General features: G+C 38.6%; 3 protein-coding genes, 2 long non-coding RNA genes and 1 pseudogene across 11 annotated transcripts; 3 read left to right on the top strand and 3 right to left on the bottom strand.

Annotated features, from left to right (window-relative positions):
• Positions 1-23,578: 23,578 nt before the first annotated feature.
• On the top strand, positions 23,579-27,306 carry LOC126584514 (beta-hexosaminidase 2). The gene is made up of 2 exons (XM_050248875.1): positions 23,579-24,668; positions 26,129-27,306. Exons 1-2 carry the CDS (start codon positions 23,672-23,674, stop codon positions 27,079-27,081), a joined length of 1,950 nt encoding a protein of 649 aa, XP_050104832.1. The 5' UTR covers positions 23,579-23,671; the 3' UTR covers positions 27,082-27,306.
• Positions 27,307-30,356: 3,050 nt separating this feature from the next.
• Positions 30,357-31,330, top strand: LOC126584566 (uncharacterized). The gene is made up of 2 exons (XR_007610033.1): positions 30,357-30,841; positions 30,933-31,330. It is a non-coding gene; the product is annotated as an uncharacterized LOC126584566 (long non-coding RNA).
• A 7,914-nt stretch (positions 31,331-39,244) lies between these two features.
• On the top strand, positions 39,245-40,097 carry LOC126584544 (non-specific lipid-transfer protein 8-like). Its single transcript, XM_050248894.1, has 2 exons — positions 39,245-39,645; positions 39,783-40,097. Exons 1-2 carry the CDS (start codon positions 39,296-39,298, stop codon positions 39,790-39,792), a joined length of 360 nt encoding a protein of 119 aa, XP_050104851.1. The 5' UTR covers positions 39,245-39,295; the 3' UTR covers positions 39,793-40,097.
• A 7,947-nt stretch (positions 40,098-48,044) lies between these two features.
• On the bottom strand, positions 48,045-49,763 carry LOC126603777 (uncharacterized; annotated as a pseudogene).
• A 2,892-nt stretch (positions 49,764-52,655) lies between these two features.
• On the bottom strand, positions 52,656-65,355 carry LOC126584551 (uncharacterized). Of its 3 annotated transcripts, none has more exons than XR_007610029.1 (8): positions 65,088-65,355; positions 64,795-64,848; positions 55,865-55,941; positions 55,668-55,765; positions 54,759-54,819; positions 54,548-54,623; positions 53,603-53,732; positions 52,656-53,146 (listed from the first exon to the last, which is right to left on the bottom strand). It is a non-coding gene; the product is annotated as an uncharacterized LOC126584551 (long non-coding RNA). The 3 variants fall into 3 exon arrangements; XR_007610031.1 differs by having other exon boundaries at positions 55,721-55,765; positions 65,088-65,353; XR_007610030.1 differs by lacking the exons at positions 64,795-64,848; positions 65,088-65,355 and adding an exon at positions 64,090-64,205.
• A 1,947-nt stretch (positions 65,356-67,302) lies between these two features.
• LOC126584522 (uncharacterized) lies at positions 67,303-70,624 on the bottom strand. Of its 5 annotated transcripts, none has more exons than XR_007610025.1 (6): positions 70,332-70,613; positions 68,849-69,341; positions 68,496-68,576; positions 68,045-68,065; positions 67,873-67,918; positions 67,304-67,338 (listed from the first exon to the last, which is right to left on the bottom strand). XR_007610025.1 is itself a non-coding variant. In XM_050248881.1 (3 exons), the coding sequence occupies exons 1-3, from the start codon at positions 70,604-70,606 to the stop codon at positions 69,148-69,150; spliced, it is 549 nt and encodes a 182-aa protein (XP_050104838.1). In that variant the 5' UTR covers positions 70,607-70,624; the 3' UTR covers positions 68,600-69,147. The 5 variants fall into 5 exon arrangements, 1 of the variants encoding a protein (XP_050104838.1); XR_007610027.1 differs by having other exon boundaries at positions 67,320-67,363; XR_007610026.1 differs by lacking the exon at positions 67,304-67,338 and adding an exon at positions 67,377-67,409.
• Positions 70,625-72,089: the final 1,465 nt, after the last annotated feature.

Below are 72,089 nucleotides of genomic sequence, written 5' to 3'. Positions count from 1 at the left end.
TTCTTCTTCTTCTTCTTCTTCCTCAAAAACAAAAAAATTCTTCTTCTTCTTCTTCCTCAAAAACAAAAAAAAACAAAAAAAAAAAAAAAAAAAAAACCGAATTTTGGGAGATTCTTCCTCAAAAACAAAAAAAAACAAAAAAAAAAAAAAAAAAAAAAAACCGAATTTTGGGAGATTCGGAGGAAGAAGAAAAAGAAGAAGAGGAAGGAAGAAGGAGGGAGAAGGAGGAAGAAAAAAAAAACTTCCCCAGATTCGAAGGAAGAGAAGGAAGAAGGAGAAGAAGGGGAAGGAAGGATAAGGAGGAAGGAAAAAAAATGTTGCAGTCGGGTGGAAGAAGAAGAAGAAGAAGAAGAAGAAGAAGAAGAAGAAGAAGAGAAGAAGAAAGAAAAAAAAAAACGTGGCTGACACGTGGCGCCCAGTCATTGTCCACATGGGCGCCACATCACAATTAACGACAAATTTAACAGTTTGACTAACGGATATATGAGACTGTCCCAAAATTTACACTTTAGGTATGACTCTGAGATGAAAAAAACTTGATGTATTAAATGTTGAAAACCATGAAACATGAGGGTAGTAAACAGTCTTTTACCCTTAACATAAAGTGAGTACACTTCTGGATAGTCCCCCTGAGTTTGACATAACTTCCAAATGAGAACTACAAGCATTGCATATGAATAGTTAGGCATACCAATTCCTCGGACAAGCTTTTGGAAGGTTAACTTCGGCAGCGACATCTTGTAGAGGTCGGCAAGGTTGTCTGGGATCGGCTTGCATTACTTCAATCTCCTGATGCTTTGCTGATGTAGATGTGGACGCAATATGTCTTGGTGTTGACTACGTTGATGTATCATGGCTTGGTCGGGTTGATACATACAGCATAATCTTCATGGATCGTCGTTGGGACTCAACGATGGATGAAAACACAGCAAGTACTTCGAATATGCTCAACAAGAACTCATAACCATGTCTCACTTGTGGCGTAGTGAAGTAAGGTGAGTCTTGGAACAATTCGAAGATTTCACAACTAAGGTCATATCATGGACCTCCAAGATATTACGATATCTTAACGGTAAAGACATAACCATTTTGGGATTTTGCCTTGTACGGGTTTGATAAGTAACCTGCGTCAGGATAACAAGTAAGGCAAACATCATTTTGAGGATTAGGGGGGTTGGATCCGCTGAGATGCATTGGGATTTGCCCTCGTAGTACCTTCAGGGTACGTCTTTAATACTAATTCAGTGGTTGCTTGTAGGTGCGATGCTGCATCTTTACCAAGATCAACAATGAAGGAGATGTCCTGTCTAAATACAATAGGCTAAGTACAACGGAGCGCAAAGTTGAACTTTAGATATGGAATTTAGGATTCCATAACCTCTTCAAGGGTCTCATTTGCATATAACGTATGGACGATCATAGGTATACTCAAAGGTAATACATTCGGGGTGTAGTTCGACTGGTAAACCAAAATATTGTCTGAACAATGTTTCAACTTCAGGTCAAGGCATAAACGAGTTTTCCCAAGATCCTTCATCTCAAATTCCATCTTCAGGTGATAGACAGTTTTCTCAAGCTTTTTCCGGAGTCTTAGTGAGATTCATGTCAACGACATAAACTGTAACTCTAGCAATTTGGAATAAGACTTCATAGTTTAACATGCAAGGGCATAATTCATATCCCTGACTGATCAAATAATCACTTAGACGGGTATACCACATCCGTCAGATTGTAAGTGAACGCCTCAAGCAAGTTAAGAGGGTGTTCCGTGGTTTTGGAACTATTTGAACCAGTCCATGTAATTCTTCAAGAACTTACATGTAAATCTCCGTATTTATATCCTCATGGAGAAAACACTAACCACATTTCATAATGCTGCTATCAATCACATGACGTTTTGAGAGAAACCTTACGCCATAAGGCGTGCATCATATCGCACTATTTCATTCATCTCAATACGCTTCCTTTCCCACTTGTAACACAACAGGGTTATCTTGGGCAGTGTAGGGACGGCAGGTCCAATACACACTTTGGTAAGGAATTTGACCTGAATTGTAACTTTAGTTGTCCAATCAGTTCTACGTTGTCACTTAATCAACGGAACACGATTCGATATCATCGCTTTTCATTTATGTTGGTAGCTACCATATAAGTGAAAACCTCATCGATGGTAATCTTATTTCAATTCCATTTTCTCATCCAAACTAGTATACTGGACCAAAAACTTTTAAGTCTCAGGAGAAATCCGGATTAATCTCATGAGATGGAAATGATTTGAGATAGCGATCAAGTGTAGATTCATTGTTGTGCCGTATCTTCCTTTTCTTGGGAAGTGAATCATACGAACCGAATGATCTGTTGTGCTCCAGGCCAAGACAGATTGATTGGCTATCCACCGGTGTACCAGACCGTCCAACAGGGGCGTCCAAACCGTCCAATAGGGGCGGCACACCCTCCAGGGATGTTGACTCGACGTCTGCTAGGTACGTCTATCCTTGTATGCATGTTTGCAGCTAGTATATGGTCTCGTCACTTTAGTTAGATCAGAGGAATGTGTCTGGAGCAACATTCTGAAATCTAGAATTTTTCGCACTTGCTTATCATACTTGTGCGATATGGGGATCGAGATGAGACATAGTAGGTAACGTCCACGCAAATTCGCGTCGTTTTCCAGGAACGTTGACGTTCTTATCTCCCCCTAACGGCGGGAATACTGTCTCATTAAATTGACAACTCGCAAATGAGCGTTAAAGAGATCGCATGCAAGGGCTCGAAGAGAGCTAGTGTGAATGAGAATCATGATCGATAAAAGATACACATCCTTCTTTGAGGACCCATGGTGGTACGTTGCGGTGGCACAACTTGGCACATGGAATGCGCACCCAAATGCGTAAATACGAAAAATCGTCAGGTTCGTACCCAATAACCAACTGTAATGTCATTTAGGTTAGGTGGCAATGGGCCTCAATGTGAACCAACATAGCTGCGTACAAGATTGCATAACCTTAGGCAGAAACCGAAAACTTGGTACGTTTACCAAAATTCAGGCGATCATTTAAATTGCGCTTTATGATCACTAGGCGAGGCTATTAGGGGTGGGAATTTGATGTTCAATTATCAACCCAAAATACATGCAATACTTTATCGAAAACTGTCGATGTAAACTCTCCGGCATTATCCAGTCTCCCGGACTTTAAGGGATAAGTAGGGTGGTGAACCCTTAATCGGCCAAGAGGTTTAGTAGCAATGTGTGTGGACAAACATGTGACCAATTTGTCGATTCATCAACCAAAACCATAAGTATTTATATAGAAAATCCATTGTGAAAAAGTGGTGATTTCGTATCTTTGTGAGGGATGATATAGAAAATCGATTTCCCTAATGAGCAGGCTTGGCAAAGTGTACTTGTAGGCACAAGATCCTTACTTCAGGTAAAGGGATGCGTTATAGCATCATTGTTCGACCTAAGTGTCCCAAATGGTTGTGCCAAAACAAGTAAACTGCTCAATCACCCAGCTCTAGGCCGGCCACATGTGGCGTGTTCCCAGTTGGGAAACAACCCAATGGCCCTAAATCAAAGCTGAAGACTTATTTTTGGAGATGGTGCAAAGATATTTCACTCTATTTTCTTCAGTGGTTTCATTTATGATCATTGTCATCTTGAATATTCTTAAAAACTCAATGTCAGGGAGAATTTAAGGTAAATGGTGATTCAGTACCATTCATATAACGAGGAGCGTGCCAATACTTTTAATCAGGTTGGAAAGACCTGAAGTCGTTGTTAGAGATGTGATTTAGGTGAAAAGTTAGTGTGCATAGTACGCATTCATCCCTGATGTAACCTGTCAGAACCACCGAAGCTGCACCAGAATGCCATCGCCATCGAACGCTGTCACCACCACCTGCCGTCTGCAACCAAAAGTCTCGCCATCGCTATTTGCACTTGTTCGCACAGAAAAAGAAAGAAAAAAATAGAAAAAGAAAACAGGAAAAGAGGAAAAAATAGAAAAGGTATGGAGCTCACAATCTGTTGGGCTATTATGATTTGTTTGAAGGCCATTGGTTGGGCCTTGTTGATTGAAGCCTGGATTGTTCGTTTGCTCGCTTGATTACTCGCCCGCTTGCCTTGTCTTGTCCTCCTAACGGAGCTTACATTGTCGTGTCCGCCTAACGGAGCTTGCCTTGTCTTGTCCGCCTAATGGAGCTTGTCTTGTCTTGTCCGCCTAACGGAGCTTGCATCCGCATCTACTTGTTGGCAAACTCATGACGTGTACCGCCATAAGTTTGACGGCGGGTGTTGGAATTTAGGATTATTTTATTGTTTGAATTTGGGCTTAGCCCGTTAGTTTTACGGTTTTGTTTTCTTGCTTATTAGGGTTAGGTTAGTTCTCTATATATAAGATGCTTTGTAGCTCGTAGAATAAATAAGTTATTCACAGTGTAGTCTCTTAAGGTTTTGTAGCCGTTTCGGCATTCTCGTTTATTTAATAATATTCTATTAGTAATCTTGTTCATTGCGCACTCTGATATTCAACTTGGTATCAGAGCAGGTTTGATTCTTCGAGATCTAATTTGCCTCTGTTTGTTCGTATCAGTTTTATTTCTTTCTAGTTTCCATCCATAGATTTTTTACGTTTTCAAGTTTGGTTTTCAGTTTGCCCTTGGTAGTCTTCAAGAAAGGAAAAAAAATTCTGTTTTTGAAAAAAAAGAATTTGGTGAATTTGTCTCACACCCAAATTTGAAAATGCTCCATCGCACTAAGATTTCTGCATTCCCCAGCCCCACCCTGCATCTGGACCCGTCCACAACCGTACACCCGCAAAAAAAGAAAAAAAGAAAAGGCTGATGTTGTTGGTTCTTACAGAAGGAAAGAAAAGGAAGGAAGAAGGAAGGAAAGAAAAAAAGGGGGGGGGGGAAGAAAAAAATGGTTGTTTTGAGGTTTTGGCCCATACGGGCAAAGGGAAAAAAATGGTCAAGCTAGTTTTTAGATCCACACAAGTTGTTAGCCTGTTTGGAATTGTTTGTGACTGTTACTCGAGTGCTTGGATCCGTGATCATTCGAGTGATAGTAGTTTTTAAATTTTCGTCGTTTGTTGTTACAATTGAGATATGGAAATCTCGTCTGTTTAATGACGGGTTCTCTCCATACTCTCAACACTAGCCAGTTTAAACCAGAATCAATTTTCCATCAAGAATCAAGTCAAGTCAAAATCAAGTCAAGTCAAGAATCAAGTCAAGTCAAGTCAAGTCAAGTCAAGTTTGCATGCCTGCCAATCCGCCTAACGAAGTCAGTCCGCATCTGCTTGTTTGCAAACCCATGTCGTATACCGTCATGAGTTTGATGGGGGGGTGTTGGAATATATTAGTATTTTAGGTATTATATTGTTTGGGTTTTCTTATAAGTTTAGTTTGGGTCTAGCCTGTTAGCATTAGGGTTAGGGTTAGTTTATTATAAATAGAGCGTTTTGTTATCATTAGAGAACAAATTATTTACAATGTAGTCTCTTAGGGTTTTGTAGCCGTTTCGGCATTCTCGTTTGTTTAATAATATTCCTATTATTTTTGTTAGTCTTGTTCGTTGCGCACTCTGATATTCATATATCTCTGTTGAGAGTTGTCCTTGTGTGAAGCCAAACGGCCACACGCGCTCCACGTCACCCTGTTGTGTTGCCCACATGTAGGCTTGAAAATTGACCACACATGGGGGGGGCGTGTTGAGAGTTGTCCCACATCGGTGAGAGACAAAGTTTGCTATATGCTTATATGGTCTTAGGCTACTTCCCATATTGCCAATTGACTTTATGATGGAACCTCAATTTCATCAATCTCCCTTTTTTCTGCTGGGTTCTTGCGATGAGAGCATAAACAAAAATTCAGAGACCCAAAGAAGATATGAAGATCCCAAGTCTCACCTTCGCCTTCCGCTATAAACGAAATTTGCGATATGGGTTATGTAACCCACTTTTGGATTCAAATAAAACGTTTCAGGATTAGGAAGAAAACCCATATAGGATTTCAAGACAACCCCAAAACCACTCCATAAATTTGCCTTAATAGGAATTGGAAGGGGTTCATACTGTACCGAACCAGGATAGATGTAAATACATGCCTTTTAATTGATTTACCACAGCTGAACGATGGGTAGTCACTTTTCATGAAAACGAAACCCTAAAATTTTGTTATAAACTTTCATAACATCACTTTAGTTGATGCTCCATTATAGCTTATGTTTGTACCATACTTAGGGCCTCCGTATTTAGACCTCGTATAAATACTCGGGGGACTCAAATGTAATTATGTAATAAATGAAGGGGCAAATATGTAATAAGTGAGGAGCCCTTATTCTATAAAAGGACTCCTCACTCTCCTCATTAGGGGAGGCCAATTCTTAGGCCATGGGAAGAAAGCTCTCATCCTCACATACAGAGGCTCTCTCCCTCACAATCCTCTCACAAACAGAGAAATACAATATCAGTGTGGATGTAGCCCAAACATTGGGGTGAACCACGATACATCTTGTGTTCTTTACTTTCTTACAGATTCACGGTCGGATTTACGTTGTTCCAAGACCCCTCTGATTTTGTGCATCAACATTTGGCGCCGTCTGTGGGAAACGACACAAAAAACTATGTCGGTTCTCTCTCAATTTTTCATCTCACCACCATGAAAACCTCACCACACTCCATGGTGAATCTACAAAATGAAGGAATATTTTGTGAAAACATGTTTATTTAAGCAACATCTATAGCATGCTATTAACAATTAAAAGGCGGAATCATGCTTGCATGCACTTAAAAACAAAACATTAACCATGAAATTCAAAGCCTAGTAGATTGGTGAACCAAAACTCAACTCAAAACAAAGTGAGTTGAAATTGTACCTTTGTAGATTCCTCTTTGCATAAGCAAAGGCTAATCACCCAAAGAGAGGGCCTTCATTCCTTGCATATTAAATCTATGGATTTGGATGGAAGAATAGGTTTCTCCAAGTTCCCAAAATTGAGAACCTCTAAGTCTCTTCACCAAGGTTAGATTGGAGAAGAAATGAGTGACCTTAGAGTAGTGGGATTGCTAGATGCACCCTCCAAGGGGCCGGCCTCTTTAGAGAGAAATGGAGAGACATGTTCTCTCCAATTTTCTCCAAAACAAACCCTAATGAATTTTGGCTATAAAGTCATATTTATACCTTTATTCATTTGAGTGGCAAACTTGTAAATAAGTCCAAGTTCACTACCCTAAACATCATGGCCGGCCTTGGGGTATTTTTTTAGGTTGTTTGGGCCTTTGTGAATCATTATTCATTAAGTTGTCATACAACTTAAGTCAATGGACTTGACGTTCGAAGCCCATTGGGCCTTAAGGCCCAAAACTTTCCCGAGGTCTTTAACGAACTCATTCGTTTGATTAATTAACATATTAATTAATCCTTGCCATAAATAATTAAACCATTTAATTATTCTTACTCATCTCCATTGTTTCTTCAATCTCCACCTTACATGGTGTACGATCCATTAGGTTCCTTTTAACGAGGCAGTGGGCGATTAAAACCATTTTACATCGATTGTGAATTTGAAACTTACTTTCAATTCTCCCTTTAGTGATTACACACGTTTAGGGCTTCCACAAACCATGAGTGACACCTAGCAGCATATCATGGTTACCCAAGCTAATCAGAAGAGGTAGAGAACCTATTCAGTTTAGGATTACAAATGCAATACGGTCTTTCTCTAATACAATACTCTTGACCACATTGTTTGGTTTGATAGTTTATTTTATTCATGTCTACTATCCAATGTGATTCGTGTGCTTATATGATTACCTTGAATGTGATTTGGAACGCATTCCTAAATCTCATTCATACTCTGGCCAGAGATTTTAAATCATATCATAGAGTATTCTCCCTCAAACAGTTTGAAGGTTAAAGATCCCTTGTTGCACATTCACTTGTCTCCATGGCTAAGTGGCTTAACCCCGACGATGCCGTGGACGCTCTGATAGAGTGACGTTTGACATAATCAAAGATTAATGACTTAACCACAAGACAACTGTGATGCCTCAGGTCAAAGGACTAATTTGCATTATCCCAACCATGAGTTCTCATGTGACATGAATATGAGAACTCTTCGTTGATCGTGTTCAGTGAACTCATTCTCTATTGAGCATCTACGTACTTGTCTTGATGTCACACACACCAATGACTCGAGACTAGTCACTCTCCCTAAGAGAAGACACAGTACGTACTGATCTTAACGGACTGTCAATGCCCAATTGGCAATCCTATGATCAGGAACATTTAGGATGTGTCTACGAAAGAATGGTCTCATGAATCTAACTTCTTTAGATCGTATTCTCCCAATCACATATTCCTTGGACTTTATCGTTTAAGCTTATAACATTTATATGAGACGGCTCAAACAATAATTTATGCCCTTTATATGTAAACTAGATTAGTTTAACATGTGAAATGTCCGTAAAATATCATCATATGATTGGCTTTAGGGCACATTTCCAACACAAAATCCACACAGAGACACAGACACAGAGCTCTCTCTCTCTCCCTCTCTCTATTTCTCTCTCTAGCTACGGCAGGCAAACAAAAGACGCCATTAAAACCCTCTTAATTCTAAACAGAAGCTCACAAGTAGCAAAACCAAAACACCACTCTTCCACTTATTCCTCTTCGTCAGTTTCTTCTCCTTCTGCAGAGACATCAAAGTTACGCCGCATAAACTCGCATTCTGACACCCATGGCTTGCTCCAACGCTGCTCTGTCGTCCACCTCCTTCATCAACAACAAGAAGGATCTGAATCTATCTTATTTCTCCTCCGCAACGGCGATTTCCAGTCAGAAATGCAAGAGAAAATCCAAGAAAATTTGCTCCGTCATAGCTCCACAACAACCAGAGCCACCACCACCAGATTCCTCAAAAACTCGATTCCAAATCCTCCGAATCGCAGATCCAAACCCACCGCAAATCCGAATCTCAGCTGAACAGTTTGTGTGGAGCTCCAATGGCGGCGATGAACTCCCTCAAAGATGGGTTTCCACAAGAAACCGGAAGATGGGTTTGTGAAGACCAGATGAGTGTAGCTTGTTTTGAACGGAGTTCCGTACTACGAAAATGGATTCAATGCGTACTGGTTGATCTACATGGCGACTGACCCTTCTGAGAGGGAGAAAGTTTCGTTTGCCTTTCGAGAGGCTACCAACAATGGGCTCACGATTGCTAGGACTTGGGCTTTCGCCGATGGAAGATACTGTTGGAAATGTGCCCTAAAACCAATCATATGATGATACTTTACGGACATTTCACATGTTAAACTAATCTAGTTTAATATCAAGGGCGAAGATTATTGTTTTAAGCCGTCTCATATAAATGTTATATGCTTAAACGATAAGTCCAAGGAATATGTAATTAGGAGAATGTAATTTAAACAAGTTAGATTCATGAGACCATTCTTTTTCGTATACATATCCTAAACGTTCCTGATCATAGGATTGCCAATTGGGAATTGACAGTCTGTTAAGATCAGTACATGCTATGTCTTCTCTTAGGGAGAGTGACTAGTCTCGAGTCATTGGTGTGATTGACACCAAGACAAGCATGTAGGTGCTCAATAGCGAATGAGTCCACTGAACACGATCAACGAGGAGTTCTCATACTCATGTCACATGAGAACTCATGGTTGGGATAATGCAAAGTAGTCCTTTGACCTGGGGCATCATAGTTGTCTTATGGTTAGGTCCTTGATCTTTGACTATGTCAAAGTCGCTCCGTCAGAGGGTGTCCATGGCATAGTTGGGGTTAAGCCACTTAGCCATGGAGGCAATTAAATGCGCAACAAGGGATCTCTAACCTTCAAACCGTTTTAGGGAGAATACTCTATGATATGATTAAGAATCTCTGGCCAGAGTATGAATGAGATTTAGGAAGTTGTTCCAAATCACATTCAAGGTAATCATATAAGTAAATGAATCACATTGGATAGTAGACATGAATAAACTATCAAACCAAACAATGTGGTTAAAAGTATTGTATTAGAGAAAGACCGTATTGCATTGTAATCCTAAACTGAATAGGTTCTCCACCTCTTCTGATTAGCTTGGGTAACCATGACATACTGCTAGGTGTCACTCATGGTTTGTGGAAGCCCTAAACGTGTATAATCACTAAAGGGAGAATTGAAAGTAAATTTCAATTCACAATCTATTTGAAAGAGTTCTAATCGCCCACTGCCTCGCTAAAAGGAACCTAATGGATCGTACACCGTGTAAGGCAGAGATTGAAGAAACAACGGAGATGAGTAAGGATAATTAAATGGTTTAATTATATATGGCAAGGATTAATTAATATGTTAATTAATCAAACGAATAAGTTCGTTAAAGACCTCGGGATAGTTTTGGACCTTAAGGCCCAATGGGCTTCGAACGTCAAGCCCATTGACTTAAGTTGTATGACAACTTAATGACTAAATATTCACAAAGGCCCAAATAGCCCAATAACACCCTAAGGCCGGCCTTGTGATGAAAATAGGGTTTTGGTTCTTTAGGTCACTTAAATGAAGTGACTATATAAAGAACTTTATAGCCTAAATTCATTAAGGGTTTCTTTTGGAGAAAATTGGTGAGAACATGTCTCTCCATTTCTCTCTAAAGAGGCCGGCCCCCTTGGAGGGATTAGCTAGCAATCCAACTCCTCCAAGGTCACTCATTTCTTCTCCAATCTAACCTTGGTGAAGAGACTTAGAGGTTCTCAATTTTGGGAACTTGGAGAAACCTATTCTTCCATCCAAATCCATGGATCTAAGAAGCAAGGAATAAAGGCCCTATCTCTTGGGTGATTATCCTTTGCTTATGCAAAGAAGAATCTACAAAGGTATAAATTTCTCAACTCACTTTGATTTGAGTTGAGTCTCGGTTCACCAACCTACTAGGCTTTGAATTTCATGGTTCATGTTTTGTTTTTGAGTGCATGCAAGCATGATTCCGCCTTTAATTGTTAATTGATTGCTATAGATGTTGCTTAAATGAACATGTTTTTCACAAAATTTCCTTCAAGTGGTATCAGAGCCTAGGTCTAGTAGTTGGTGAATCCTTTTGGGTTTTGTAGTTCATAGTTTATGATTTAAATGTTGTAATACGTTACAAGCTTTATTCTTGCTTCTTTGAATGTAAATGTTGTTAGAAAATTTGCCATCTCAAATGTTGTAGATGTAGTTCATATGAGCATGAATTTTGGAGCTAAAATTTGGTGCCATGTTTTTGGGGAAATTCGGCCAAATCCAAAGGGTGGATTTTTCGGTTCTTGTTTGACTTGTTAAAAGTGTTTTCAAGTAACTTTTGGAACCCCTATGTACCCTAGTTTGGTTATATGTTATTTCCCTTAAGTTTGAGTGGTTTTGGGATGTCTTTGGGTGAAAAATGTTCATGGAGATTTTTTGAGTTTTTCATGAATGTTCTTCATTGTTCTTGGTATTTTAGCCAAGAACAAAAAGTTTGGTGTTTTGATTCAAAGTTTTGATTTATTTCATAAAGTTTTTGTTTTGTGCTTTATCAAATGTTTTAATGTGATTGAAATTTTGTAAGGTGATAGAAATGGTGATGGGTGTGTAAGAAGTACTTCTCTTACACACACATCACTTGCATGACTTTATGTCATGCACCACTTGCATGAATTATGTCACACTTATCTTGCACCACTTGTAAGGCTTTATGACTTTGTTGAAAAAAAATTCAAAATTTTGTAGCCTCAATCACTCCAAAACCGGCCACCCTATTATTAGGGTTCTTTTGGGGCTTTTATGCAATTACATAAAGTTTTTGATACTTTTGTGTATTTGTACTTTGACCCAAAAGTTTACGTATTTACGTAAAGGCCCAAAATCACTAAAGGTCAAATTGTTTTGTTCCTTTAATGAAGTTTTTGTATTTGATGAAATTTTTGGGTTCTAGTTGTAATTACATGAAGTAGTGAATTTTTGTGTTTTTACAAAGTGACCTCAAAAGTTTGAGTTTTACAACATAGCCCAAAAGTTGAGGTTATTGCATTTTGGCCCAAATTAGGTTGAGAACAAAATGGTTTTGTCTCTTTAAATGAGAATTGGATTTTCATTTCATTTAGCTCCATTTAAATCAATTCTATGGATACAAAAACATATCCTCTAATGTTTGAATAGTCTTTTCAGATTGTCCATCTGTTTGAGGATGATATGTTGTACTATAAAGTAATCTTGTACCGAAAGCCTCCTGGAACGCTACCCAGAACTTAGAAGTAAATCTAGGATCCCGATCTGAGATAATATAAACTGGAACACCATGGTACTTTACAATCTTCGATATGAATAACTTAGCTAATCGGCTTAATGAGTATTTTTCCTTCATTGGAATAAAGTGTGCTGACTTAGTGAGCCGATCAACTATCATCCAAATTCCATCATAACCATTCTGGGTACGAGGAAGCTTGTACACAAAATCCATAGTAATATTTTCCCATTTCCACTGTGGAACGGGAAGTGGTTGCATTAACCCAAACGGCTTCTTCCTTTCAGCTTTAACCTACTGGCAAATGACACACCTACTCACATATTCGGCAATTTCTCTTTTCATACCCGGCCAATAATAAAATGGTCGAATGGTATGATACATCTTTGTACCTCCTAGATGCATTGCATAAGTTGAAATATGTGCTTCATCAAGAATTGCCTTCTTTAATTCCATATTATTTAGTACATACATTCTACTCTCCTGCATAAGCATACCATCAGATTCTCAGATTCTGAAGTCTTTCTTCTTCCCCTGATTCCTTGCTTGAATTATTTCCTGGGTCTCTTCATCATTCGTCTGGGCTTCAAGCACTCGATCAATTAAAATTGGCCTAACTTGAAAATTAGCAAGTAAGGCTTCCTCTGGATCTTCCACTCCTAACTCTACTCCAGTGGACCTTAAATCCACAAGAAGAGGAATATGACAATCATAGATGGCATTAAGTCTAGCTGGAATCTTCCTACTAAGTGCATCCATCACTGCATTTGTACGACCAGGGTGATACTCAATCGTGCAATCATAATCGCTAAGCAACTCAATCCACCTCCGTCGCCGAAGATTTAGATTCCTCTAAGTAAAAAGATACTGAAGACTCTTATAATTCGTGAAGATCTTACATTTCTCACCATAAAGATAATGTCTCTAAATCTTCAAAGCAAAGATGATAGCCGCTAACTCCAGATCATGAGTAGGGTAATTCTTCTCATGAGGTTTTAACTGTCTCGAAGCATAAGCAATCACCATATCATGTTGTATCAATACACAACCCAGACCATTCAAATAAGCATCACTGTAGACCTCAAAATTACCACTATCATCCGGGAGTGCTAAAACAGGTGAATGAGTGAGATAATACTTCAACTGCTGAAAACTTTGCTCACAATTATCATCCTACTCAAACTTAACATCATTCCTGGTCAACCTCGTTAAGGGTAAAGCAATAACTGAAAAATCCTTAACAAACCGTCTATAATAGCCTGCTAGGCCAAGAAAACTTCGTACCTCAGTGACGGTTCGAGGTTGCTCCCAATTCTCCACAGCTACCACTTTTTGAGAATCCACTCGAATACCTTGAGCTGATATTAGGGGTGGGTTCAAAAAATCGAAAACCGAAAAAAACCGAAAATCGAACCGAACCGAAACCGAAAAAACAGAACGGAACGAAAAAACCAAACTAAATTGAAAAAACCGAACCGAACCGAATTAATTAAATTAATTTTTTTATTTAATTATTTGTTTTGGGTATTATTTTCTAAACCCAATTTGTAAGTTAAAATGTGCTAAACCAATGTGTTGCCAAACTTTAAGCTCAAAATATTAAAAAAATGCCTATAAAAACTCTAAACCCTAACATATTATTTTTCCCCATATAAGATTCCGGAACCAAACCTCCTCCTGAAGTACCTACATCCATAGCACGGTCTACTTCTGCCCCAGCTTTCTTTTCCAAATCTACTCTCATATAACATGTAACAGATTCCATAAACATTTATTTCGGGTAGATTACTTGCGTAATTTGTGATGGAAAAGAATCCAACACACACTAAATAAATCTACCCACTCATTACTTTTACTGATCAAGTTGTCGACATGCAGTTACAAGCATACAGCCCTAATCTTTGAACAACATCATATAATTTAACTTTTCTAAGTCATTTGTACGATTTTTGTGTTGTGAGGTTGTTAGTTTGGACTTTGGAAGACTTGATTGATGATTTTAGTTCAACTTTAAATGTTTATTTTCATTGTCATTCTAGTTAGAATGCTTATGTTATGATTGTGTTGGAGATGTTAAAATTTAAAATTTCAATGTTTTTCATTTTTTGAAGAAAAAAAAAACCGAAACCGAAACGGAAAAAACCGAACAAAAAAAAACCAAAAAAAAAATGAACCGAACCAAACCGAACCGAAATTTCGGTTTGGTTTCAGTTTTGGCAAAAAACCGAACCGATTTGAACCGAAGCCACCCCTAGCTAATATAACATGTCCCAAAAATGCCACTTGATCTAACTAGAATTGGCATTTGCTAAACTTAGCATATAACTGGTGTTCCCTCAAACCTTTCAACACCAATTTAAGATGTCTAGCATGCTCTGCTCTAGTCTTAGAGTATACCAAAATATCGTTAATGAAAACAATAACAAAGCTGTCCAAATATGGCTGGAATACTCGATTCATTAAATCCATGAAAGCTGCTGGTGCATTAGTCAACCCGAATGACATAACAAGAAATTCATAATGACCATATCGAGTCCTGAATGCTGTTTTCGGGACATCTTCACTTTTAATCTTCAACTAGTAGTAACCAGACCTCAAGTCAATCTTAGAGAACACACAGGCACCTCAAAGTTGACCAAACAAATCATCTATACGTGGCAATGGATAACGGTTCTTAATTGTTACCCGATTCAATTGCCTGTAATCAATGCATAGCCTCCAGGTTTCGTCTTTCTTCCTCACAAATAAAACTGGAGCTCCCCAAGGTGAAGTACTAGGTTGAATAAATCTCTTATCAACCAATTCCTGCAACTGAACTTTCAATTCCTTCAATTCGGTAGGAGCCATTCTATATGGAGTCAAATATATAGGATCTGTACCTGGAAGCAAATCGATAGTGAACTATACGTCTTTAATTGGTGGCAATCAAGGCAAATTATCAGGGAACACATCCGGAAAATGCCTGACCACACGTACATCTTCCACACTACTAGGAGCATTATCATTCAACACCACATGAGCCAAATATCCCTGACAACCCTTCGACAACAATCTTTTGGCTTTCATGGCAGAAATAACGCCATGCCTCACCCCGCTAGGCTCTCCTACAAATGTAACTTCGGGCAATCCAGGACGATGAAAAGTAACTACCTTTCCATAACAATCTATCTTGGCACAATTGTAGTGTAACCAATCAGTGCCCAAAATCACATCAAAATCAACAATGTCTAGCGAAATAAGGTTAGCTGGCATAACAACATCCTCCACCATCCCTGGACATCCTAGATATACCCGATCAACATAACATTTCTCCCCTCTAGGCATAGAAAACTCTAAATCATATCCTAGAGGTGTAGGATGAGGTTGCGTCATTTGAGCAAATGTATGAGAAACAACATAATGCGTAGCACCACGATCAATCAATACTCTAGCAAAATGACCAAGAATATTTAATGTACTCATGATTAAATCAAGATTGTTCTGAGCATCTTGCAGTGTCATGTTATGGATACGTCCCTGATTCTGCTGTCGTCTACCATGACCTCTGTTAGCATGAATACCACGTCCTTGTCTTGGCTGACCATACTGCCTCGAATATCCTGCACTGCTAGCAGCAATCTCTACCTGTTAGGGCTGTCCCCATGGTACCACTGGGATCCACCTGCTGAATGTGGCTGATATGGCATAGAACTTCCCTGATACTGAGGGTAACCACCTTGATAATGAGGGTCCTACGAGTACTGATATTGCCCTGTAGTATAAGGAGTGGTGTCACCCTAATAATGATAAGCATCACCACAACCAGTCTGGGCATAACCAGTAGGTCCTACAGCTTGCTGGATCGGTGCAGGAGGTGGTAAAGAAGGTTGTTGAGGCCTCTGCTGATTATAAGGGCAATGTGCAACCATATACCCTATATGTCCACAAGTATAGCATCCACTGCTGCCTCTCCTACACTCCCCAAAATGCCTATTATTACATCGACGGCATAAATGAGCACTCGAACCACCAAAATCTCTCTGTCTCTGAAATCTATGACCTCTAGAAAATCTACCGCCTCTCCTCTGAACATTAGAGCTCAAACCTCCACTAGAAGAGCTGGAACTGACACCACTTATCTTAAAACTCTGAGTCTTGCGAGGTCCCTGAGATGATTGACCTTTACCTTTATCATCTCGCATCTGGCTCCCGTTCTTTATTTCTTCCTCTTCACTTTCACTGGGCATGTTCTCTGAGTCCTCAATCCGCAGTAAAACCTCATAAAACTCCTGGTAAGTGGCACAGGGAGTCGATGTCGTTATAAAATGCCAATTCGTTTTAGTGCCCAACCTGAAACGACGAAGCATCTCAACAGGATTCGCAGCAACCTCCGGATCATATCGAGACAAATCAGTGAACCTTCTGTAATACTCATTCGCGTCATCTTTCCTTGTCTCAGATGCGTAAAGTCTTGTTTCTTGAGATCAATATACTCAGGGGGAATAAACCTTTTTCAAAACAACTGTTTAAACACTTCCTAATCAGCTGCTACCTTTGGTGGCATCTGATAAAACTCCTGTCTCCACCAGGATATAGGCTCCTGTCTCCACCAGGATACAGGCTCCGGACCCAGAAACCAGGTAGTCGTCTCGACCCACCTATCAGGAGGAAGATTCCCCTGACTCTGCATCACAAGGAAAGTCTTCTCGACATGATTAAGCCACTTCTCAGCTCCCTCATGTCCTTCATTACCCATGAAATGATTCAACTTCAGATTAAACACAGTTTCTAGATGAGTCATTTAAGAAGGACGGAGCGAAGACTGAATGACATTAGCTATAGCTTCCCATAACTGAGCAATATCAAGAAAACAAGGCTCAGCTGAGTGACGTGGCTCTCTACGAGGCGGCATAATTCTGACAGAAGACATCATAATGATTAGAATATTCACGAGCTATACAGGACTGCTAAACCTAGTCTCTGATACCAAACTGACACACCCCAACCAGAATCAGGGCATGCTGGCTGTCACGTAAGGGTGGCGTAGCCATGTGCACAGTGCAGAAGTAGAAAAGATAATAGAGAATACGAATAAATAAAAACCAACTCATAATAGTACTAGCTAAGATAAGTGTTAGAACAAAAAATGTGAATACACAATCAGAGCGTAAGTAGCCTAAGATCAATCCAGAAAACAAGTACAAATTAAACGACACCTAAAATCGTCCTACATTATGATAGTTTGTCAGAACCTCCGTTCAATCCTCGCGAGCCACCAACGGACAAGCTTACCTGAAACCTGGAGAGGCGTAAAACAGAAAACGTGAGTGGGCAAAAACAAAGCTTTTCAAAACCATTTCATTTATCAAATGCTTTAACCCCTCGCCGTAAAACATGTATAATTTTCCCATAAATGGAATATTAACATATATATATATATATATATATCAATTCATGCTTCACATAACCATAATCATAAGTATGCCATGCCAAAATATAAAACAGAATAAGCAACTCAGGTGAAAATATATTCATGGAAAATAACATATTAGCCGGAACCCCCGCAGAAGTCTGTACGGCTGAATTCATAGCTCATTAGTCAATCTAACCGAAGTCACCGCAAGTGGCCTCTACGGCACTACACTGCACACGAGTCAGAACTACTGTAAAGGTCTGTACGACAAAACTGGGTGTAATATAGTTATGCTCAATGCTACGCTCTCATAATAGCTGTGTGATAAATTGCTAGTCACCTACGAGTCGGAACCACCAATGATGGTCTGTACGACAAGACTGTGCACCTAAATTCGATCCAATGTGAGCATGTGGTTCGGGATGTGACATTATATATATATACAAGCTTGTGCCATATCTCTGGCTAAATCACAATCACCCGGGGTGCAGGTTATGAGCTCTCAATCAGGTCTCACATTATCAATATCTCATATAACAAAACAATACTCACATGGTACTTTACCTGAGTGTCCACAACACCAATTCATATTATGCATATAATTCTAACTCATAGTTTAAGCATAATTCAATAGGCATGGCATTTTCAAAACATACTTTCATTTAAACGCATTTTTCTGGGAAAATATCAAGTATATAAATATATACTGAAAACCAAAAGCCCACTCACTGGTATGTCGAAGGGTCGTAGCCCCCGAGTCGTCCTTGACTACGCTCGTCCTCAGGATAAGAGTCTCCCCTATATGCGAAACAACTATAAAAATGTTAATTTAAAGCACATAGACAAAACTTGTTAATAACTTCTCATACATTGCTCAAACGGGATGTTTGAATATACCAACGTGATCTACACAACCTCACAAACATCCCCATATTTTTAGAAATTTTTTTTACCACTTTCAGGCCTTGAAATTCAAAGGATTTCGCCAGAGAAGCCTCGATAATTCAGCCAAAACTTGAAACTCACAAAACTTGACTTCCCGACATCCAATTTACTTGGCTTTTTTTCTCCGAGCTTCGTAAGGATGTTCTAAAACTTCCTATAAGCTTCAAATCTCCTAAAACATCCATAATTACGACCACATGAATAGTACCCCGAATCGGGGATTCTCAGTCTTCGTGAAATCGAAGGTTTCACATCTTAAAATTAGTATGAATGAACTCACAAGCTTGCAAGGAGTTCAAAAATTACTTTATTGACGTCGATCCATGCATGAAAGCTTGAGTTCGAAGTTCGTCCGTACGGTTTGTACAGAAAATAGAAAGAAGTCCAAGAGGGAGGAGAGAGAGAGAGCACGGGAGTGATGGAGAGTGTGTGTGTGTGTCCATGTGGGTCGCCCACCAAAACCAACAAAACTAAGTCCTTTTTAGTTTTCCTTAGTTCTAAACTTAGGAAAATAATGGATGGATCCAAAACCTAAGTACACAATACACACAACACACTATAACGTCCAAGGGTATTTTAGTAACTTCCACATTCGAGACCAACAATATTCCAAAATTCCGGGATGGGCTGTCACATTGATTGCTTGTTTGATTGTTGATTAATTGTTTTACAAAGTACTATACTATATATAATTATATATACAATATATATTAAATTATTTAGGTTCCATGAGGTGAATGAGGGATTATACATGGAACACCTCGCTTACGCCTCCACCTTTAATACATTGACCAATACGCAAAACCTAGGTAAAGATTCTGATATCTTGTATAGCTTTATATTCTATTTTTAACTTTCTAAATACTTTTAAAGGAAAACTAATAAAAATGATATCAAATCTTTACATTTTAATAAAAAAACCATCTACTAACTTTTATTTAATGATAATTACAAAATAAATATTAAAAAAACATAAAAAACCACATGAGCTAGCGCGCACCCCACCCCACCTCACCTCCCTTCCCATTATTTTTTCTCCCCATTGTCAGCTATCACTAAGACATTATTATTATTATTATTATTATTTTGGCTTATAATAAGAGAAAGATTTCAAATTGAATTATAGTTTTTAGTTTTATTTTTATGGTGTTGTTTTCCAATAGTAATCAAGATGACGAGATATTTTTCAATGTGCTCGGAACATGGGATGATACACCACGTCTTTATATAAGTGGTCAAATTCTTGTGTTAAAAAATTAATTCCTATATATATATATATGAGCAAATTGTTAGCTTTGATGGTGAAGAGCAGTATACTTGGGCAATATCGAAAGTTGATGCTCAGAAAATTCGCAAATCAATGTCAGAATATCACATTCTCAGACCAATACACAAAATTCAACCTTTTTCAAAATATCAAAAAATATAAAAAGAAAAACTGAAATTCAATGTCTCGGCCGTAAGAACAACAAAAACATAAAACAACCAAGAATTCGTCCAAAAATTACCGAACACGAGCAGAATGACAATCACCCTAATCTCAGCAACTAAAAAAATGGTGACCCCAAGCTAACAAGGCTGGTCAGGAGGTCGAACAGTCTATCATATGCAGCCTAACCAACGCAAAAGGGTATTTCCACAACTCAAAACCTTTCGGTCACTAAGTAGCAACTTTTCTGTTGCACTAAGGCTCGCACTCAAATCTCATCAACTAGGCAAAAAGCTAAAAAGTTTTGTTTCCATATCTAATCTAAGCTACCAAACAGAAGTTCAAATGAATAGATTATATACACATATATATGTAAGAAGAGATGTCGTTGTCGGGTACCTGTAGAGGTGGGGTGGGCACGGTTCCGGTTCCGTTTGATCGGTTTTCAATTCTCCCAACTTATAGCTCAGATTTTAGAGAAATTAAAATTTCCATCAGTAGTCCTTTTTTATCCCAACTCTATGGCGACTGTTTTGCAGCGACGAGATGGAGCAAGAGAGAGAGGGAGAAATTTTTAATTTTTATTTTGTTGGAAGAGAGTGAAAGAGATGAGCGGGATGATACGTTCTTTTACGTTCAGTGTGGGCTATTAGTATAAAGCCTAATACAATAGATTAAAAAAAGATGGACCACTGATGAAAAAAGTTTGAACTAAGTTTATTTTAACAAAAAATTATCTAATAATTTTATAGTTTATTTAAAAGAAAACTAACCAAAAGGACTTGATAACTTTAACTTTTAACCAAAAACCACATTGGAAGTTTATTTAATTGTTAGTACAAAGCCCATTTTTATATCAGCCCAAATAAAATAGCCCAAACAAAATAACATGGTGATTTGTCAATTTTACCCCTAATGGATTTGGTTAACCTAACTTAACTATTTTGTTAGATTAGTTAGTTTGGAGTTAGCCGAACCTATAAACTAATTAAATTTTAATTTTTGCAAAACAGTTTCAGAGAGTTCTTCAATTTTTTCCGAATCTGGTTGAGTAGTTTGAGTAATGCTTGCTGATGAATGTTGAGAGCACATTTTAAAATCGTGATCGCCGTTGTTCTTCGTCCCTGTTAGGGGGATTTTTTCGAAATAAACCTTTGTTTCAGAACAGATTCACAATGGTTGCATATATTGGAATTCTATCGAATCGTTGCCATCGGTGTTGTTTATTGTGCTTTAATATTTTCACTGGAGTGATCGTCTTTCATATTTGGTTAGATTTTTGTTTAATCGACATTATTTTTGCAGTTTTGAAGTCGATTTTGAATTCAATTTTTTTTTTTTTTTTTGAAATTTTCAGTTAGGAGTTTCTTATTTCGAAGAATCTTAGGTAAGTTTTGATTTGTTTTGTTTTTTATTTTTTGTTTTGTGTATATTGTTCATCTTGATTTTGTTTTCATTTTTCATAAATTTATGGCGATGGAAGTGTACGTTTGGGACTCCCCGCTGTTTGGGCACAGAGGGGTGATGCTGGACACCTCCAGGAACTTCTACGGAGTGGAGGACATACTGAGGACCATGGAGGCCATGAGAACCAACAAGCTCAATGTGTTCCACTGGCACATCACCGACTCCCATTCTTTCCCACTGCTGCTACCTTCCGAGCCTGACTTGGCCTCCAAGGGGTCTTATGGCTCCGCTATGCAATACTCTCCCGCTAATGTCAACAAGATTGTCGAGTTCGGCTTGGAGCATGCCGTCAGGTTTTTTGTAAAAGTGCTATTTGGTAAGCTTTTATATAAAACAACTGTGATTGTGTGAAATGATCAAAAAGGGTATAATACTAGATGTGCCATTAATTTAATTTTCTTAACAAATAAAGGTGAATTACTAAATATACTTATGTTTAAAAGAAAAATATTTATAAACTTTATCTCAAATATTAATTAGGGTAAATTACATTTTACCACCTCAACTTTAAGTCTCATAACAAATGTCCTGTCCCTAAAATTTCGGTTTTATAATTTTTTAAAAAATATATGAATTTTTTTATTATGTATTATATGTTACTATATTACTATTATTTTTTTATTTAATATTACTATTTTTATGTGAGGATTTTGTGTGGCCGTAGGGTCCACACCCCATTTCCCTTATCCCTGTGTCTTCCTTTCCCTCTACACTCCCGAACTCTCTCGAAAACTCTCAGCCCTCTCTCTCTCTCTCTATGCACTCTCTCCTCCACTGAGACAACCCCACACACAAACCTTCGATCTCAGACCATCTCACCACCAAATTATCATCATCTCCACCCCTACGAATTTAACCCCAAGTTTACGTTACAGGAATCGTGTTTTGGGTGCTGGGGATAAGAAAATATGAGAACTCAAATCTCTGAGCTCTCCAGCAAGAATCAAGACAAAATTCAACTGGTATCAAACTTGGGCTCAACCCCTTCCAATCTCAGGTAGGATTTCCTTGCTCTGTCTATTGGATTTGAGTGAGAATTCGAGTTATAAACCCCAGTGACCTTCTGTTGCATTTCCTAGTTTCCTGATGTGAGAGACCAGTGAGTTGCATGCTTAAATTTGACGAATTCGAGGTTTTACGAACTCGATTTGATTTCTATTTGAAAATTTAAAACTGTAAGGAACCCCTGCATAATTTTGCAGCTTTTCCAGTGAAGAAGTTCAGCAATGTCTCATTTAATGCGAGAGAGAGAGGTAGAAGAGAAGGGCAGGGTAGGATTGGAAAATTGAAAAGTTTATTTATTTTTTATTGTTCACCCGTGTTTTACCAAAATAAGTTGTTTTGTTGAAGTTGCTATTTCCAGCTTTTGGTTTTCAGCTTTTTTTTCACTCAAAACTTTGAAAAAAAAACTAATTTAAAGTGTTTACCAAACACTTCAAATGCTTCAACTTTTTTTCATGCCAACTTTTTTTTAAAGTTAAGCTTTTTTTCATGCCAACTTTTTTTTAAAGTTAAGCTAAGCCAAACCTAATTGTCTTTAACCATGATTTATTCAATGAATCCTCTAGTTTTAACAGAAGTTTTCCTTCACAGGGACGTTTATTTATTTTATATATGGAGCCTTTGATCTGACATCTTAGACAACCTCACTACCAGCCTTAAAACCATGTTTTGCTGTCCTTCCCTTAAGAAATTGTGTGTCTAGTCTTACGTTTGCAGATGGTCATGTTTTTTAATTTTATTCCAATGACATGTCAAATAGAAATAAGTGGTCCTAGTCATGCCACATTAGTCAACTTAACAATTTTTTTGACGAAATTGACAGAATGTGAGTGATACAAAAACTGAGTTTCAGATGGCAAAGTGGCACAATTTTAGTTTCAAGAGCTAAGCAAAGATATTATTTTATTTATTGGGTAACAAAGCTAAGCAAAGAGCAGGCGATCAACATTGTTTCTGATGTGCGATTAAAAATAGGTAGGAAAGAAAAGGTTTTGGTTGAGAGTCGTCCGTGGAATATTATACTATACCACCGGCGGCAAGTCGACTTGAAGCAAATTGGATTTAGAATATAATCTTGTACTTTTGTTTTGTCTAATAATTGGGGTTGGAGAGGGCCTGCCGGTAGAAACTAGAAAGGAACATTTCTAATAGCAAACAGCATATGATACAACATAATGTTAAACGGGAAACGCCAAATCATTACCCAACACAACAAAATAGCAAACAAAGAAAGGAATGGACGAGCCGGCAGAAAAGAGCACTCGGGGTCGGTCGGGTCGGGTCTCCCTCCAAGTCCTAGCTGGGCTACTTACAAGTATTTAAGACAAAGCAATCAGGTCTCCCTCCTCAAATTTCTCGCTTCCTACAGTACCAGTACCACCATGCAGATTCTCATTGTCATCCTATTGATGGGCTTTCTCCTGGCCTCTGCGGCGCCATTCTCGTCCTCCCAATCTGATTCCGGAGTCAATGTGTGGCCAAAGCCGAGAAACTTTTCTTGGCCTCAGCCGCAGGCCCACCTCCTCTCCCCTAACTTCGCCATCACTTCTCCTGCCAACCACAAATACCTGTCATCCGCCGTCAAACGCTACCACCAGCTTCTTCTAAGCGAGCATCACCGCCCCCTCGTCAACCCCTCCTCCTCCGTCCGCATCAACACCTCCGCCCCACCCTTGCTCACCCTCTCCATCACCGTTGCTGACCTTGCCGCCCCACTTCACCACGGCGTCGACGAGTCCTACACACTCACCATCCCCATCACCGGTGGAGCCGCCAATCTGTGGGCCCAGACTGCGTGGGGCGCCATGAGGGGCCTGGAGACGTTATCGCAGCTGGTGTGGGGCGATCCGTCGCTTGTGGCGGTGGGAGTGTACGTTTGGGACTCCCCGCTGTTTGGGCACAGAGGGGTGATGCTGGACACCTCCAGGAACTTCTACGGAGTGGAGGACATACTGAGGACCATCGAGGCCATGAGCGCCAACAAGCTCAATGTGTTCCACTGGCACATCACCGACTCCCATTCTTTCCCACTGCTGCTGCCTTCCGAGCCTGACTTGGCCTCCAAGGGGTCTTATGGCTCCGCTATGCAATACTCTCCCGCTGATGTCACCAAGATTGTCGAGTTCGGCTTGGAGCATGCCGTCAGGGTTGTCCCCGAAATCGATGCACCTGGTCAGTCACCCTACTCACTCGCTTACTTACCAATAGCTATTAGTTAGCTAGCTGTTTGATAAAATGCCACAGAGAGGCACTTGATAGCATTTATAAAGCATTACTCTTATCTTTATAAAGCAATTTGGCCGTTGTTTGAGTTAAAAACTCTCAAGTAACGTACGGATTCATTAGAGGAATTGTATCTGTCAAGTTGGGACTTGTTATGACTGTTAGAAAATGTACAAATGCAACCTTATTTCTGGCTTTATTTGGAATGCGAGAGTTCAAATTTAGAAATTTCAGTTTATGTTGGTAAATTATTTTGATATGCTAGTAATTGCACATAATAAAACCTTTTATTCTGCTTTTTCTAAAGGGATTTCAAATGACATGCTGCTAGCCTGCACTCTCTCCTGTTTTGGTTAGCAGCAAGAAACCCAAAAAACATCAGCCTAGTTTATTCCTGTTTTTGTTAGCAGCAGCATGCTGATAAAGTTTGAAAGAAACCTAAAGGATATCAGCCTATTTTGTTCCTGTTTTCAATATCATCTCTCTCATTTACATGGCTGGCTTGTTCTCCTTCCTAATCTACATAACCTTCCACATTCTTCTGGGTTTAGGGTAAGAATCAAAATATGAAGAAAGAAACTAAGAGTTGCCGTTGTGAATAATTTGAGGAATCTAAAAGCCAGAGAAGATATAAGAAAATAACAGCGAAGGGCATGTACTTTGGCCATTATTTCAGAGGCATATAGTGGGGGCTTAATATCGTAGTTAAGAGCAGTTGCCTTTTATATCTGAGGTCCTGTGTTCTAATCTTCCCCATCCCAATATTTGTTTGATAAAAAAGAAATTACATCGGTAAAGAAACACGCCTTGTTCTTCCATGATACAAAATCACAAGATGAGATGTACAGAACAGAAAATGAATATTGGAACTAGAATGCTTTTAGGTTTTGATCTAGAAAAATGGAAAGAAAAAAAAAGAAAAACAAATTGTGGGGGTGAGATCCACAAAATATTTTGGGTCTTAAAACGAAAATAGCACTTTCTAATACAAACAGAAATTTCAAGAAAGCAAATCCACTTTCAGGTAAATTTAGTTGCCGACATGTTATGGGTTCACATGGAGAGGTATTTGGATGATGAGAATTACAAAAGTGTGATGAAATTTTCCTTTTTGTATTTGTTGAAAATTATAACGAGGACTTAATTAGAAAGGAGCATATGTGGTGGAGAGGTGCGGATGGAAAGTTGCTTGGGCTAGCAATGAGGATGGGGGAGTGTCAGCCACAGTTGCTTGTTTCACTGCAGTCTGCAGCTGGAAATAATCTTTACTCTATTTCATTACATGCTTGCTGCATGCTAGATGACCCTAGCACCTTATTCGTTTTCATAATACATTCTTATTCCTAATCTGAATCATGGTAGGGTAATCAAACATATTTTTCATTCTTTTTTTTTTTTAATGTGTGCAGGCCATACGGGATCATGGGCTGAAGCCTACCCAGAAATCGTGACATGTGCTAATATGTTCTGGTGGCCAGATGGAGTAGATTGGGCTGACCGGCTTGCATCTGAACCCGGAACAGGTCATTTGAATCCATTGAACCCCAAGACCTACCAAGTCCTTAAAAATGTCATCCATGATGTGTCAACGCTATTTCCTGAACCATTTTTCCATGCTGGAGCTGATGAGATCATACCTGGCTGTTGGAAAGCTGATCCAACCATTCAATCATTCCTGTCTAAGGGTGGAACGCTCAGTGAGCTTCTTGACCTTTTTGTCAACTCCACTTTCCCTTACATTGTATCTCTTAATAGGACGGTGGTTTATTGGGAAGACGTTTTGCTGGATGATAATGTCAAGGTGCAAGCAACCATTCTTCCCCCAGAGCATACCATCTTACAAACATGGAACAATGGCCACAACAATACTAAACGAATTGTGTCTTCTGGATACCGCGTTATTGTGTCATCCTCGGAATTCTATTACTTGGATTGTGGTCATGGTGACTTTCTCGGGAACAACAGCCTGTATGATCAACAAACAGGCAGTGACACTGGAAATGGGGGTTCCTGGTGTGGACCTTTCAAAACATGGCAGACCATATATAACTATGATATAACATACGGGTTGACTGAGGACGAGGCCAAATTGGTGCTAGGTGGAGAGGTGGCGTTGTGGTCTGAGCAAGCTGACCCAACTGTTTTGGACGCACGAATTTGGCCGCGCACTTCAGCATTGGCAGAGTCATTATGGTCAGGGAACAGGGACTCAAAGGGTATGAAGAGGTCCGCAGAGGCAACTGATCGGTTAAATGAATGGAGGAGCAGAATTGTGGCTAGAGGTGTTAGGGCTGAACCAATTCAACCGCTTTGGTGTATTCGGAACCCAGGGATGTGCAACACGGTTAATTCATTTGGTTAAAATGGTCTTAATTTATGTATTAATAACATTTGAATCTATTTTTTGGGGAAGTGAATATAAAGTGAATCATCCGAAACCACACTTCCTCTGTAACAACCGGTTGTTAAAACCTCGAACATATGTATGAAAACAAGCTGAAGCTGTTCAGCAAACTCCATCTCTGAAACAAGGTCCATAACCCACTATTAATTACTTTGTAATGACAATATGTTCTTGTTATTTTTACTGCTTTTCACGAGAATTTATCATTTTTATATTTGTCTTTGTACGCGTCTTTAACATACATACAGTTGAATATTCAAAGCATGAGAAGAAAATATTACTGTTGAGAATTATTGATTTAAATTACTAGATTTTAAACCAGTGAATATTCAAATCATTGCTAATGTAATGTGCCGTCATCAAACTCTCAACACCGCGGCCACCATCACCCCGACCGACCATCCACCACAATTACATTACCATAACTCCCTACAATCATCCCTGCCACCCTAAGTCAATACTTCTTCCACAGTGATTTAGGTGAGTTTTACTCTTATTATAAGAATCTAGCACTTTAAGTTTTTAAGTTTGATTCCTACTGACACAATATCTACAAGAGAGTGAGTTTTATAGGGTTGAGTTCTATCTATTAATCGTCTCACTCATCTAATTTAAACTCTTATTGGTTATTCTCTTTACTCTCCTAAAAAGTGGGTTTCCATTTATTGTATAGAATTCAAACTCATGAGTTCAATATTGAACTCAAGAGCTGGAATCACTTTTATACTATGAAATCCCATCCTCAAATTTCACTATTTGATTTCGTATTTGTAATTGTTACGACGTGTTCCTAATTTTTGATGTAAAATTTTGCAAATCTACAAAAAAATGAAAATGTCACTAGGCAAAGCGGAGTCATACATGGACTTTTGAGCTTGTTTTATATTTGTCTTTTTTCTTATCATATTCCAGTAGTATGTGTTGATACAAACACCTTAGAAGTAAACGAAATGAAATTTGAAACTAGATTGAAGATTCTACAAGGCTCGATAGTCAATGTAAAACCCCTCCCCAAATTTAGTTTGTAATTTAACAATTTCCCTAAAAGTTTATAGAATCTTGCAATTTGGTCCCTTATCCTAATTTGATCCGGACCCTCCATCTAGATTTTCTTTCTCCATCACACTGCCATGTGGCAGCCCATAAACTCTACACCTCTTTCCCTCCTTCCCCAAAGCTCTCTCGGATCTCTCACTCTCTTAGCTCTCAACTCTCTCTCTCACTCTCCTTCTCATTCCTTTTTCCAATCGACACACCCACCTAAATCTGTGCACCCCGACAACGGCGCAGCACCACCACTATTACCGGTGACACTCTTTCTTCCTCCCTCCCCTCCATGAAGCTCCGGGGCACCCAGAAGACACCTAACCCAGGTTCGGCGAACCGTGGGTGTGCGAGCTCAGGTCCGACCACCTTCAGCCATTTCACGTCTAATCATAGGTAGCAACCTCTTCCTTTTGTCTTTACCTTCGATTTCCTAGTTAGTTCGTAGGGCATATGGGAGTTTTGTCGACGACCGGAGCACGGAAGGCTCTGGCCTCATTCCCCAGAAAGGAATGGGTCAGTGACCCAAGTCCAATGAACCTAGGCACTTTGGGCCGTGTATAGAACTCGGGCCCTAAGCCTGTTTAAAATCCAACCCAACCCCTTTGTTTTATTGATTTATTGATTTATTTAATTTTTAAAACCCAAAGGCCCTTGGGCCATTTCTGTTAAGGCCTTCAGCCCGTAGACTCTTTTAACCCTAAACCCTGGCCGAGCTTCCAAGCCCAGGCCCATGTGTTAGAACCCAAAGGAACCGGCCTTAGGGCCGAACCATCCCGTTTACCTTAAACCTTAGGCCCAACCCAGTCTGACCTAAAACCCTTTGACCCGGTTTGACCCATGGCCCATTGACTAACCCAGTCAACACTGGCCGTTGATTTGGTCAACATTGACTGTTGACTTTGATCGGTCAACGTTGACCGTTAACTTTTTGGGTTTCATCTGAAACCCCTTCTATGCTAATTTCAACGTCCTGGACCTGTTTTTGATATCCGTTTTCTCAAATTCAATCGTTTGAATAAAGTTTTATTAATGGTACCCTTTATGTGCTTAGGTGCAATTATTAACCGTGAATCCATCATTCATATTTCGTACGGCTCTACGACGACAGAGTATCTGTGAGTGGACCCCTTCTAAAATGCATGTTTTAATAGTAGAAATGCATACATGAAAATCATGATTTAATAATTGCATTTTATGAGATATCAGGCTTACTTAGAATCTTTTGGAATACCATATTTTCTATCGAACCCATATTCTTTCTAGGATATATGATGGATGACGGTATACTATTAGAACATTCTTTTGCACTTCTTTATAGTATAGATGATGAATGACTTTATATTATGAAGATGTTTTGAGATACATGTACCTATGTTTGGAAAGACTATGTTCAATGGTTTTGTGCTTATCTAGTGGTCATTATTCTACCTCAGGGCAATGATACTTTTATTAGGCATTCGGATCAAGTGATGTAGGGATCGAGAGATATTATATTGGCCTCCAGGGTCGGGTGATGTAGGGGCCTTCGGGTCGAGAGATTATTATATTGGCCTTTGGGTTGGGTGATGTAGGGGCCTTTGGGTCGATTATGATACCACTAATTAGCACACTATATACGAGATACATTTTATGAAGGGTTTTATAGCATGCTAGGGTTTCTAGAAAACCTTTTACATATTATACTATTGAATTTCCATAAAACTTTGGGGGTTAGTATGTTGAATAAATGTTTCAGTATTATATATATATATATATATATATATATATATATATATATATATATATATCAACTTGGTCCACTTATGTTTATTTTGCGCCCCCTCAGGACTTAGAATTAAGGCGTACAATCCCGGCTTCAAGGCACTCCCGCATCGGCATCTTTGAGTCCTCTCGGTGTAGGACCCATCCTTTTGTTCATTCAATTTTATATTATTCCTTTTTAGTGTCTCATTTTAGTTGTATGCTCTGAACATGTTCCTCAATTGCATATTAATCATATTTAGATTTATAAGTCTTATTTATTTCTTGTTCTCAACATTTGCATTCAATAAATGGCTTTCGTCATCCATGGATGTCGTCCAACATGTGACCATTTCGATGTCTCACGAACATGGGATCAGGCCTTGTTAGTCGAGTGTATTTTGGTAATTTTATCATTATTTGGAACGCATGTTGTTTGTCCGTTTTTGACCTTGGTGTGTGTGCCACAGGGGCCGACCTTCCATTTTTCTGTAGCTCATCCTCTCTCTCAGCTCACTCACAATCATTCTCTCTGGAGTCTTTCTCATCGTTCTCACCTTCTCCCTTATCCAAAATCATACAACCATCTAAACAACCTTTTTGGCCAATCGATCACCAAACCAACACCATAGTGACCCTCATCTCTTCACGAGCTCAAACATAAACCCTAGATTGTGAAAAAATGACCACTGACTGAGGTCATAAGAGCTCTGACGAGAACCGAATTTTTTTCGACAAGATTCCGTCTCCTTTTTGTTGTTTTGGATGAGTTTGGGGGTCACCAGTTGAGTTACCATCATCCCAGAAGTCAATTTCGAGCATTGGATCCTCGGGTCCACCTCGACGTACAAAGATCACACAACTTCGATTTGAGCCAAAGTTTTCCGACGAGTTTCAGGCCATCTCTGGCCTTTTCTTAGACTTTTAAAAGGTATAAAATTGCTACTCTCCTCTTAAGCTTCACTTTGACACAAGGATTGTGTGATTTGGTTTTAAATTAAGCAAGTTATGGCTTTGTGAAGGATTTGTGCTCAATTTCCCAGTTCCTGGCAAGATAAACGGATGCAGCTGCAACCAACTCACTGGAGAAGAAGGGAAATATTCCAAAACCCAACCCGCTTGTGGCTGCTCTGGTCTGCACGTAGAGGCACGTACGATGGCGCATAGTCTGCAAAACGTGGCCAACAACCCAAAGTGTCTTTCTAGGCTAATTTTGATGATCTGAATTTGTTTTTGGCATTCATTCAGCGTTATTATATTTTTTTAACCTAATTTTGTAGTTGGTGTCCACTTAAACTTGCGATTGGCAGAGATCCGACAGTCGGATTGTCATGAATTTTTAGTATGTTGTAGTGGAAGCGTGATGAGGCTTTTAGGAAGTTACTGAATGGAAATTTATATGCGGATCTTCCGAATTGAATTTCTAAGGTTGTTTATCCTACCTTTGACCTTTGTCCAAAGGTTGACTTTGGTCAACGTGTCCTGAATCATTCTTGATTGTTGTAGACGACGTGTACAACCTAGAATTATGTGGTTTATCACAAGACTTGTGATTTGTTCTAGGCACTGATCGTGTGTGAGCATTTTGATCCTTGTGCTAGGATGCTTTAGCGATGACTCTAGGTGAGTGTTTTTAATATATGTGGTATGGTCATCACCCTGAAAAATTCCATACTAGTATACTTAATGGATATGGCATGAATTTTATAAAATGTAGTTTGTTATGCATATTTGAAATTTTTGTGAAACTGTGAAATGTAAGGGCTAGTAGAGAACCGTCAACACATTAATATGGGAATTTGAGACATCAAATTTGTATCCTGTCTAGTTAAGTTAGGTTCCTCGAATTTCCTACTTAGTTTTGTTGAGTGGTCCAGAATCGTGTTCCACTTAGGTTCCTTTGAGTGGTACGGAACCTTGCTTTATCTGGATTCAATTGAGTGGTCTGGAATCTCACTTCCTATTCGGTTTCATTGAGTTGGTCTAAGACCCTCCTCCATTATGATTCCATTGAGTGGTCCAAAATCCCGCTCCTTATTCTGTTATGTTAAATGATCCAAAACTTTATCTTCATTAGATTGCGTTAAGTGATCTGAAATTCCATTTCCTATTAGGTTCCGTCGAGTGGTCCAAAACTTTGTCTTCGTTGGATTCCATTGAGTGGGCTGAAATTTCTTTCCCATTTTGGTTCTTTAAAGTGGTTTGGAACCATATCTTTGTTGAATTTTGTTGAGTGGTCTAAAATCCATCTTCCTTTATATAAGCCTTTAGTAAGCCCTAAAAGTCTTGGACCTTTAAGTCTCTCATTGCACCATAAATAAATGGGTTGAATATGTAGGCATGGCCTGTAAGCTACTTCTCCACTGTTTGTTTGACACGTGGAGAGTCAACACTCCTTGAGCACAACACTCGTTTAGGGTGGTTGGAAAGCACTTTAACTGAGTGCTAGGTCCGACAACATTCATGTCTCTTCGTAGACTTCTCTCTATTACTGGCCAACGCGTGGCTTAGAGATTATGCTTGGACAAACTTGTCATTGGAGCTATGTGCTAGAAAGTGTTGGAGTTGTACCCTAAAATACAATTTTGTAATATTGGATATTATTAACAACTCCATATTAATTCATTAATTAATAAAGGGAAAGATTAATTCATTGATGAGTTTGGCTTTGTATTATAAAGATATTATACTATGAAAGAGGCCATAGGATTTAAGGTATAGAAGCAATGTCCTAAATGATGTTAGGGTAGGTAGATTTGCATTCCATAGTAGCTTAGTTCGGTATAGATCACATTAAGGTTAGCATGGTCTCGTGTGTTGGACAAATGATAGATATATAGAAGCTTGTCTTTTGAACAAGTTCACGGAACACTACCTATAATAAGGAATGAACTTTGATTTCACCTCGGGTTGACAATAAGGAATCTATCACCTTCGGTAATTGTTCAAATAGATAGAGATATCACTGGAAGCAACTTTAAGATCCATATCAAAAAAATTTGTGCAAAGTACTTGTTGATCAAACTATGTTTGTAAGAACACATGAGTGGCACCGAGTAGCATGTCATGGCTATCCAGATTAGTAGAAGTATACGCAAACTAATCATGATACTCTTTCAAACCTTGATTGTATTTACAATGCAATTCGGTACTTTTGTTATCCATACCCCGATCAAGATTTATGTAAAATCACATGTAACCATACATATGAACCCTAGTACCACACATTGGGCCTTGCAAAGCAATGATGGCTTTGAGGTGAAATCAAAGTTCATATCTACAAGTATAAGATACCTATTATGTATCAGGAAACATTGTAACGTTTGACATGTGTTAAAGCATCCGTGCATTTAAGCTTCTTAGATGGTTAATCTTCTGTGAATCCAACAGACAAGTACCCATATATCCAACACGCGTCTAATACGTGTAGCACGAAACATGATAACCTAATACGATATACACCAGCCTTTCTGGATAGTCAATGTCCAGTTGACTTTCCAAAAGCCTAGGAACTTTGTTTAAGGACTAAGTGACAATGGAATACAAGTCTCCCTGCCTTAACCTCGTTTAGGGCATTGCTTCCATACCTTAAATCTTGTAGACTCATTCGTAGTATATTATTTGTATAATATAAATGCCAAAACTCATGAATGAAGAATACATGCCCTTGATTAATTAATTAAATATAGAATTGTTTTATAATATCTAATATTATAAAATTGATTTTTAGGGCACAACTCCAACATGGCTAACAAGTATCAATCCATCTCCAGCCATGGAGGCTATGATAAAATCCATGGGCACACGTTTAGCCTTCAAAAATATTTTTTTTAGGAAATGGGATGGGCTAATTTTTCCCGTCTCCGGCCATGGAGGACTAAGAATTAGCCCTTCTATATTTTTACATTTTAATATAGTGAAGGAAATTGTTATACAACAATTAGACATTTACCATGTATTGTTCCAACTAAGGGAAAATTTCACTTTTTGTCCATGTAAATTAGTTAAAGTTCACTTTTAATTCATGTAATTTCACAAATGATGACTGAAGGACACGTTATAATTTCCATTTTTAGTTAACATAAAAGGCATGTGCCACTCACATGCATGACATGAGGGGGCGTGTTGACTCACTAATTGGGTCCCACATGGGGGGCGTGTTGACATATCCCACATCAACCGTATCTATGAGAAAATAAGAGTTTAAATATCCTAACCCTACTCCAACTAATATTAAGGCCTTTTGTGATAAGATCCACACCTGACGAATTGTGCACGTAGTAATCACCAAGTTGGGGACAATATTGGTGTTGTTGGAAGTGGGTCTGTGACCCGTCTCTCTGATAATTTTACATGATGTCAAAGCTAGGGGTGGACCCGTACTACCACTTGCTGGGTAGGTCCCTTTGGCTTCACGAACCGTTGCTCTGATAATTTCACATGATGTCATAGTTAGAAAGTGGGCCCGTACTGCCACTTGATGGGTGGGTCCCCTTGGCTTGGCGGGATGATGGTGGGTCCTTTGGCCCCGTTTATAGGGTGAGTCCCTTTGGCTCAATGTCGTTGTCGATGTGTGGATCTCCCACATGTGACCCACTAATTGGGTTCCATGTGAGAGGACGTGTTGAAATATCTCACATCGACCGTATCTTTGAGAAAATAAGAGTTTAAATATCCTAACCCCCACTCCAACTAATACTGAGACTTTTGTGTTAAAACCTCACACCTGACAGATCGTGTAAGTGGTAATTACTAAGTTGGGGACAATATCAGTGTTAGCCCGTCTCTCTGATAATTTCACACACCTATTGCATAATTATTGTCAAGTACAAGATGAAATTAACAATGAAACTAAAATTTATCAATATACCCACGCTCAATAATCAAACCCTACCATCACGCAATCTTTATCCTCCGTTCATTCTAACTAAAACCTCAAGAGCTCTCATATAGAAAAAGCACATTCTTTTTGACCGATGGATGGTGATTTTAAAGTTTGAATTCTCCAACTGAGGTATAAATCAACTTATGCAAGTTTTTTAATTTGATTTCAATTTTTTTAGAGTTCAGGAACAAGAATTTGGTGATTATGGAGTTTCTTATATTTCTATGCCCTCTAACTATGTTCCTTTGAATTGCATCTTTTACTTCTAAACTAAATTCGTTTTAGACATTAGAGAAATTTTTTGGTCCTTTCTTGATTAGCTTGTGGAAAACATTAATTTGTCCTGGATGTTGGTGGGTGATTTCAAGGAGCTTGTCAATGAATTGAAGAAGAGTGGTGGGTAGGTGCCCCATTGGAAGAGAAAATGGGTTTTTGTCGAATGAATTGAGAAAAATCGAGTGGTGGATCTTGGTTTTACTGGTGCATAATATATTTAGTATAGAGTGTATGAGACTGGATAAGTTATAATGGAAAGATTATGATTAAATTTGGTTACCGTGTGAGGTCATCGCCATGCACGGTTCTTAATGCAACCCTGAGGTCTAATTGCTTGTGATTTGTCCAATTTTTTTTAGTCATGACTTTGACAGAGACGTTTGCAGTATGTTTGCAAATTTATAAGCATAGAAATAATTTTGGTTGCCATGACAACATCTTAATTCTTCATTATCATAAAATCTCAAAAACTTAAATTGCTATTAGTAATTTTAGGATAAATCATGAAACTTTCCCTCCTAATAGCAATTCAAGCTTTTAAGATTTTGTGATAATTTTGCTAATTGTGTTATTAAGTTTTCTATTTTTTTTATATTTAAAAAAAAACAATATGATTTACACTAAGAGAGTGGGCACGTAGGTTAAGTCTCACTATAGACTAACAATAATATGGTTCAAATTCGTGTTTGGCAAGAATCAAACTGAAGATGAAAATTTTTGTAATAGTTTTTTCTTTTCCGACGTGTACTTTGTCTCATAGCTTTCATTGCCTCGGGTCATTTGGAATTAACTCCAGGACTTGGATGCCAACGGGTAACAAATCATGCGCGTTAATTCCCGCAGGTACATGGGAACGAATAGCCTAACAAAATGTATGGATTAAACTTGAAATTTTGACAAAAGTCAAAATTTATAAGTTAACATACACCAATTTCTTTATTTGAATTCATAAACATAACAATTTAAAATTTCCGCGTGAAAAACAAAACTTGGAATTTGAGACCTTCAATTCCCAAGTTTAAATTTCATGTAAATATGTATCATTTCTAAATTTCTGAGTGAGAGTTTAAAAATAACAAATTCCTTAGTCAAACTCCATTGTTTCTTTAGGTTAACCAAACAAGAAAATTTACAAATTCTAGAAAATAAAATTTCATCATTTTAAAATTCCTTAATAATATGAAATTTCTTCATCCAAGTACAAGTGTTCAAAGTTTGACCTTTTAGCCTTCCTTGAGGCTGATTAAAATACGCCTATTTGCAAAAATCTTATGGCTGGAGTATGTTTTGATCAATTTTGGGACTAATATTATTCAAATGCCCTCGAATAGAGATTATCTCATGGACAATTTTACTAGTCACGTGGATATTATTTGTCTGTGACTGATTGGAGGATCGAGTGATTCTTAATGACAACCTAATTCCCGATGTAACAAGGAATTGCCCACCAAACACATTCAAACAAGGTTTAGTCTTTACCCATTTTAGGTTCATTGACTATCTAATTTTCTTGTGAGCTCCATTCATGTGTGCCCTATCCTATTTCTTGTTTATATTCAGACACAGAGTCTAATGACTCTCAAGGAAGCTTGGCATTCAACTTGATTGGGAATGGATTGGTGGTTTGGTATGGACTGAGAATATAAAATATGCAACATATACCAGCGCAAGAAAACTGATACAATGTCGGTGCACTTTAATCAATAAAAGATATCCGTGTAGTATTGCACTCTAGTATTATTTGCCTCCATTAATAAATGAAAGATCTGTTGTAGGGCCTTTTAAGTGAATAATTAGAGAGAAATTGAGAGAGACGGTGTGGCTAGCATAGAGAAAATTTGGTGAATTTTGAGGAGTGATTTTTCACCCTATTGTAAATTTATTTAATTTAAAGTAGTAAAAAAAAATAAATTCCTTACCCTTTAGGTATTACAACTTAAACACTATACTATCTGATAGATATGATAGAATCTCGTAAGAATTTCCATTTACACAATCTTATTATTACAATAAATAGGATGATCGGTATAAGATGCCAAAGGGGTTTCCACTATGACTGCACCACCTGAATGATGAGTTTGGAATCCCCCTCCACCACAAGCTTTCTCACACCTTTGCACCTGGCAAAAGAAAGACCTTTCCTTAAAACAATGGCTTCCGTGAGCAAGATGGTGGCCCCATCGAGATTGAAAGCACCAACTTAAATAAAGAAAAAAAATTATTTGAATTCATATAACCTCAAACTTAAAATTTATCTTTTTTTCTTATTGCATATTTACAATCAAGTACAAAATAAATTTAACAGTAAAACTAAAAATATTATACTTACCCCCAAAATCAAACCTACCATCGCTCAATTTTTATCTAAAGCTCGTTTATTGCTTCCTGTGAAATTGCTTCCCGTGAAAATAGTAGTATCTAGTTCAAATATATCATAACGTCTGGCGGCAGTGTTTGATTCTAGGGAATTGGGTTTGTGCAGACCGAGAGTAAAAAGTTGGAATCTCTTCCAAATTGATTAAAGATTGACCATGGTCAAATTGATGTATTGTCTAAGCGTGGCATGGTATACTCCTTGGTCCAAAATGGTGACAGTGAGTGTGGAAACGTTGATATAGCTCGCACAAAATAAGCTTTGGAGATGGTGATGAAGTGGAATTGAAGTTGGGTTTTGATAAAAAAGAAGATTTTTTTTGGTAAAGAAGAAGAAGATCGGGACAGTATGATAATGAATATCATTCTTCTTATACAGATGAGAACAATGTATATTATTGTGCCTACATTTTCGACTTTAGCGAGAATAGAGAAGAGGATCACCATCCTGCGTGTTCACTTCTTTTATGGGAAATATTGGAGTAGCAAGTTCGCACATTTTAAAATTAGATATGGAAATGGTCGCAGAATCAGAGTCCTTTTCAACTGATTTTGGCTTTTTATTTTTAAATGGATGTAAAGTTAAATACATATTAAATTGGGTATATGAGGACAATTTTAAGTAGTAAATTTGAATTTAAGAAGATATTAATAGTTTAATTAAAAGTAATATTGTTCAATTTTTTTTTAAAGTAATATGAACGTAGAGAGTATGTGCTCAAATAAAATCCCTCATATAAATTAGATTATGATGATACTCTCCTCAATTCATATCAACAAAATTTTCAATGTGCCGGAAATACAGGCTCGTACATTGTGTCGTAATACAATTCGTTGAAATTTATTTTTCAAGTTTCCAATTAATTGTAGTAAAACACTTGTGTACCAGGCTGTGTTCTCATAATATTGAAAATCTCTCCAATTTATTGTATGTGGTTCCCAACACTACAAAAGAAATTGACAAATGTCATGACATAATTGCACAAAATAGTGTGTACAAAGGAGGTAGTGTGTACAAAGGAGGTAGATTGTTTGCCCCCCCTAACTTCCATACTCTTCTCATCCCCTCCTGTTTTGTGTGGTTACGGTTAAGTTACGTCAACGTTTTATATTCCTATTACTTTTTGTTTTATTATTTTCATAAAAAAATCAATATAAAATGTTGACGTGGCTTAACAATGACCACACAAACAAGAGGGGATGAGAAAAGTATAGAAATGGGAGGGCAAACAATCCACCTCCGTGTACAAAAGCCTAACAATAAAATGGCCACTAATTAGCCTTTACCTACCCCATTCTGAAGGATTTGGATTGTCTGCCCTCTCCATCCCATATCCTTCACATGCCCTCCTATATTATGTGGTCACGGTTAAGCTACGTCAACATTTTATATTGATCTTTTTATAGAAATAATAAGATAAAAGCAATGAGAATATAAAATGTTGACGTAATTTAACCGCGACCACAAAAATAATAGGGCATGGGAAGGGTATGGGATGGGGAGGGCAGACAATCTAAGTCCCATTCTAAAATCACAACTTTTCTAAACATGAGGGGCCATATATTAAAGTTTTCAGAAACTTTGCGAGTGTAAAATGACATTTATAAGTTAACATAATCTTTTTACCTAACCTAGAAGTTTGGACATCTTATGGAAGAACAAATGGAAGAAATCAAAATGAGTCCATTCTTCTTTCTTGCACTCATTTACATACTCCATATATTTTTTATAATTAATATTTCTTGCACAAATGAGCTTCCTGATTTCAAAATTTCCTTTAAATAAGGAACAAAGACTGCAGGGCAAACGCAAGATCCGTAGCTAATCTTTATCTCTCTAAATCTAAAACCATGAAACTTTCTAGTCTGAGTGCGGCTGCTGCTGCTCTTATGCTTCTTCTTCTTCTTTTACTGGCTGCAAGTTCAGAGGCCGCAATAACATGCAGTGACGTAACCAAGGACCTTAGACCATGCCTGAGCTACCTTGTAAGTGGCTCAGGGAAACCACCTGCTGCATGTTGTGCTGGAGCCTCAGCCCTCGCATCTGCTGCGTCAACCTCTGCTGATAAGAAGGCTGCATGTGCCTGTATTAAATCGGCAGCCCAGAAAATTAATATCAAATCCCAGTTGGCCCAAGCTCTCCCTGGGAACTGTGGGATCAACTTGTCCTTCTCTATTTCTCCAAATACTGACTGTTCAAAGTAATTCATTCTCTCTCAGGCCCCATCCAATTACATATTATTTTCATTGATTATTCCCAATTAATTTTACTATCAGAATACAGTTTACATTATTGACTCAAATTTTTTTTCTTGTTGCTCCACTGTTGCACTTGCAGGATTGGTTGAACCATTGAAGCTGAAGCAGCTTGAACATTTGGAAATAAAAGGAGTTCTCTTAATCCGTACCGATATGCATATAGAAAAACCCAGTTCTGCCCGTGCGTATTACAATCCTGAAGATCTGCTCATGCATGCATCTTTCGGACCCCTCTACGAAATAAAGTAAAATCTATCTATAATTAATACATGGCCTGAGTGTGTTAATTTTCTGCTTAATTACTAGTTTGTTCCTAGCGCGCTTGTTCTGGATTAAATAAGAGTTTTGCCCCTAAATATATTACATGGGAATGAAGACAATCATTTGTGTTGTACTCTGACATATGTATTTTATTTTTATATTTTTTATAATCGCAAAGTGAATCTCACTTCAACGTTGCTATCATGGGAAGTGATATGAGGATAACTTATTAATAAACAAGAAGCATACAATATGTTAAGGGGACACAAAGCTAAACCCAGACTGTTAAAAAATTCATAAAAAATAAGTCAAACCATTTTTAGCAAAACCTATAATAAGAAAGCTAAGAAGGGTTATGAGAAAGGAGATGCAGTGTAAGAAGGCATGAATCCGACCAATTAACACTAGGATGCTCAACACCATAATTGTTAAACAATCATTAACTTGATTACCTTCTTTAAAAATATGAGAAATCTGAACCTGCGTGGAGGATAATAAAACTCGACAATTATGCCAACTAACCAAAAGCCTTCAGAGGACTAATGTCAAAGAAGGCGAAGATGAAGAAAAAAGGTGAAAAACCAGTGAGGAATCACACTCAATCCATAATGAATGCCAACCTCTACCCTAGTCTAAAGATACAACATGAATAACAACGTGTAGTTCGGCGTCCAAAGAAGAGACCAAACTCATTGAATCCACAAAACAACCAAGAGAATGACCCATAAAATTATGAATGATACCACCAAATGCAGCCAAACCAAGGGAACCTCTTGCAACACCGTCAATATTTACTTTGACCTTGATTTTTGTTGAGCTTTTTCCTATTCCATGTACTACTTGCTCCAATGTGAGATGGGAGAAGCTCTTAACGAGCGAAGTCGCAAGTGGACACTGCTTCTTGAGTGTTCTTTACAGCGTGGACCAAACTGTGAATGTACACTTGCATGTGGGCCAATTCAGGAATGCACGCTTCTTGAGTGTTCCTTAGATCCTCGTTCACATGAAATACAAATTATGGTCAAGAGATGAAACTTTAAATTAACCAAAATGTCTTACTTTATATCATCTCTGGTCCACCTTATTGTAACACACAAGTTACACTTTATGCTTCATTGAAGCCTTAAATATGCCAATGCAGATATCCTTCATCTAATTAAACCACCATAACCTGCAGGTGTGAATACATCTCCAAAACAATCATGCATCACTTTCATTAGACTAATAACAAGAGAAACAATGTTTGTAGCCAACGGACCCAATTGAAAATATCAAATAGGCACATGTCCAAATAAAATATCCCAACACTTCATAAAACAAATTAATTCAAGACTTGTGAGCAAGATGAATTAACATGTTTTTGACACTGATCTATGCACCATACCAGTTACTTTCATGGTGATTTCCAACACATGCGGGCATATGGAAATCCTCACAACTGAGACAGTGCATAGACCATGTCATGACATTTAATATGTAATTTGATAACAACTTGATATCCGATATATATTTCATCAGATAATTGACTAGTACACTAAAATGTAACTTAATTAATCCAACTAGAGATTAAACTGAATACATGGATTCTATACGTACCTTATAGGTCATTTGCAAATGTAAGGCATTACTAACACAAAATTCAAGCTCCCACTGATTTGCAACATCATTACTTAATTTGCAAATACACATTTGTGCTAAATCCTTATGAGACCCAAAACAAATGGTCAATTGAGGAATTCAAATACAACAACAACAACAACAAAGCCTTTTCCCACTAAGTGGGGTCAGCTATATGAATCCTAGAACACCATTGCGCTCGGTTTTGTGTCATGTCCTCCGTTAGATCCAAGTACTCTAAGTCTTTTCTTAGAGTCTTTTCTTAGAGTCTCTTTCAAAGTTTTCCTAGGTCTTCCTCTACCCCTTCGGCCCTCAACCTCTGTCCCGTAGTCACATCTTCGAACCGGAGCGTCAGTAGGCCTTCTTTGCACATGTCCAAATCACCGGAACCGATTTTCTCTCATCTTTCCTTCAATTTCGGCTACTCCTACTTTACCTCGGATATCCTCATTCTCAATCTTATCCTTTCTCGTGTGCCCACACATCCCACGAAGCATCCTCATCTCTGCCACACACATTTTGTGTACGTGTTGATGCTTCATCGTCCAACATTCTGTGCCATACAACATCGCTGGCCTTATTGCCGTCCTATAAAATTTTCCCTTGAGCTTCAGTGGCCTACGACGGTCACACAACACGCCGGATGCACTCTTACACTTCATCCATCCAGCTTGTATTCTATTGTTGAGATCTCCATCTAATTCTCCGTTCTCTTGTACGATAGATCCTAGGTAGCGAAAACGGTCGCTTTTTGTGATCTTCGCTAGATTGCTCCGGTCATTAGTGTGGATAAGTATATAAATGGATAGAGATAGGAAAGCAAACACAAGATGTACGTGGTTCACCCAGATTGGCTACGTCCACGGAATAGAGGAGTTCTCATTAATTGTGAAGGGTTTACACAAGTACATAGGTTCAAGCTCTCCTTTAGTGAGTACAAGTGAATGATTTAGTACAAATGACATTAGGAAATATTGTGGGAGAATTATCTTGTAATCACGAAACTTCTAAGTATCGGAGTGTGGTCTCGTCTTGACTTGCCTTATCTGTCTCATAGGTAGATGTGGCATCTTCTCTGGAAGTACTCTTCCTCCATCCAGGGGTGGTATCTTTAACTGGTGGAGATGCACAAGGTAATGTATCAATTTCACTTAAAGCTTACTTGTAGTTTCAGGCTTGGTCAAGCGCGATACACACCATGTAGTAGGAGTCCCCCAAGTCGTCGAGCTAGGGGATCTGCTGAAAGAGGTGACAGACAAGGTAAGCAATCAGAGCTCCGGCTGATTGTTCACATTCTCCTTATCTTGCAGGCAACATGAAGGATAAAGAGAAGAAAATGAGAAGAGATGATATGGGATACTTTTGCTTTTGAAGAAGTAACTTTCCACAGGCTTATTCTGAACTGAGCTTGAGGGTTTTCTAGTTTCCTCCAGAGTATAAGGCCAACTGAAGAATTTGAGGGTCAAAACAAGTCCATCAAATCTAGAGTACGTTCGACCCTGCTGATATGGGATACTTTTGCTTTAACAGAGTAATGGATGTATCGGCACGTGTGCTGTTTCGCTTGTCTCCACATGCTTCCTTGTATCCTTCTCCCTTGCCCTATCTGTTCCTCAGGCAGATGCGGTATCTTCCCTAGAAGCATAAGATGTTGAAGATGAGTACTCGAGAGCAATGGCAGGTAAGTAATCAGGTAAGGGGTTCCAGGCAGTCAGTTCCTGGCTGGAAGCTTGATTCCAAGTGCTGACTAATTGCTCTCTTTCTCCTTGTCTTGCAGATAAGAACAAGGCCAAAAGAAAAGACAGGGAAAAAGCATGATATGGGATACTCTTGTTTTTAACCCTGATGATATGAGATATTCTTGCTCTAGTATAGCTTGTTTGCAGAGGTATTATCGGGGGGAAAGAAAGCTGAATATTTCGAAAGGCTTCGTTGGGAGTGCCCTCTCAGATATAAGGAAGGGTTGAGCATTTTTGCAGGTCTGCCTGTCCGTTGGGGATGGAGGTCGACATATATAGGAGTCTCCTTAGCAACAAGTAGTAATGTTATTCCTTTACCCTACTTGGTCATAGCACGGTAGTGGGAGCTGCCAGCTTCACATGTTTTAACTCTGTCAGAGCACTTTGAAAAAGTGGTCTGTGGTATCTGGAAAGCGGATGTTGCGTGTGAAGATTACAGACAACTTTATCCAAGGGGATTCGACTCTTGAAGTTGGGAAAGTGTTGCCTCTTCGGTTTTCGAACAAGCAATCCTATCGGGGATCTGGCTCTCGAGTTTCGGATAACGATGCCTCTTCGATTTTTTAGAAAGCAATCATGCTTGGGGTCTGGCTCTCGAGATTCGGAGAGCGGTGTCTCTTCGATTTTTGAGAAAGTAATCATGTTGGGAGTCTGGCTCTCGAGATTCGGAGGGCGGTGCCTCTTCGATTTTGGAGCAAGCAAACTTGTTGGGAGTGTTTTCTCGAAAGTGAGTAAAGGTTGGGCATGTTTGCTAGTCTACCTTGCCACGAAGCACAGAGGTTGACACACAGAGACTTTCCAATTATCCAGCAATGGTACTGTTCCTTTACCCTCTCTTCGATTTTTGAGAAAGTAGTCATGTTGGGAGTCTGGCTCTCGAGATTCGGAGGACAGTGCCTCTTCGATTTTGGAGCAAGCAATCTTGTTGGGAGTGTTTTCTCGAATGTGAGTAAAGGTTAGGCATGTTTGCTAGTCTACCTTGCCATGAAGCACAGAGGTTGACACACAGAGACTTTCTAATTATCCAGCAGTGGTACTGTTCCTTTACCCTTGTGGGTAATAATATGGTAGCTAGACCTTCAAAATTTATGTGTCTAAACTTTGTTAGTGTTGTTTCTTTGCTATTCTTTTACCCTTCTTGGTCAGAGCGATGTAGTGGGAGCTGCAAGCTTCACGTGCTCAACTTTGGCAGAGAACTTTGGCAAAGTTATCTACTGTTGCGTGTGGGAAGTGGGTGATTGAACAGTAAGACTCATGTGCTTTCTACTTCACCAGAAGTCTTCGACAGAATGCCCATAATTTTCGCAAAGCTGAGTGTGCGTGTGACAGGTGCTGACAAGGCTGGAAAAGTAGGTGCCTCTTCGATTTCTGAGATCGGTCCTCGTGGTCTCTGAACAGCCCAACTTTTGAGAAAGCAAGCGCCTCTTCGATTTCTGAGATCGACCCTCGTGGTCTCTGAGCAGCCCAGCTTTTGAGAAAGCAAACGCCTTTTCGATTTCTGAGCAGGCGCCTCTTCGATTTCTGAAGCTCTGTCAAGTGCAGATTTTTATAGAGGCTGGCATTAAGTTCCAAAGCATACTTGAATCTCCACCAGTAGAAGCTCCATTCTTGCACTTCTAAGATCTTGATTTGTCCGACCTCTTCTCTCTTCAACACCTTTGAAAATGTCTGGCCCCTCCGACCGTCGTTTTGACTTGAACCTTGTTGAAGAGGCAGCCCCGCCTTCTCCAGACAACATATGGCGCCCATCCTTCGTCTCCCCTACTGGTCCTCTTACCGTTGGGGATTCCGTGATGAAGAATGATATGACCGCTGCGGTGGTGGCCAAGAACCTTCTCACTCCCAAATATAACAGGCTACTTTCCAAACGGTCTGATGAGTTAGCTGTTAAGGATTCTCTGGCTCTCAGTGTTCAGTGTGCAGGTTCTGTGTCTAATATGGCCCAATGCCTATTTACTCAAACCCGCCAAGTTGAATCATTGGCGGCTGAAGTGATGAGTCTCAAACAGGAGATTAAAGGGCTCAAGCATGAGAATAAACAGTTGCACCGGCTCGCACATGACTATGCCACAAACATGAAGAGGAAGCTTGACCAGATGAAGGAATCTGATGGTCAGGTTTTACTTGATCATCAGAGATTTGTGGGTTTGTTCCAAAGGCATTTATTGCCTTCGTCTTCTGGGGCTGTACCGCGTAATGAAGCTCCAAATGATCAACCTCTGATGCCTCCTCCTTCTAGGGTTCTGTCCAGTACTGAGGCTCCGAATGATCCCCCTCCGGTGCCTTCTCTTTCTGGGGCTCTACCGACTACTGAGACTTCTCCTAAGCAACCTTTGTGAAGGCTCCCTCTTGTTTGTTTATTTTGACTTATGTATATGTACATATTTGTAGCTTATTGGGGATATCAATAAATAAGCTTTCCTTCATTTCAACGTATTGTGTTAATTACACCAAAGCCTTCTTCACTAAGTTCTTTGAATTTTCTTTTGTTGAAGCTTTGTGAGTGGAGCATGTAGGTTGAGGTAGTGTTCCCTTAATTTCCTGAGTGAGGAAAACTTCTCGGTTTGAGACTTGGAAAATCCAAGTCACTGAGTGGGATCGGCTATATGAATCTTAGAACGCCATTGTGTTCGGTCCTGTGTCATGTCCTTCGTTAGATCCAAGTACTCTAAGTCTTTTCTTAAAGTCTCTTCCAAAGTTTTCCTAGGTCTTCCTCTACCCCTTCGGCCTGAACCTCTGTCCCATAGTCGCATCTTCTAATCGGAGCGTCAGTAGGCCTTCTTTGCACATGTCCAAACCACCGTAATCGATTTTCTCTCATCTTTCCTTCAATTTCGGCTACTCCTACTTTACCCCGGATATCCTAATTCCTAATCTTATCCTTTCTCGTGTGCCCACACATCCAACGAAGCATCCTCATCTCCGCTACACCCATTTTGTGTACGTGTTGATGCTTCACCACCTAACATTCTGTGCCATACAGCATCGCCGGCCTTATTGCCGTCCTATAAAATTTTCCCTTGAGCTTCAGTGGCATACGGCGGTCACACAAAACGCCGGATGCACTCTTCCACTTCATCCATCCAGCTTGTATTCTATGGTTGAGATCTCCATCTAATTCTCCGTTCTTTTGCAAGATAGATCCTAGGTAACGAAAACGGTCGCTCTTTGGTATTTCTTGATCTCCAATCCTCACCCCTAACTCGGTTTGGCCTCCATTTGCACTGAACTTGCACTCCATATATGATTGCAAAAAATGTATGATTATACCAAGTATCCCTTCATGCAACTTAAACATATTATTGTCATTCGAGTCATCAACCAAGACATAAATTCATGAAAGATAGAATAACGCTTTAATAGATTCATGGAAGTCCACTTAATGTTCAAAATTTTAGAACAACTCCCACTAAGTTTTTAGAGTTTATACTTGCAAATAAGTTAATGAGTGTGAAGCCCAATTTTTGTTCACTAATTCTCCCACCTGGGCAAACACTCGTTAATAAATTCTTTCAAAGATGTATCTAAAGAAAATTGCTTTATATTTTAGATATAATAAAATAGACATCACAACCAACATAAAATTGTCAAACAGAATTTTAACGAGTTACACCTACTTAAGAATTTATCATAATTAATTTATACTCTTGATTGCAACCAAAATTATACATATCAAAATAGACATACTAATCTCCATAAAATAAAAATATAGAACCGTTTTAGGTCAGAATAGTAGGCTAAAGTGACGTCTCAAAAGACCAACACAATCTGCCAGTAAAACTGTTTATACGAACATGGGTTACTAATAAATTCACCATAATTAAAATACAAGGCAAACAATTATGAAAATTTGCAGACACATAGTATACACTAGAAAACTGTGCCTGCACGTTGTTGTGGGAGCGAAAATCCAACCATAGAACATGTTCTAAAAATATAAATGCATAGAAATCCAAACTAACACTATTTACACAAAGATAATGAAGGCTGTATAGATAATGTAGCGAATATTTTTTACAGGCTAGTGTCTAGATTTATACATTTTATACAAAAAAACATGAGCAAACATTTTGTCATTGAGATACAAAAATGGTTAATCTGATATTCCCCCTTGGCAGTCATCGTATTTCTTGATTCACATTAGTAGTTGCAAATAAAAGATTTCAAAACATTAGATTGTTCATGTACACAAAAAATTGGGGAACTGATCTTACAATGGCCTATTCACATGCAAAAAATATGGAGAAGCATTGTTATAGTTCGAACAACAGATGACAACATTGTTTTGTACAACAACAAAAGTTTGTTCCTTCCAAGAGTGACTGCAAATAAAAGAATGTATTGAGGGGGAAAATATAAATGGAAACAAAGATGAAATAAGGTGTGTATATAAATAGAGCTACATCACATAAAAAATGGGAATAGAGGGAAGTTACCTAGTTCTTCTTTGTAGCGGAGGGTCTATTTGTGAGCTAGTTGGAGAAGATTTTTTCTTCAATAACTTGATTGGCACCTAATCAAAATCCTGCACATCTGCTTTAGAGACTTCCTCTATGTCACTGTGCCAAACATATAAGGTTGCAAAAACAAATTTAGATCACATTGAAAATATTTCGAGGTGCAGAAAAAAAATGTTGCTCACAGAATATAACTTTTTTTCAACTCCTGTATAAAGGGCTCTCCTGATTGAATCTCCTTTTCTCTTGTGTGATTCTCCAGTCATCTTAGGCGGTGTAGTAGAAGATGAAACTATCGTGGAAGACATTGCAATTTCTCTACTGAGAGACTGCGGAGTTGCTGGTGGGATTGCAGTGTCCTAAAAAACATTGTTGATGAGGAAATCATTTGAATTCAACAAATTTCTTCTGGTTCCAAATTGGAGGTGAAAATTTTTTCTTTGGCCTATAAGTCTGAAAAATTTGCTCGGCAATTGCTTTTGATATGCTAATCTTTGATTGAAAACCAAATCTTTGCAGGGCGCACCAAAGACTTTTTCACCTGATTTGCCGATAAAGAGAGCATTGATTTCATTTGTTTCATCTTCAAAGACCACGAACACTTTGTATCTTCATTCAAACACAAAAAGCATTGATTATAAAGCATAAATAGTGTAATAAGTTTAAAACAGCATTTTTATAGATTTTTCTGTGTTATAGCTTAAAGTTAATATCAATGGCATGAAAAATAAAAGTATGGCTGTATAAAGGTGCATTTCAAATATAATTAAGTTTTTAGCTCGTCCTGTAGTCAGATGGTTAAAAGCGATCATTTTATTGCATCATACAAATTTTATGATTCAATGGCTAAACCTTGATAGTCTTGTTCTAAAGAGTGATGAAATATTAATTAAAAATATATAAAAACTAAATAAAGTATAAATTTAATCTAAGAACGGTGTGAGACAACGATTGATCAATATAACTGAAATATTGAGTTATTACCAACGAGATGGGATTTGATTTGGATGTTTTGACAGATCAATTGACCACTCGTTGGATCCTTGTACATTTGTTTGGCACATGTAAGGCAAGCAACATATCACCATTCATACCTTGTGTTAAACCGCTTAATTGATGCCTTGCACAAAAATGTGTCATCCTGTAAAATATTTAGAAAGATGTTTACATGGTTGATGATCGTTAAATAGAAAGCTTCTGTAAAAGAAGTACAAAGTGAATAAGATGGTTTTGATTTAACATGATAAAATATAAGCATTATATGCACCTTATATAAATCTGGATCTAAATAGCTTAATTCTTCAATCGTCACCTTTTTTCCTATTTGCAAAACTTCAGCCTCATTTGCCTAATTGGAAGGAGGAAGTGTTCTAACAAGGTGAGGCCAGCTACAAAACCTGCAACAATTTTGATCCAACATTAATTAAATAAGCGTATAAAAAAATAGCTGTTTTTCATTTAATAATTCGAAGTGTGTTATAATATTTTTTTATGATAATGAATGGACATACACTGATTTGTATGAATTTAACTCTAGAGTGTTTGGATCAACAAAGAAGATAGTTGAACCAGTGCTGTTGAGGATGATGTTGTCTGTGCTCACAAAAAAAAAAAAAAAAACGTAAAAAAAATGAAAATTGAAAAAGAGAAAAAATGTCACAGCTCGTCCCGATGATTAATTATCGTGGTTGTGAAAAGACAGATTTACCCTTGAGCGTTGGATGTGTGTTGTGTTTTGGATTAAGAAATTGGGTCAATTGGTTCTATTTCTAACTAATTGGACCCAATTAGAACTAAAAGATTAAAGAATTGTGATTGGTGTGCATGTTTGGACCACACACATCCATACCTTTCTCTCTCTCACTCTCCCATGCTCTCTATCTTCTCTCTCTCGGTTTCACTCTCTCTCTCTCCCTCTCGGCATTGTGTAAGGACAACACCAAAACCCGTTGAATCGTGACGGATCGAGGATGTTGAAGGTACCATCGTGTTCCTTACAAGCTTAGGAACACATCTAGACCATTTTTAGGTAAGGAGAACTTCGTTTTCATGTCGAAACCATAACCCCGATTTGGGGTACTGTTCATGCAAACGTTAAATCTCGTGTTTTTGGAAATTTCAAGCTTGTAGGAAGCTTAGTGAAGTTCCAAGGAAGCTCGGAGTGCTTCGTTTGAAGGTTTTGGACGTTGGGATCGTGTGGACGAAGTTTGGCCGGTTTTTCTTGAAATTCCCCGATGAGATCCCGTGACTTTTAGAGCTTTAAAATGGTATAACGTGATTGTAGATGTCTTTAGCTTCATTTTGGTATAAATTGCATGAAAAATGGTGAAGAATTGAGCGAGATTAAGGAGTTTGAAAAATTGCCTAGTTTTCGGCGCCAGCAACGGTTGCCGGAGCTGGAGGTAGGAGATGAAAGAATATTCCGTCAAATTTGACGGAATATTCTCATGGCGTCAGTTAGTTTGGACGGTTTCCGTTGGGTTTTAAAGGAATATTCCTAACGGCAGTTAGGGAATCCGTCAGGATTCCTGTGCGTGGTGGTGTGTATTGTCGTGCCTTGGCCGGAACGTGGCGGTGCGTGTGGGGTCAAAAAATTATTTTGAAAATTTGGGGATGATCCTGAGGTTGTGTAGATCACTGTGGTATATTCATGTACCCAATTTGAGCAATGTATGAGAAGTTATTAGCTAGTTTTGTCTATGTGCTTTAAAATAACGTTTTTATAGTTAATTCGCATATAGCTGAGGCCTATCTCGAGGACGAGCGTATCCACAGGTGACTTGAGGGTTACGACCCGTCGATATACCATTGAGTGGGCTTTTGTTTTCAATATATATTTATATACTTGGTATATTTCCCAGAAATACTTTTTTTAAGGAAAATGTGCTTTGAAATAATATGCTAAATGCTTTTATATTCTAAATATGCATTTCATGGTTGCATATATATATATATATATATATATATATATATATATATATATATATATGTGTGTGTGTGGTGCTGTGGAGTCATAAGTAAGTTCAGGTAAGTTATGTTTGGCTATGTGAATCATCGATGATGTGATATGTGATTGATTGATGTTGAGCTCATAAAACTGCACCTAGGGTGTTTATGATTTAGCTAGAGATATAAAATACATGCCTGTTTATTTACGTCACCTCCCGCACTATATGCTCGTATATATGAATTCATATATACGTATGTGTGTATATATATATATATATATATATATTATGTATATGCCTATATTTTGATTCTGTGAAAAATTATACATGTTTAAATCTTGATGAATGGTGTTTGAGCATGGAATTGGCCGTAATAAATGATGATGTGGTTCGTGTATTGTTGGTGGTATTCAATTGATCTCTCTTTTTTCCTTAGTTTATCATTTTTGGTGTTTTAATTGAATTGACTGTTCTTTTGCGTTTTTGTTTAACAATTTATTCAATTATTTCATTTCTTTTTTAGCTTATATTCTACTTCGATTAGATGATGTTCAGGTTTTTTGAGCTTTCTGTCTAAACTATTTGTGAATTTACCAACCTTGGATTTCATTTGAGCAGTTTAAATGGAAGATCAAGGTCCAACTCCTATTAATCGATTGGTGCCGTATGAAAGAATTGGGAAAATTAAAGTCCGTATCTGCAGAATATGGTGGCCGAGATTTCTAGGCATGACTTATAAATATACAAGACTATTGTAAGACCCCGTATTTTAAAAGTAAATATTTGTTATTATTATTATATACCACGTGCCTAGCTCCTATCACTACTAGTCTTTATTATCTTGGGAGAGAGATATGGGTGATTAGTAAGCACTCTAGTGTGCTGATTTTACAAGGCTGTTTACCTGGATGTGTCATCCTTTTGCACACATGCAATTGACACCTTGCGTAACTAGTGACTAAGATCTTGATACTACAATAGGTATCGCAAGAAAAGTATCACCTTCATACACACGTAGGAGTTTACGGATAGGACTTCATATATTTTATTGTATATTTTCCTTGGACCTCAAGTCTTGGAGCCATTCTATTTCACTATAAATAGGAGCTTTGCTCCATTGTTTTTAGAGCATAAAAAGAAGGAAACATGCAGAGCATGCATTACGCAAAGATTGGTGTGTGTGTGTGTGTGTGTGTCTTATGCGTATATATTTATATATACGTTAGAGTGAGAGCTTAGAAAGAAAAGAAAAAGGGAAAACTAGTTTGAGGTGTGCGGAGATGTTAGTTGGGTTGTCTTGCCAAAGCTTGGATTATCGAGGTGAGTGATTTATATAATGTGTTGCAAATTATTTCTTATTTTCTGATAAACGAAAACCACGAACTATCGTGGGTTTTATCTATTTATAAATCTCTATCTATTTTAAGTCAAGCATGTTGGATTTGTTGAAATACATTTGGAATCATTAATATCGTGATATGTGGATTATTTGGATATGTTCATGGAGCATGAGAACTTTAGTGTTGCATTAATCCGAGGGATAAATGTAAACTGCACACGGGGACATTAGGGCAAAAAGGCCAGTAGGGGTCATGTGGTAAGTTACAATTTATGAAGGATGTAATGACCATGTAAAGGGATAACGTGATATGGAATTACGTGGCTAAAGTATTGATATTATTATTGTATTTTCTAGTGTGTGTAAAAAGGCATTACTTGACTGGCATATTACATATTCTACTCACTGAGCGACGATGGTTGTTGCTCACCCCTCACCTATTATTTTACAGATGAGTTACTAGTAATAGGCCCGCGCGCTGCTGCGGGACTTGAATGCACCAGCCTTAACAACATGAATAAGACACATTTAACATGAAAACAAATTCAACATAATCATGAACGAACAAAAGGGATAGCTGGGTGAACAGTGTTTGTAAGTAAAACAGCTTAGATTTTATATACATTCAACCAAGCTAATTACAAAAGATGTGATTGTAAAAAATGTTCTGCTTCACTGAGAAACAAAAGCAACATGCATTTTACATATAAGACATCTGATATTAAACCTAAAATCATGTAATTCTGTATGAAGTGGAGAATAATGCAGAAAGATGGTTTTCTATAGTGCTGCCAATGACAATTAATTTCTCATGAAAAAAAAAGAAAAGAGAAACCCAGGTATAAAAGAATATTATTTTTTATAGTTGCAAACATTATGAATTCCAAAAAGAAAAACTAAGATAACACTTCAATCACAGATCTAAGCATCTAAAACGTGGCAACCCAGATACCATTCAAGATATTGCTCAGCATCATGGATAAACTAACCTATCTGTGTCCCTGTGCTCACTGCATGTCATATACACCCGACCAACTGGGCATAGGAGCATAATGAGGAAAACTTTCAGCACCACTCTGTACCTGAAAAATGAGGGAGGAACTAATTAAAGCGTTCCTCACTTGGAATAAATAATGCATGCATAATAGCCAGATGGACATCGCGCATATAAATTGTTGTGGCAATAATTTGCAATAGAAAACGTAGTTAAAAATAAGATACACGAAATACCAACATTGCAATGGTATTTTTTTCTTCCATTCGATTGTACTGAAGCATGCATCTTAAATTAGGTACTACGTGAGGTCTCTATAATGAAATGGGAGATTGAAATACACTCAAGGAAACTGAAAATTCAAATATGCACACGCTCGATAGTGTATCTTCACAACCAAAAGAAACGTTTATATATACGACATATGTTTGACATTGTTTTTCCCCACTCAAATCGTCTTGAGAAAATTTGACTACTAAAAACTACAAAACTTTGATTAAAGAATCAAATAGAATAGCATGAGAAAGTTATTATTACACCATACCTGACTTTTTTGCATATAAAAACACCTGTATTTCACCTGATTTTGTAATGAAATACAGATGCTTGTAGTTCACCAGTACATAGCTGCCTGTCATTTGTTTTCTTCTTCGGGTTCAAGATCCTTATATTGTCTGAGACGTGAAAGAATTAGAAATTGTATACAGTTTGATAATGAAACATGTAATGTGATTATGTGACAACAATCCACTCCTCTCTCAGAGAGATAAACAAAGATATCAAAAACAGAGAGACAATGTTAAGATAAACAGAAAGGCAATGTCACATTGTTTTGCATGATCTTGAAAATTGGGGATAAGGTATTCAAAGTGCTAACAAACACGTGCAAATGGGGATAAAAAAGGGGATAAATTGAAAAATATATATGCTCTTAATCGAGAACTTCATCAAATAAACAATAAAATCTAATGTAATCTGTCCAAAACCAAAGAGAGTGATAATTTGAAGGCACTATAATGTCTTGGGCATCGCATACTTGCGGTATATGATTGATGCATCTGTTGCTCAATCAAATCATTTGCTTGGCTAAAAAAGTAATTTTTACAATAAATAGATTCGCATCCAATTTATGAGAAATCATGCAAAAGTAAATGTAAATGATAACGGAATCATGAATGCGAATAAGAAACACAAACATGCCAAAAAGAAAACCTACTATAGTGTGTCAAGTTACTTGCAACATAATTTTTTATGCCATTATCCATTTCGCAATACTTTTAAAAAATTTCGTTTGAAAAAGCTTTGCTATGATTTTTAGGTTTGGGAAAAATAATACCATAAAAATAAAAAAACAATTACTAAAAATCATGGCCTGTTAATAGCAAAATACACTCCTCAACAATGTATAAGAACATGTGAGTTGAAAATTTGAAATATTCAACAACTAAAAGAAAGAAGCAAAATCAGAAGAAAAGAAAGAGATACTCACTCAAAAATAAAGATGTAATAATGCCAGGCTTCTTCTCCTCGGCATCCAGAATTCCATTGTTGTCTCCATCTTCAACCTTCAATGTATTTAAAATATGAAATGGTAAAAACCCAGAAGAAATCATTACATAAAATAAAATTATCCAAGTAAAATTAAAGGATGGATAGAAAAGAAATGAAGGCAGTTTATTCGGACTTAATTAGAGACTTACTGAATAAGCTTGAAATCTATCTCACACATCTCTTAAACTTCAACCCCTATCCTCCTTGCCTCTGTAATATGCACACATATAGAAAAAGAAATCAACTTTAGAACCTGCATTGATACATATCTTGTGTGAGTAGGTCTTTCCTGCTTTTCCCCAATCATGCATATCAAAGAAACGAAAAAGAAGGAAATCACCCATATATATAATACTTTAAGTTTAAATGCATCCCAATTTTGGGTTCCAACGTCACAGAAAGAATGTCTTATACATAATTTAACAGTACCCCTGACATCGGTCCATCCATTCGTATTAATAGTTATTGTCTGCACAAACCTCAATTACCTTACAATCCATCATTATTGACATAAAGTTCATACAATATGGGACATCATGACCTCTCTTTGGCCAACACCAGTTTTTCCAAAATGAAATCAACTATTATTGCATTAATTATGGGTCCATCTGGCCAATTCATTGAATTCGCAGACCCAAAAATTTCACCAATTAACTGAATTTACATACAAATGGGAGAAGTACAAAAACAAAGACAATGGCATAAATTATACCATAAAAATTACACTACGAAAAATTTAGAGACCAAAATCCTTGTTAACAGAATTTATTCACATTAAAAGACACAATTTCGGTTCAAAAAACTATCAAATTTAAACTTTGATATCATATGATAAAATCTTAATTAAACTCACAATCTCAAGAAGTTGAAACCATGTTAAGTAAAAGAAACAAATTGAAAAAAATTAAGATGTAAATATTGATAAGAACAACAAAAGTGGCAAATACATTATACACAGATAGGACCATGAAATATCGGAACCAGCAGCAACAAATAGAATTAAGAAGAAAATGGATTAGCAGACTTAATAAATGAGAAATAGGATAAGAGGTACAAACCAATTATACAAACTCAATTTTTCCACTATGAATAAGAGATCCAGTGGCATAACCTAACATTAGGTAGAATCAATGCTGGTTGATTGAATTTTCATTCCCTGAAAATTCAGAAAATGACGTGTTTTGATCTGTAGATAGAAGCATTCTATATATAAAAAAAAAATATATGGAGACATGATGAGGTTCAGAAACCAAACCATGTCAGTAAAATCCTCTTGGCAGGTTGCTCAAGGTTGATCTCCTAGCCCTTGGACCAGTCAGGAGACTTGGCCTCCTGCTTTCAAGTTTGGAAGGGAAGTAAAAGGTTCAGCCAATAAGTAAAAGAACTGATTTAGAGGATAGAATCAACAACAACAACAACAACAACAACAAAGCCTTTTCCCACTAAGTGGGGTCGGCTATATGAATCCTAGAACGCCATTGCGCTCGGTTTTGTGTCATGTCCTCCGTTAGATCCAAGTAATCAAGTCTTTTCTTAGGGTCTCTTCCAAAGTTTTCCTAGGTCTTCCTCTACCCCTTCGGCCCTGAACTTCTGTCCCGTAGTCACATTTTCGAACCGAAGCGTCAGTAGGCCTTCTTTGCACATGTCCAAACCACCGGAACCGATTTTCTCTCATATTTCCTTCAATTTTGGCTACTCCTACTTTACCTTGGATATCCTCATTCCCAATCTTATCCTTTCTCGTGTGCCCATACATCCCACGAAGCATCCTCATCTCCGCTACACCCATTTTGTGTACGTGTTGATGCTTTACCGCCCAACATTCTGTGCCATACCACATCGTTGGCCTTATTGCCGTCCTATAAAATTTTCCCTTGAGCTTCAGTGGCCTACGACGATCACACAACACGCCGGATACACTCTTACACTTCATCCATCCAGCTTGTATTCTATGGTTGAGATCTCCATCTAATTCTCCGTTCTCTTGCAAGATAGATCCTAGGTAGCGAAAACGGTCACTTTTTGTGATCTTCGCTAGATTGCTCCGGTCATTAGTGTGGATAAGTATATAAATGGATAGAGATAGGAAAGCAAACACAAGATGTACGTGGTTCATCCAGATTGGCTACGTCCACGGAATAGAGGAGTTCTCATTAATTGTGAAGGGTTTACACAAGTACATAGGTTCAAGCTCTCCTTTAGGGAGTACAAGTGAATGATTTAGTACAAATGACATTAGGAAATATTGTGGGAGAATGATCTCGTAACCACGAAATTTCTAAGTACCAGAGTGTGGTATCGTCTTGACTTTCCTTATCTGTCTCATAGGTAGATGTGGAATCTTCTCTGGAAGTACTCTTCCTCCATCCAGGGGTGGTATCTGTAACTGGTGGAGATGCACAAGGTAATGTATCAATGTCACTTGAAGCTTACTTGTAGTTTCAGGCTTGGTCAAGCGCGATACAAACCATGTAGTAGGAGTCCCCCAAGTCGCCGAGCTAGGGGATCTGCTGAAAGAGGTAACAGACAAGGTAAGCAATCAGAGCTCCGGCTGATTGTTCACATTCTCCCTATCTTGCAGGCAGCATGAAGGATAAAGAGAAGAAAAATGAGAAGAGATGATATGGGATACTTTTGCTTTTGAAGAAGTAACTTTCCACAGGCTTATTCTTGAACTGGGCTGGAGGGTTTTCTGGTTTCCTCCAAAGTATAAGGCCGACTGAAGAATTTGAGGGTCAAAACAAGTCCATCAAATCTAGAGTACGTTCGACCCTGCTGATATGGGATACTTTTTCTTTTGACAGAGTAGTGGATGTATCGGCACGTGTGCTGTTACGCTTGTCTCCACATGCTTCCTTGTATCCTTCTCACTTGCCCTATCTGTTCCTCAGGCAGATGCGGTATCTTCCCTGGAAGCATAAGATGTTGAAGATGAGTACTCGAGAGCAATGCCAGGGTAAGGGGTTCCAGGCAGTCAGTTCCTGGCTGGAAGCTTGATTCCAAGTGCTGACTGATTGCTCTCTTTCTCCTTGTCTTGCAGGTAAGAACAAGGCCAAAGGAAAAGACAGGGAAAAAGCATGATATGGGATACTCTTGCTTTTAACCCTGATGATATGAGATATTCTTGCTCTAGTATAGCTTGTTTACAGAGGTATTATCGGGGGGAAAGAAAGCTGAATATTTCGAAAGGCTTCGTTGGGAGTGCCCTCTCAGATAAGAGGAAGGGTTGAGCATTTTTGCAGGTCTGCCTGTCCGTTAGGGATGGAGGTCGACATATATAGGAGTCTCCCTAACATCAAGTAATAATGCTATTCCTTTACCCTGCTTGGTCATAGCACGGTAGTGGGAGCTGCCAGCTTCACAAGTTTTAACTCTGTCAGAGCACTTTGAAAAAGTGGTCTGTGGTATCTGGAAAGCTGATGTTGCGTGTGAAGATTACAGACAAGCTTTATCCAAGGAGATCCGGCTCTTGAAGTTGGGAAAGTGGTGCCTCTTCGGTTTTCGAACAAGCAATCCTGTCGGGGATTTGGCTCTCGAGATTCGAAGAACGATGCCTCTTCGATTTTTGAGAAAGCAATCATTCTGGGGGTCTGGCTCTCGAGATTCGGAGAGCGATGTCTTCGATTTTTGAGAAAGTAATCATGTTGGGAGTCTGGCTCTCTAGATTCGGAGGGCGGTGCCTCTTCGATTTTGGAGCAAGCAATCTTGTCGGGAGTGTTTTCTCGAATATGAGTAAAGGTTGGGCATGTTTGCTAGTCTACCTTGCCCCAAAGCACAGAGGTTGACACACAGGGACTTTCCAATTATCCAGCAGTGGTACTGTTCCTTTACCCTCTCTTCGATTTTTGAGAAAGTAATCATGTTAGGAGTCTGGCTCTCGAGATTCGGAGGGCGGTGCCTCTTCGATTTTGGAGCAAGCAATCTTGTTAGGGGTGTTTTCTCGAATGTGAGTAAAGGTTGGGCATGTTTGCTAGTCTACCTTGCCACGAAGCATAGAGGTTGACACACAGGGACTTTCAAATTATCCAGCAGTGGTATTGTTCCTTTACCCTCTCTTCGATTTTTGAGAAAGTAATCATGTTGAGAGTCTGGCTCTCGAGATTCGAATGGCGATGCCTCTTCGATTTTAGGGCAAGCAATCTTGTTGGGAGTGTTTTCTCGAATGTGAGTAAAGGTTGGGCATGTTTGCTAGTCTACCTTGCCATGAAGCACAGAGGTTGACACACCAGGACTTTCCAATTATCCAGCAGTGGTACTGTTCCTTTACCCTTGTGGGTAATAATATGGTAGCTAGGCCTTCAAAATTTATGTGTCTAAACTTTGTTAGTGTTGTTTCTTTGCTATTCTTTTACCCTTCTTGGTCAGAGCGATGTAGTGAGAGTTGCAAGCTTCACGTGTCTCGACTTTGTCAGAGAACTTTGGCAAAGTTATATGTGGTACCCATGAGCTACTGTTGCGTGTGGGAAGTGGGTGATTGAACAGTACGATTCATGTGCTTTCTACTTCGCCAGACATCTTCGACAGAATGCCCATAATTTCCGCAAAGCTGAGTGTGCGTGTGACAGGTGCTGACAAGGCTGGAAAAGTAGTCTCAACTTTGTCAGAGACTTTGGCAAAGTTATATGTGGTACCCATGAGCTACTGTTGCGTGTGGGAAGTGGGTGATTGAACAGTACGATTCATGTGCTTTCTACTTCGCCAGAAATCTTCGACAGAATGCCCATAATTTCCGCACAGCTGAGTGTGTGTGTGACAGGTGCTGACAAGGCTGGAAAAGTAGGTGCCTCTTCGATTTCTGAGATCGGCCCTCGTGGTCTCTGAGCAGCCCAGCTTTTGAGAAAGCAAACCTCTTCGATTTCTGAGATCGGCCTTCGTGGTCTTTGAGTAGCCCAGCTTTTGAGAAAGCAAACGCCTCTTCGATTTCTGAGATCGACCCTCGTGGTCTCTGAGCAGCCCAGCTTTTGAGAAAGCAAACGCCTCTTCGATTTCTGAAGCTTCGTCGAGTGCAGATTTTTATAGAGGCTGACATTAAGTTCCAAAGCACACTTGAATATCCACCAGTAGAAGCTCCATTCTTGCACTTCTAAGATCTTGATTTGTCCGACCTCTTCTCTCTTCTACACCTTTGAAAATGTCTGGCCCCTCCGACCGTCGTTTTGACTTGAACCTTGTTGAAGAGGCAGCCCCGCCTTCTCCAGACAACATATGGCGCCCATCCTTCGTCTCCCCTACTGGTCCTCTTACCGTTGGGGATTCCGTGATGAAGAATGATATGACCGCTGCGGTAGTGGCCAGGAACCTTCTCACTCCCAAAGATAACAGACTACTTTCCAAACGGTCTGATGAGTTGGCTGTTAAGGATTCTCTGGCTCTTAGTGTTCAATGTGCAGGTTCTGTGTCTAATATGGCCCAACGCCTATTTGCTCGAACCCGCCAAGTTGAATCATTGGCGGCTGAAGTGATGAGTCTCAAACAGGAGATTAAAGGGCTCAAGCATGAGAATAAACAGTTGCACCGGCTCGCACATGACTATGCTACAAACATGAAGAGGAAGCTTGACCAGATGAAGGAATCTGATGGTCAGGTTTTACTTGATCATCAGAGATTTGTGGGTTTGTTCCAAAGGCATTTATTACCTTCGTCTTCTGGGGCTGTACCGCGTAATGAAGCTCCAAATGATCAACCTCTGATGCCTCATCCTTCTAGGGTTCTGTCCAGTACTGAGGCTCTGAATGATCCCCCTCCGGTGCCTTCTCTTTCTGGGGCTCTACCGACTGCCGAGACTTCTCCTAAGCAACCTTTGTGAAGACTCCCTCTTGTTTGTTTATTTTGACTCAAGTATATGTACTTATTTGTAATTTATCGGGGATATCAATAAATAAGCTTTCCTTCATTTCAACGTATTGTGTTAAATCACCAAAGCCTTCTTCGCTAAGTTGTTTGAATTTTCTTTTGTTGAAGCTTGTATGTTGGAGCTTTGTGAGTGGAGCATGTAGGTTGAGGTAGTGTTCCCTTAATTTCCCGAGCGAGGACAACTTCTCGGTTGGAGACTTGGAAAATCCAAGTCACTGAGTGGGATCGGCTATATGAATCTTAGAACGCCATTGTGTTCTGTCCTGTGTCATGTCCTCCGTTAGATCCAAGTACTCTAAGTCTTTTCTTAGGGTCTCTCTCAAAGTTTTCCTGGGTCTTCCTTACCCCTTCGGCCCTGAACCTCTGTCCCATAGTCGCATCTTCTAATCGGAGCGTCAGTAGGCCTTCTTTGCACATATCCAAACCACCGTAACCGATTTTCTCTCATCTTTCCTTCAATTTCGGCTACTCCTACTTTACCCCGGATATCCTCATTCCTAATCTTATCCTTTCTCGTGTGCCCACACATCCAACGAAGCATCCTCATCTCCGCTACACCCATTTTGTGTACGTGTTGATGCTTCACCGCCCAACATTCTGTGCCATACAGCATCGCCGGCCTTATTGCCATCCTATAAAATTTTCCCTTGAGCTTCAGTGGCATACGGCAGTCACACAACACGCCGGATGCACTCTTCCACTTCATCCATCCAGCTTGTATTCTATGGTTGAGATTTCCATCTAATTCTCCGTTCTTTTGCAAGATAGATCATAGGTAACGAAAACGGTCGCTCTTTGGTATTTCTTGATCTCCGATCCTCACTCCTAACTCGTTTTGGCATCCATTTGCACTGAACTTGCACTCCATATATTCTGTCTTTGATCGGCTTAGGCGAAGACCTTTAGATTCCAACACTTCTCTCCAAAGGTTAAGCTTTGCATTTACCCCTTCTTGAGTTTCATCTATCAACACTATATCGTCTGCGAAAAGCATACACCAAGGAATATCATCTTGAATATGTCCTGTTAACTCATCCATTACCAACGCAAAAAGGTAAGGACTTAAGGATGAGCCTTGATGTAATCCTACAGTTATGGGAAAGCTTTCGGTTTGTCCTTCATGAGTTCTTACAGCAGTCTTTGCTCCTTCATACATATCCTGTATAGCTTGGATATATGCTACTCGTACTCCTTTCTTCTCTAAAATCCTCCAAAGAATGTCTCTTGGGACCCTATCATACGCTTTTTCCAAATCTATAAAGACCATGTGTAAATCCTTTTTCCCATCTCTATATCTTTCCATCAATCTTCGTAAGAGATAGATTGCCTCCATGGTTGAGCGCCCTGGCATGAACCCGAATTGGTTGTCCGAAACCCGTGTCTCTTGCCTCAATCTATGCTCAATGACTCTCTCCCAGAGCTTCATTGTATGACTCATTAGCTTAATACCCCTATAGTTCATGCAATTTTGTACATCGCCCTTATTCTTGTAGATAGGCACCAAAGTGCTCGTTCGCCACTCATTTGGCATCTTCTTCGTTTTCAAAATCCTATTGAAAATGTCAGTGAGCCATGTTATACCTGTCTCTCCCAAAACTTTCCACACTTCGATTGGTATATCGTCTGGGCCTACTGCTTTTCTATGCTTCATCTTCTTCAAAGCTACAACCACTTCTTCCTTCCGGATTCTACGATAAAAAGAGTAGTTTCTACACTCTTCTGAGTTACTCAACTCCCCTAAAGAAGCACTCCTTTCATGTCCTTCATTGAAAAGATTATGAAAATAACCTTTCCATCTGTCTTTAACCGCGTTCTCTGTAGCAAGAACCTTTCCATCCTCATCCTTGATGCACCTCACTTGGTTTAGGTCCCTTGTCTTCTTTTCCCTTGCTCTAGCTAGTTTATAGATATCCAACTCTCCTTCTTTGGTATCTAGTCGTTTATACATATCGTCATAAGCCGCTAACTTAGCTTCTCTCACAGCTTTCTTCGCCTCTTGCTTCGCTTTTCTATACCTTTCACCATTTTCATCGGTCCTATCCTTGTATAAGGCTTTACAACATTCCTTCTTAGCCTTCACCTTTGTTTGTACCTCCTCATTCCACCACCAAGATTCCTTTTGGTGTGGGGCAAAGCCCTTGGACTCTCCTAATACCTCTTTTGCTACTTTTCGAATACAACTAGCCATGGAATCCCACATTTGGTTAGCTTCCCCCTCTCTCTCCCACACACACTGGGTGATTATTTTCTCTTTGAAAATGGCTTGTTTTTCTTCTTTTAGATTCCACCATCTAGTCCTTGGGCACTTCCAAGTCTTGTTCTTTTTTCTCACTCTTTTGATATGTACATCCATCACCAACAAGCGATGTTGATTAGCCACGCTCTCTCCTGGTATAACTTTGCAATCCTTACAAGTTATACGATCCCTTTTCCTCATTAGAAGAAAATCTATTTGTGTTTTTGACGACCCACTCTTGTAGGTGATCACATGTTCTTCCCGCTTCTTAAAGAAGGTGTTGGCTAAGAAGAGATCATATGCCATTGCAAAATCCAAGATAGCTTCCCCATCCTCGTTTCTCTCCCCAAAACCATGGCCACCATGAAAACCTCCATAGTTGCCTGTCTCCCTGCCCACGTGTCCATTTAAATCTCCTCCTATAAATAACTTCTCTGTCTGAGCAATTCCTTGCACCAAGTCTCCAAGGTCTTCCCAAAATTTCTCCTTCGAACTCGTATCCAACCCTACTTGAGGTGCGTACGCACTAATCACATTGATAAGTTCTTGTCTTATTACAATCTTGATTGCCATGATTCTATCTCCTACCCTCTTGACATCTACAACATCTTGTGTCAAGGTCTTGTCCACGATGATGCCAACACCGTTTCTCGTTCTATTTGTGCCCGAATACCATAGTTTAAACCCTGAGTTTTCTAGATCCTTTGCCTTACGCCCAACCCACTTAGTTTCTTGTAGGCACATAATATTTATCCTTCTCCTCACCATAACTTCTACTACTTCCATAGATTTTCCCGTCAAGGTTCCTATATTTCACGTTCCTAAACGCATTTTGCTCTCTTGAACTCTACCCTTCTGTCCTAGCTTCTTCACCCTTCCCCGTCTAATAGGATCAAAGTACTTCTTTTGTGTGTCCCGTGTAAAGTTGATAGGAGCATATGCTCCCAAACAACTTTGAGTGGAGTCGTTCGAAAAGAAGTTTCTATAGCCCCCTTGCTCATTTAACACTGCATCCGGGTGCCGATGGAGATACAGCGACCCTTGCTCACTTATCACTGTGCTCGGGCCACACAGCGCGCCACTTACGGGTGACGCCCTAGATTTAGCGCGATTTCGTTCTGGATTCATTTTCATAAGGATTTGACGTGATCATGGAGTGCCGGCTGTCGACTACCTGACGCCCTCCCCCTCCTCCTTTATCCGGGCTTGGGACCGGCAATGTAAGATAAACTTACACGGCGGAGTTGATTTAGAGGATAGAATCAAAATTTCAAAAATATTATTTGATGCGATTAAAACTGTTCCCAATGATAAAATGAATAAAAAAAAAAATCCATTGGAATAAAAGAAAAAGAATGATTAAAATTATTCACAACCCTTGCTGTTTTTACCTAACCATTTGTAGGATCCATAAAGGGCCAAAAAAGGTTTTTTACTTCTCCTCTAGTCCCATAAATTTGGATTCCATCTCGTCCAAGCAAACTAACAATCATTACTATACTTTGTTTTAGCATACGAACACAAATCTCAAAAAAAATAGATAATTCATTTACAAATTTAAATTCAATTTTTATATCTCGATATATTTGTTTGTTAAACTCAGTGATCAAACTTCAAACTCATGCCTTCCAAAAAGAAAAGAAAATGAAGAAGAATCGAAAGCACTTCCCATTCCAAGGAAAGAGCAGCCATTATTAGGATCCAAAACTCATTCTTTAGTCTCCTCATCTGAAGCTATATATAATCATTGAACAAAAACGTTTAACGTCCAGCAGAAAGCAAACTGCAATCAAAATTTCAAAAAAGCAAAATAATGCGCAGATAATTGACAGCTGCAACAAACAAAAAATAAAAAAATCAATTGCAGATTGAAGGAAAAATCGAGACCGCAATCGAAACTCATGCTTGTATGGGTAATTAATTGTAGATACCGAATCATCAAAAGCCACTTGTCTACACCAAATTGCATACAAAAGATATTGGGGCAACTCAGATTGCGCAATGAAAAACAAAGTCAAACTACGACGTAGATGTCTATCGGAATTTCATTCAAAGAATGATTAAATAAAGACAATGGCATGCCAAAGATTAAATACCCTAAGCGACAGTGTCAGCCATGAGCTTCCCTCTGTGAGAGCACAGGGGTGTAACTGCAAAAGAAAGCCGGAGACTGAGGGCAGACTGTAATTTCGTCAAAAAGGAGGAAGAGTACAAAGGAGAAGTGATAGCAATAAGCGTAGACGCCAAGGACGAAGTAAATATGTATTTGTGATTGGGGTTAAGCTACTGCCAGCTTTGTATAGTGTAATAATGCAACTGCAAATAGACCAAGTTACTGCTACTAAAAGCTTTTGCAAAATCATAAAACTCTTAACAGTTTGAACCCTACCGAAAAGTTTATATGAGTTAAAGAACAGTCGTACTTAAGTGCAGCAAGATCATAAGCTCTTGCAGCTTCTCCTCCATATTAGAACCACCTGCAGTCCAAATTAACCAAGATTCAAGGCCAAAGCAAGAACAAATTAGTGATAATTTAAACTAAAATCCCTAATTATTGTTGCAGAGAGAATTCATATCAAGATTAACTACATTATTTGATTCGAATGGAATCCAAACGCAGCATAAACATGAAAGGTAAAAAATTAATACCAAAAGTCACATTTAAGCAGCAATTAATAGCATAAATCATATTTTAGTGGCATGGACCAAAATAATTCAGTAAAAAAGAAACAATCCCAAACAAATAGAAAGAACTGGAGAAACAATTCGAAACAAATCTTTGGAAAGCAACCCCATCCCTCCCTCACCCTCTCTCTCTCCAATTCCAACTTCTCCCTACATCTCTCTGTCTATAATAGATGTGCAGTTTTATTAATCTTTGTTGCCAAAGCATGCAAGATAGTGAAAAGATTGTTTATCTAAGAAAAAAAAGGGCACATTGTCCATCATAGAAAGCAAGCGTGGAAGGAGAAGAAAATTAATCATAATCCAAAATATATATTCGGAATGCTGGTGTATAAAACATAAATTTCAAATTATATCTAAGCTAATTAAAATGCCAAACCCTTTCAAGTAAGCTTGGCAGCCACTGATCAGGGTGTGTTACAAATAAGAAAAACAAAACCAGATGAACAACCAAATGTAAGTCGTAATCTGCAGAAGATTAATACCTTCATTAACTAAATGAACCAAGAATGAAAACATCCAAGATTAATACCCTCCCGTCAATCCCCCTCTCCACCTGCAACCCATCAACCCCTCTGTGAACCATGCCTCTGACCCCTGCGTTCTTCCCTCTGTGCAAGCCCATACTCACCAACTCCCTCAATCAACTCTCTCTCTCTCTCTCTTTTTCTCTCTCTCTCTGCCTTCTCTGTCCGTGAATCCCTGTGCATCAATAATCTGAAAACCCAGTTCGATTTTTCATTGCTCGGATGGAGAAAATTGAGGAATGAAAGAACAAATTAGGGCTAGGACTAAAGTTGAGAGAGATGGAGAGTTGGGAGAAAGGGAGACTCTGAAAGAGAGTGAAAGAGAAAGGGCTAGAAAGAGGAGTGTGACAGAGATGAGAGGAAAACACGGGATGGGATTGCCAATCCCTGAAATCACTCTCCCTACCCCCAAATACCTGAAATCTCTCCTTCTCACACTGTCGCCCTCCCACTCACCCATGCCAGGATCGGCATGGCTTTGTCTGTGCCAAAGACAGAACGAAGTGACGGGGCAGTCTCATGATAAAAAGACGATTCTACCCCTCCATCTCATCATCCTCACCGTGGGATCTGAAGATGAGATGGGCAGTCTCGTCATTCAACACAATAAAAAAATTTTGAAGCAGAGCAATCCTGGTAAAACCGTAAATATTTTGAAATCTGGTCAGAGACAAAATTAACCTCCTAACTTTTAAAAACTACCTTCCAACCCAGCCCCAAATCCCACGGTTTTGTTGTAAATAAAGCAAAATCGAAGGGGTAGGAATTGACCTCAAAAGACAAAATTACCCTCCTAACTTTTAATAACTACCTTCCAACCAAGCTGATTACAAAAGATATAGTTGCAAAAAATGCTCTGTTTCCTGAGAAACATAAGCAACATGCAATTTAACACTGAAAATAAATCAAGAATCCAAAATAAAAATGAAAATTTCATGCCTCAAAGTTTCTGGGTTTTACTGTGGAATCCAATTGAAAACCACTAAAAAAGGGGAAAACTGACCATAACACGTTAGACAACGCAAGCAAAAGAAGGATTTCAGCGGAATTGAAAAAGGCAGAAATTAACAACCAAAATCCATTTAATCATACAACCAAAATCCATTTAATCATACAACCAAAACCCATTTAATCATACACCAACGAAAAATCTAAACACAGAGTCACAAATTAACGAACTGAAAACCCACAAAAAGAACCTAAAAAAAAAGGAAACTGACCTTAAAACAAAGAACAATACACAGAACAGAGAGATGCATCCCCAAAATATGAGAAAACGAAACAAATAAAGGAACCCCCAAAACCTGACCTAACAGTGCAACAAAATCAAGAAATAATTCACAGCAAAAAGAACGCAGCAGCCAAGATACCATTCAAGACAGGGCTCAGCATCATGGATGAACTAATCTATCTGCGTCTCTGAGCTCACTGCATGTCATATACACCCAACCAACTGAGCATAGGGAATAATGAGGAAAACTTTCAGCACCACTCTGTACCTGAAAAATGAGGGAGGAACTAATTAAAGCGTATCCTCACTTAGAAGAAAATAATGCATGCATAATAGCCACATGGACATCGCGCATATAAATTGTTGTAGAGATAATTTGCAATAGAAAACGTAGTTATAAATAAGATATATGAAATACCAACATTGCAATGGTTTTTTTTTTTTCCATTTGATTGTACTGAAGCAAGCATCTTAAATTAAGTACTACGTGAGGTCTCTATAATGAAACAGGAGATTGAATACACTCGAGGAAACTGAAAATTTAAATATGCAAACACTTCATAGTGTATCTTCAGAACCCAAAAGAAACGTTTATATATACGACATATGTTTTGACATTGTTTTTCCCCACTCAAATCGTCTTGAAAAATTTGACTACATTGAGAATAAGCAAAAGAGTACTTAAAACCAAGGGTGAATTCAGCACTCTAAATAAGTGGAAGCATTTGTACCTCAAATGAATTTACAGCTTAATTTTGCTTGCTGAAAAATCTTGACCTACAAAACCAAATTACATTTATCAACAAAAAGGAATCCATTCAAGTCAGCTCTATTTAGATTATAATACCTCTCAGTTTAAGAAAACAAATACAATACAGAAAAAGCAAATATAATCCAAATTACCTTGATTTCCAGTCTGACAGGCTGTTAAAACATCGCAAAAACGAAGAAAACCAATCAGTACAAAATTAGAACACCAAATCTCAAATAATATTACAAACTCCGATATCTACTGAACTATGGGACAGTTAAGAACAACGATAAAATGGAGATATTACAGATTTTGATAATATAATTTTCTATAAGAAATTGTGTTAACAAAGATATTAGATGCTAATCCCAAAAGGGTATGTTCCACCACTTAAAATTTGCAATACTAATTTTGAGCACTCAAATCATATTACAGTATATCACAAACTATGCCATCTGATAATCGAAAAATTTTAAGAAAATTGAAAATGAATACCATAATCTGAAATGTCCTAATTTTCTCAAACACTTTCTCAAAAGCCAAAAATAAAAACAAAACAAAATAAAAAGGAGATGAATGAGAAATGAGAAATCGAGTAATTACCATGTCTGGATTTGGATGAGGCAGGAAGAGAAGCACTGATTGGCGCTCAGTCTTCCTGTTCTTCTTGTAATTTATGATCCCCTTTCAAATTTCAAAAACACAAAAACCACCCATACTTAATTCCCATAAAATAAAACTGGTATAAAAATTTCATAACACCTATAAAAATCCACCGTGCATAGCTCTTTTAATTCTAACACAGAAACTTCATTTTAAATTAACATTCACACAATCCTAATCATTTGTGAATAACCATATTCTTATCATTATTTGAATATATCTTCTTATGTATAGGGTGAGCTCAAACCAGTCACTAAACTCGCTAATGTATTTAGTGATTAGGCTTGACTTACAATCTTCTTCAGTATCATCTCCATTCGAAATTGTTGGCGCATATCATAGCCACACCTCAGAAGCTATCCAATCTCTTCCCTGGATTGGATTTGATTGCCTCAGATTCTAACTTTTCAGCCGCACCCTTTGGAGTTTGGAGTTTATTTGGAAAACATCGTGGAGTCCAGTTGTGCGGGGAGATTCACGCAGATGCTACAGCGCGAGCCGTCAGATTTGAACAAAGTGGTGGTGGAGGCTGTCTAGAGGCAGAACAAAGCAAAAATTTAAACCACAATCCATCCGAAACATGCTCTCAGAATCAGAACAAAAAAAGACATGAAATCACAGGATTTAAGTGAATTAAGGCAGGGATGAAACTCATCTTACAGACGAAGAGCTGAGCAGCTCTGCAATTCATGGGCGCACCCCAACTCATACCGCCCCTGAAACCCCTACACCCTACACACACGTCCTGCACCCTCACTTTAGAATTCAACCCCAATATAATCAAACCTAAACAAAACCAAATTAGCCAAATTGGAATAGTTAGATCAAACAAAGATTTGAGCCAACCAATTACACAAATTAATCCATACAAAGAAATATGAAAATTTTGAGCCAACCAATTACACAAAGCAATCCATATAAAGATTTGAACCAAACAATTACACAAATTTCAGAATGAAGATTAAAATTTACAAAAAATCTATACAACTGACACCAAAAAACTTGCAATTTTCTCCTCAACCTAACAGTGAAGATTTAGGAAATACCAAATTAACAAACCAGAAAACCCTAACAATCAGTGTTGTTAAAAGCAGGTGAATACATGGTCCAGCTCTTCATCAAAACATTTGCAGTTGGACTACAGAATAATCTAGCACAACTTAATTCTTGCAACATGAATGTCAACCTTCAAACGCAAAAGCATATTTAAGTAATGATTATTCACAGAAAAGCACATTTAACAAATGATTATTCACAGAAAAGCACTTTTACCAAATAATCAGGCAAGCAATTGAATTGTACTCATTCTAAAAACAACTACAACAAAAGTTAAAATAAATAAACACATAGATAAGCTTAAGCACTTCTAGCATCATTTCCCTGAAGCTTATAAAATTATGTGGCCAAGAATTTGGGGAGAGAAAGAGATGCAGGAACCTTTAAGTGGAGTTGATGACGTGTTAAATTGGATTTGGAACTTCGAAACCCAGGCATGGTAGAACAACGTTGTGTAGATGCTGAGAGAAAAATGTACAACAACCAAACCCAATTCACCAAATGAAAAAATAAATTCTGGGTTATGACTACAGCAATTAAAAGAAAATTTTAAATCCCTTTTTCAGATTTAGAAGCAAAAAAAATGGAGAACTACACAGCTAGGAAAATTTGAAATCAAAACTATTGGATCTGAAACTATTGCTCATAGATCCGTGAATGTTCGAACTCAAACAATAAAACCCAAATTAAATATTAAAAAATTGATTGAAAAGTCCTTACCTTGAGGAAGAAGATGAATGCCAACAACCAGAGACGCAAATTGGGAAAGGAAGGATATAGAAAGAGAAAATGACTGCACCCACCCTCTCTCTCTCTCTCCCAGTAATTGCACACCCAAACATTATGGAAAATACAACGGTCAGGTAAGGAATTGAATGGCAAATCCAACAGTGAGATAAGGAATTGTAACCTATATTTATATTAGAGATAAGCATAAATATAGGAAAAGATATATAAGATCTTCGAAAAGTGTAGAGAAATGAGTACCTATGCATGTATAGCACAATTTCTTGAAATGGTTACCATTTCAATCAAAACAGAAAGGTATATGCAATTTTTAACACCCTATTTGACTGTGACATTCTACCACTAATTAAAATGGTAAAAGTGGGAGATAATATAAACCCAGCAAAGCTGACAGAAGAACATCTAGGGAAGGGAGAATGGGACCAGCCAAAGCAGACAACTTTGGAAACCCAGCCTCATGAAAATCCCATTTCTCCCTTGCAGCCAGAAGTAAAGAAAAACGGAAATCAGTCCTATTTCCCCTATGTTAGAATTACTGTTACAGTGAATGCAGCACCTCGGCCTTCCAGTGTTAGAATTAAAATCGTGATGGTCTGAGCTGCACAACGGCAATCGCATCCGCCTCCTCTTCCTCGACTCATGATTTGAATGCTTCGATTTCTGAGCTTCTTCTTCTTCTCTGGTTTTTAGGGTTCCTCCGACTTGGCGTATCAGACTTCTGAGCTTCTTCTTCTTCCATCATCGTGATTCTGCAAGCCGCAGGCTCTCTCTCCCTCTCTGCAAGTCGAAGCTCTCTCTCATAAAACCAAAATTACAATCTGAACGGAAATGAATTTTGTAAATAACGTGAAACCCACTCTCTCCCATACCTCCCTCAGCCATTCTCTCCTTACCAATCCCGTTTTCTCAAAAAGTGGACAAAATCCCTAAATCTCTCTCCCACTCAGTCGAAACCATGCTTTCTGCCCTCTCTCTCTCTCCATCGGAGGCATGGCCTCCCATCCCCGAAACCCTTGAATGACAGCAAACCTAAACCCACCCCAATCGGTCTCAAACGCAAAGGACAAAATTGCCCTTCCCACCCAGCCCTAATATCAGCACAAACCTGACGGCTTTGTTGTAAATAGCAAGAAATCGAGTGGCTCCCTGATAAGCAAAATGGACAAAATGACCCTCTGAAATTTTGAGAATTACCCTCCCATTCGGCTGGTATTGTTGCATGGCTTTGTTGTAAATAAAGCAAAATCAAAACAAACGTGAACAGCACCTGCCCTCGAGAAAACACTCCCAACAAGATTGCTTGCTCCAAAATCGAAGAGGCACCGCCCTCCGAATCTCGAGAGCCAGACTCCCAACATGATTACTTTCTCAAAAATCGAAGAGACACTGCTCCCCGAATCTCGAGAGCCAGACCCCCAGCATGATTGCTTTCTCAAAAATCGATGAGGCATCGTTCTCTGAATCAATCGAAGAGGCGCTCGCTTTCTCAAAAGCTGGGCTGCTCAGAGACCACGAGGGCCGATCTCAGAAATCGAAGAGGCACCTACTTTTCTAGCCTTGTCAACACCTGTCACACGCACACTCAGCTTTGCAGAAATTATGGGCATTCTGTCGAAGACTTCTGGTGAAGTAGAAAGCACATGAATCTTACTGTTCAATCACCCACTTCCCACACGCAACAATAGCTCATGGGTACCACAAATAACTTTGCCAAAGTTCTCTGCCAAAGTT

The sequence above is a fragment of the Malus sylvestris genome, chromosome 2 (genome assembly GCF_916048215.2).
Source record: "Malus sylvestris chromosome 2, drMalSylv7.2, whole genome shotgun sequence".
Classification (NCBI taxonomy): domain Eukaryota; kingdom Viridiplantae; phylum Streptophyta; class Magnoliopsida; order Rosales; family Rosaceae; genus Malus; species Malus sylvestris.
This window is presented reverse-complemented; position numbering and strand designations above follow the sequence as displayed.

Bases quoted from the DNA above. Each gene is read 5' to 3' on its own strand.
- LOC126584514 (XM_050248875.1), top strand. From the start codon at position 23,672: ATGTTAAACGGGAAACGCCAAATCATTACCCAACACAACAAAATAGCA. The intron at 24,669-26,128 runs GTCAGTCACCCT...TAATGTGTGCAG, and splicing joins CCCCGAAATCGATGCACCTG to GCCATACGGGATCATGGGCT.
- LOC126584544 (XM_050248894.1), top strand. From the start codon at position 39,296: ATGAAACTTTCTAGTCTGAGTGCGGCTGCTGCTGCTCTTATGCTTCTT.
- LOC126584522 (XM_050248881.1), bottom strand. From the start codon at position 70,606: ATGCATAGGTACTCATTTCTCTACACTTTTCGAAGATCTTATATATCT. The intron at 70,073-70,331 runs GTAAGGACTTTT...TTTTTCTCTCAG, and splicing joins CATTCATCTTCTTCCTCAAG to CATCTACACAACGTTGTTCT. The intron at 69,342-69,992 runs GTTCCTGCATCT...GGTTTTGTTTAG, and splicing joins GTCATCAACTCCACTTAAAG to GTTTGATTATATTGGGGTTG.